The following is a 72,089-nucleotide window of genomic DNA, read 5'->3' as shown; positions in this document are numbered from 1 at the left end:
GCACACTAGCACACTTGACTAATTTTTTAGTTTTTTGTAGAGATGGGATCTCACTATGTTGCCTAGGCTGGCCTTGAACTCCCGGTTTCACATGATCCTCCTCCCTCAGTCTCTTACAGTGCTGAGATTACAGGTGTGAGCCACAGTGCCTGGCCAGCACTTTATTATAAAATAGATTTTGTGTTAGATGATTTTGCCCATCTGCAGGCTAATGTAAATATTCCGAGCATAATTAAGGTAGGCTGGGCTAAGCTATGGTGTTCAGTAGGTTAAGTGTATTAAATGCATTTTTGACTTACAATATTTTCAATTTATGATGGGTTTTTTGGGATATAATCCCATCTTAAGTCTAGGGGCATCTGTATATTCTAATCTAGAAATCAGAGAAGCTAAATTAGGCTGAATATGTTTTGCTTCTCCTTTCTTTTCCCTTTTAAAAATGTTACTCTGATAAGATTGTTTATCTAAGTGGTTGGGACTAAGGGGGAAGGTAGGGAGATTCTGAATGAGTTTAGCCAGATACCTGTGTCTCTTCAGTGTGGAGATAATGACACCCTCAGAAGTCAAGGGGCATAGAGAGAGTGTGTTGGAGATAAGCAGGAGGGCGGTATCAATAAACATTTTTCTGGAATAAAAATTATTTTGGTGAATCTGAGATTTAATGACAACAATTTGCAATGTCTCTTTTGGCATTGAAAAGGAGATGGGATAGTGTTTTGCTTTGAGCCTTCAGCTCCCGTCCTGCTCAACCCATCTGTACCAATTGATTTTAAAGGCAATAATATGCTCATTAACTATCTCCCAATACAATTGACAACTGTGGAAATAATACAAAACAGAAAGCAAGAATTGGCCCTTGTTTGAAAGCACTTAAATTCTATTCATGCAGCAATCAAATGCTGCAGTAGCCAAAAGCCTTTCAAGCACTCAGCAAGTTACAAATCCTCTGATCCAAGTCTTCAGGGAGAAAGACTTTGCTAATGAGTCCAATAAAAGTTTTCTGCAGCTAGATAATGACCGCATTCATGTAGCTTTACAGTCTTTAAAAAAAAATAAAAGAGGCCCGGCACGGTGGTTCATGCCTGTAATCCCAGCACTTTGGAAGGCCGAGGCAGGCAGATCACTTGAGGCCAGGAGTTCCAGACCAGCCTGGCCAACAAGGCGAAACCCCGTCTCTACTAAAAATACAAAAATTAGCCGAGTATGGTGGTGTGTTCCTGTGGTCCCAGCTACTCGGGAGGCTGAGGTGGGAGAATCACTTGAACCCAGGAGGCGGAGGTTGCAGTGAGCTGAGATCACACTTGTACTCCAGCCTGGGTGACAGAGCAAGAGTCTGTCTTAAAAAAAAAAAAAATGAGTAAAAGAAAAATAAATAAAAGGTAACATGAGATATACTGAGTAAGAAATTTATACCACTTTCCAAAGCTGTGCTGTCCAGTAGAAATACAACATAACTCACGAATGTGAGACACGTACGTAATTTCATATTTTCTAGTAGCCACATTTTAAAAAGTGAAAAAGAAATAAGGAAAATTAGTTTAATAACATATTTAATCCAAGGTATTCAAAATATTATTAGAAATATTTATTCAAGATATTTTCAACTATTTCAGCATATAGTCAACGTAAAAATTATTAATATGATATTTCACATTCCTTTTTTTTGGTATTAAGTCTTCCAAATCCAGTGTGTGTTTTAGTCTCGATTTGGCCTGCCCAAATTTCAAGTCAATAGGCACGTGTGGCTAGTCACTACCCTGCTGGACACTGCAGTCCTATCATGTTATGGTGAAAGTACAGGGCCTGGAACAATGGACAAGGCGTTGGGTTTGTGTTAAGCAGATGTGAGAATGGATACCTGGCTTGAATGTTTGTGCTGCTTCACCTTGCCAAATTACTTATCCTCTGAGTCTCAGTTTTCATATCCATAAAATAATAGTAATGTTTCCTTTGTAGAATTTCATGCAGGTTAAAAATAACATTCACAAAGCATTAGCTATATAGTTGGCTCTCAATAACTGTTGCTATATTTAATCATATTCTGATATATGAATCACAGGTGATTTCTTTCTTTCATTCCTTCTTCCTTCATTCCTTCTTTTTTTTTTTTTTTTTTTTGACGGAGTCTCACTCTGTCGCCCAGGCTGGAGTGCACTGCAACCTCCGCCTCCTGGGTTCAAGCAATTCTCTTGCCTCAATCTTGCAAGTAGCTGTGACTACAGGCGTGTGCCACCATGCCCGGCTAATTTTTTGTATTTTTAGTAGAGATGGGGTTTCACTGTCTTAGCCAGGATGGTCTCGATCTCCTGACCTCGTGATCCACCCACTTTGGCCTCTGAAAGTGCTGGGATTACAGGCGTGAGCCACCATGCCCGGCCAGGTGATTTCCTTTTAAGGCAGAAATTTTATGATTTGCATTCAAATGTAGAAGGAGATCTTTAAAATTTACCAAACTTCTGAATTATGATTTTAAAGATAAACAACCAGAACTTTGTTTCACATTTGCTTTTTTGTAGATTCTGTTTATGTATTCTTTCTTTGTGTTTCAAGATAATATGAGGCTTTCTCCACTACTACATTGTCTTACTTACTAATGATGAATGTATCTGTTAGACAGTATTTGGAAGAGAGGTTCACACAGATCTAGAAGTGTTAGGCAATATGTAAGTTTTGTGAAAATTAATGTGAGAGCAGGGAGCATTGCTTTGTAATCCTGGTTTCTCTTCACAGAGACTGTGGAAGGATTTTTGTATAAAGAAATAAAGAAAACATCAAGAATTCCCAGCTACTTGGGAGGCTGAAATGAGACAATCACTTGAACCCAGGAGGTGGAGGTGGCAGTGAGCTGAGATCACACCTATACTCCAGCCTGGGCGACAGAGCAAGAGTCTGTCTCAAAAAAAAAAAAAAAAAAAGAAAAAGAAAAAAGAAAAGAAAAATGAGTAAAAGTAAAATAAATAAAAGGTAACATGAGACATACTGAGTAAGAAATTTACACCACTTTCCAAAGCTGTGCTGTCCAGTAGAAATACAATGTAAGCCACAAATGTGAGACACATAGGTAATTTCAAATTACAAATTGAACAGAGTCAATGGACTTTGTATTCTCCCTTTTTTGCACAATATATAGATTTGGTCTTGTTTTTTTACTGCAAGGTACAATTTTAGCAATAAAAACCAATAAAATGACACAAATACTTTTTTTTTTTTTTTTGAGATGAAGTCTTGCTGTGTCACCCAGGCTGGAGTGCAATGGCATGATTTCGGCTCACTGCAACCTCTGCCTCCCAGCTCACTGCAACCTCCACCTCCCAGTTTCAAGCAATTCTCCTGCCTCAGCCTCCGAGTAGCTGGGATTACAGGTATGCACCATCATGCATGGCTAATTTTTTGTATTTTTAGCCGAGACGAGATTTTACCATGTTGGCTAGGGGAAATACCTTTTCTATAACAACTCAAAACGAAGTACTATATAAATTAAGAGTACAGGTGCATATTTAACAGATGTGTTTAAGACCTAAGATGATTTCCTACTTTTCAGATCCTAAATTTAGCGTAGTTTACCAGCCCCACTTTAGACAGGCCTCGTTGAAGGAGATTGAGAAATAGAACCCAGTAGGAATAAGTCATGATAAAAGTATCTACTGGGACAAGTGATGGGAGGAAATCTAGAATTACTATGCAACAGAATCAGTTATGTGAAAATAAATGCAGAAAACTAAGCTTGTTTAAAACATATCTGTTCTTTACTCCAGAAAGAAAAAGAAGACCCATTTAAAAATCTTGCTCTTGTAAAGATAAAATATTTTCAGTATTTTCTATCAAATTTGAGAAAAGAAAGTCGATGTAGAAGGCCAAATATGAGAGAATGTTGAGTTATTCTTGGTAATGAGGGGCGGCAGGCAAGAATCATGCCAGCACTCAATACCAAATTACACAAGAAAATTTGACTATAAAAACATGAACAGAGCAGCCATCTGAATTATAATTTTTGCAGTATTTGGCATTTTTGAGACATTCATGGTGGCTTACATGGAAACACATTATAAAATACTTCCAATAAGATTTTAAGCCTACTTTACCTGAAGTTAGGATTAAATATTACCTTGTCAGTTTAATATTAACCAAATTTGCCTGATGCAGTGGCTCACACCTGTAATCCCAGCACTTTGTGAGGCTGAGACAGGTGGATCACTGAAGGTCAGGAGCTCGAGACCAACCTGGTAAACATGGTGAAACCCTGTCTCTACTAATAATACAAAACATTAGCTACGCATAGTGGTGGACACCTGTAATCTCAGTTCATTGGGAGGCTGAGGCAGGAGAATCACTTGAACCTGGGAGGCAGAGGTTGCAGTGAGCTGAGATCACGCTACTGCACTCCAGCCTGGACAATAGAACAAGAGTCTGTCTTAAAAAAAAAAAAAAAAAAATTGAAGTTATCAATTTTTCCCTAGTTCATTAAATAAACAACTAATTTGACTGTTAAAAATCAAGTCTTCCTATGAATGTGACATGTTTCCAGAAAAAAAAATTAAGTCTTAAGTCTTCACTGTTATGAAAAACTATTTTGGGGGAATCTTTATTTACGAATTATTATCTTCGTATTGTTAAAATTAAAATATTTACAGAATGTCTATTTGAGACTTTCACATAGTGGGTGCCTCCTAAATTTTGATGACTGAATGAATCAGGGATAATTTGAATATTAAAATCAGTTAAATTAGAATAATAACAGAAAAACATTAGCATGCAAAGGTTGAAGTTTAGTTTCATTCTAGCAAAAAGAAAACATTTTGTGAAAAATTCTTCAAATGCACTCTAAATTTCAGTGGTCATTTATTTATTTATTTATTTTTATTTTTTTTGAGATAAGAATTTTGCTCTTGTCGCCTAGGCTGGAGTGCAGTGGTACAACCTCAGCTCATTGCAAACTCTGTCTCCTGGGTTGAGGTGATACTCCTGCCTCAGCCTCCCAAGTAGCTGAGATTATAGATGTCTACCACCACCCCCAGCTAATTTTTTTTTTTTTTTTTTGTATTTTTAGTAGAGAAGAGGATTCACCATATTAGCCAGGCGAGTGTCGAACTCCTGACCACAGGTGATCTGTCTGCCTCAGTCTCCCAAAGTGCAAGAATTACAGTTGTGAGCCACTGTGCCTGGCCTTTTATTAAATATACTCCCTACTCTTTAGATATTCTGTACTCTTCACTCCAAGTAGAATCTGAAAATAACAGAAATATGAGATTTTTGAAATGTTATAGATAAAAAAATCTCCCTCTCCAATTATTGTTATACCGTATGCTTTTATTTTTGGCTGGGTCAACCGACATAAGACAAATTATCTGGAGAAATAGCTTCTTTCCTATTTGATCCCAGTTGCTTCTAACAACTGGTAGCACAAAATTGAAAGTGGGTGAGCCACATCTGTTGTTATTTTTTGAACCAATTTTGGCTTCCTTGTAAACCTTGTGCTCAAAATTCATAAGATGTCTCTAAACTCCATGTTCAGTATACATATTTGTGGTGGTTAACACTGAGTGTCAACTTGATTGGATTGAAGGATGCAAAGTGTTGATCCTGGGTGTGTCTATGAAGAGATTAACATTCAAGTCAGTGGGCTGGGAAAGGCAGACCCACCCTTAATCTGGGTGGGTACAATCTAATCAGCTGCCAGTGCCGCCAGAATACAAAGCAGGCAGAAGAACGTGAAAAGACTAGACTGGCTTAGCCTCCCGCCTATATCTTTCCCCAATGCTGGATGCTTCCTGCCATTGAACATCAAACTCCAAGTTCTTCAGCTTTGGGACTCTGATTGGCTTCCTTGCTCCTCTGCTTGCAGACGGCCTATTGTGGGACCTTGTGATCATGTGAGTTAATACTTCTCAATAAACTCCCCTTTATATATATATTTATCCTATTAGTTCTCTCCCTCTAGAGAACCCTGACTGATACATTATGTATGTAATTTCTTAAATTGTGATTGCCAGTAGAAAAAAAATAAAAAGCAAATAAATGAATTAAAATACTGGTTGATCACAACAACAAACCAATGTTTCAAGTAAACACTGAGGACTGTTTTATGGATACTGTTATCTTCAGTTCTAATTCTAATTGTTCACCAACTGTCGCTCATTAAATTCAGGTTCTGGATGTGCATAGTGAACTAAGGGTCTTGCTGTATATTGTATACTCTGGTTCTGTAATATAATTCCAATTGCGACAGAAACATCTCTCCCTAGGTTTATTATGTAGTAAATGTACCCATGCAAAAGCATGATGGAAAAAGAGTGGGTTAAATGTAAAATCGAGCTCTAAATGGTGCAAGTGTAGACAAGGTCCTGCAATTGATTTCCTGAAATACTTTGTGAACTTCTTTTGCTTTCTGTACTTCAATTTTTCTGTTTGTTAAGGGGCAGTTATATTCAAACACTTTCTAGTTAATACATTAGTTGTAAGGAGTAATGGACCCTCATTAGTTGCAAAGAGAAAGACATATCTATTGGCAAAAAGAATTGATGGAATCAAATAGATAAGAAGCCAAGTATGTTTCTGAGTGAGTGATTATATTGATAAAACACAACGGGGACCAAAAGAGACTGCGGCTTCTTGAGGCTTGGGCCTCTAAACTTTCCTGAGTGAAAAGCAGGCTGGGACTGCACCTTGGCTCCCAATGAGACCATGATCTCCAACATTCTTTTCAGATGTAGCCAAAGAGGAAAATGGAAAAGGAAGACTTCCTAGAGGGCAAAGCTAAGCCCTCTGGAGAACAATGAACTGTAGACGCATTCCTGGGGGTGGGTTCAGAGAATTATCAAGGAACATCCCCCACCCTCAGGGAAATAGAGGTTGCTTACAACTTCCCAGTGGGATTTCAAACTTTTACAGACCATGACTATTGTATCTCCTGGTCTTCCCTCTTCCAAATGCCAACACTTATTGTGTTTATCCTGAGCCTGCTCAGTCACTGTATATTGGACGTGCATGGGGTCAAGAAATGATATAGTTTGCATCTGTGTCCCCACTGAAATCTCATGTTGAATTGTGATCCTCAGTGTTGGAGGTGGGGCCTGGTGGGAGGTGATTGGATCATGGGGGTGAATTTATCATGAATAGCTTAATACCATCTCCTTGGTGCCATTCTCATGACAGGGAGTGAGTTCTTGTGAGATCTGGCTGTTTAAAAATGTATGGCACCTCCCCCGCCTTTCTTGCTCCTGCTTTTGCCATTTGATGTGACTGCGCCCCCTTTGCCTTCTGCCATGACTGGAAGCTTCCTGAGGCCTCCCTGAAGCAGGTGCAGCTGTGCTTCCTGTACAGTCTGTAGAACCGGGAACAACTAAACATTTTTTCTTGCAAATTACCCAGTCTCAGGTATTTTTTAATAGCAATGCAAGAACAGCCTAACACTAAAACTTATTCATAGGTCTCTAGACCAACGTAAAGACTGTCATAAACTCCCACTCTTCATTGAGCTTGGTGCCATGAATAATAGGGTTATCTCCTATGGGGATAGGTAAGTGTGTTCTGTATGTGGGCACTGAAGAGAAGTAATTGTAATATGTGCTATCCTTCCCTGGAAGCAGATTATACATTCCCAGCCTACTGATGTCAGGCTCATACACGTGACTTTCTCTGGCCAATGAAAGAAGTGACATGAAAAGAACCACAGCTGAAGCTGACCCTGAAGGGCATAAAGCACAAGCAAGAAATAAACACTGGAGTCACTTGTTATAGCAGTGTAGTTGGCTGTCCTGACAATATATACTAATTATGGTATTTAGTAAACGTTTATTGAATTATCGCCATATGCCAGTCACTTCAGGTGCAAAGTGGTCTGAGGAAAGAACAATTGCAGCAGAGCAAATGGGCAACTAGTTATTCCCGGCCTAAGTGCAAAATATGTGCTGAGCATTCAGGATATGGAACTAGAAAAATAAATGCATTTGTATTGTTTAGTATCAATCATATATACAATTGTGTGTACATGTATTTCATATATAGTATATCTGCTTAACTGTATCAGAAGTTCACTCTTTAGACTTGTAATAAAGCTTCATTGCACCATTTTAAAAAAAGAAAAAAACATGCAAAAGCATCCCTAGAGCAGCGGGCAAGCCTGGCTGCCTTTGTTGCTGCTATTTTTGGCCTGCCCTGCTTCTGTCAGACTGGGTCAGCGCTGAATGCCAGGGGCAAGATGGTGTCCTTGGCAGGAGCAAGGCCATGAGGCAGAGAGGTTTTAAAAAGAATGCATGCCTAAAGGACTAAGAGGATGTGTAATGAAGTAATTCTTACTTTAGAAGCAATTGTGTTGTGAACTCTTAAATGTCAAAAGACTGAATTGAGGAGATACCACAAATGCCCTTGATCAACTGAAATAAGAATAATCGGCCGCCTCGGCCCTTCTTTCAAAGCATTTTAGCCTGGGCACTGTAGTGCTGATGGTGCGTACTCCATAAAGGTCAGTGCTCACTAGATCTTTATTTGGAAAGATTATCTAAGCATCAAAATGTCTTACATTTCAATTTAAGTGACAAGGTCAGAAGGAAATCCTAAACTACAGATTAAATGAATGCCTCAGAAGGATAAGAGAGAATAATTTTGATTCTTGGGTTAGCAGAATCATTTCCAGAATTCATTAATTCACATTTCCAGAACTGTGAATTAATGGTGATACATTCTAAAAAAGCATTGCTTTTTTGTTTGTTTGTTCCTTAAGGTTTTGCTAAGGAATTGGGATGATTATTATATAGTTTCTTGAATCTAGGTGAAGGGTGAAAGATGTAATCTGATATCCTCAATCAGCGCCTTCCTAGATTTAGTATTGGCCAGGATCTGCCGACACAGTTCCAAGGGCAATTCCAGATGGTGGAAGTTAAACTCAATTATTGCCCATACTCCTAGTTTGTACACTGACTTCTTCAGAATAGTTCATCACCATATCATATACATGCCTAATCAGCTTTTTAAATATTTTATTTTCAATGCTCCTTTACAGTAAGTATTGTCCTGGAACAGGTTGTATTTCATGTACCGCCAAAGATAAGTCTCAGATCACCTGGCAGGTCTTAACACATAAGTCTGAAGTCTGAATTTTGCATGTCCAAACTGCATAAACACCAGGCAATTGTTTATTTCTTGCCCCTGGTTCTGGAAAAGTCAAGTCTTTTTTGATAGGCCTCCATTTGAGAGCCCAAGCTGCAGACTCCAATTGTGATCTCTCTGCGTACCAGAACATTGAAGTGTTTCTCCCACACAAAGGTCATAACCAGCCCCTCTTCAAACTGTCCTCTTCTTTTGATCAGTTTTTGCAGAAGGTCTCTCCCCTTGTAATTGTAATCCCATTCATTCATGTGTTTGTTTGTTAACTCACTGGGAGCAAAGCAGTTTATACCAAACTGGTTGCCTACAAACAAGTTTTCTTCTTTCCACGCTGCTTTTGCTCTGCTTTCTGTCTCTGTCTCTTGAGGTTGGTCCCAGCCCACTAATGCTGTTTATCATGCCTGCTGAAACTTCCTAGGACTCTGGGGCTTTTCCCAGCTTGATCCATACTTTTTAGTCTCAGGTAACTATTCTTTTTTTTTTCATTCATCTTTCTTAATAATTTGGCTGGGAAATCCTAAGAAGACAGGAATCTTTCATCTGTTCTTCATTATAAATCAAGGCTCTTTTCCTTTGTAATGTATTTTAAAAGGAATCTTCCCTTGATTCATCCTGGATTTCTTTTAGCTTTGGCTTCTGCTTCCAGTGTTTTTCTGGCTAATTGACCTAGTCTTTTAATTCATTTTGATTTCATTCTGTCCGGAACTATAAAAATTGGTTGAAGGAGTCATATAATTTTACTTTAATTTCCTTGTGGACACGGTGAGGTGGCTTGCACCACCTGTAATCCCTGTGTTCTGGGAAGTCAAGGCAGGGGGATCCCTTGAGTCTAGGAGGTCAAAGATACAATGAGCCATGATTGCACCAGTACACTCCAGCCAGGGCAACAGAGTGAGAACCCATGTAAAAAAAATAAAAAGTAAAAAATGTCTTTGTTCATGAATTGACTATCTGCTTGTGCATGAAGCCTTTATTTTCCCCATTGGACTACACACCATACCTTGGTTACATACAAGTCATTTTTTATCATATTATTAGAAATTACATTATTGTTGTTCCCCTTTCTTGAGCACATTATCACATGCCAGACCTGTGCCGAGTACTTTGTAAATATTTGTCCATGTTTTCCTTGGAATACAATAAATAGGCCATGAAGATACTTGTTACAAATTGAGATCAATGTACAAATACATTTCAAGGGTGTTCCTTATTATATTCATTTCTTAGCTACTTAAGTACGCTGAAAAATTCCAATTTCCTAACCTACTTAACCAGAATTTCCCCCAAATTAATACGTATTGACATTTCACAAAACCAGTCTTTTTGTGGAATATACTTTGGCAATGGCAACCTTGTGTCCATTTTTCATTACAAGAAACCAGGAAGGTAGATGTCAGTCAGTATCCTCACTTATAGATGTATGGATAATTTCAAAATGATTAAGATCCTTATTCAGTTGTTCAAGTAGTGAAATAACACAGTTAGGAATCAAATGTTGAGCTGTCTGACCCCAAGGCCCATGATCTTAATTCCTCTGTTATTTTTACTTCAACATTTCTAATGTTGTAGAAAACCTATTTTCAGCCAGTGATATTTTTCTGCCATTTAGCTTTCTGAATTCCCACAAACTGATCAATTTGGCATGCACTATTTGGATTTGAAGGAAGATAAGATTTGCAATGCTTTGTGTTCTCCTTAGCCAGGTTTTCCCTTCACCAGAACTCTTTGGTGACATTTATCCATTTTGATGACTCAATTCAGTGGTGTTCTGGAGCAATCTCATCCTGGCTCCTGAGAACCAGTTGTAATATTTCCAGGAATTTTCTGAGCCAGTTGATAAACACACCCTTAACTCAAAATTAAGCTATATAAACCTACAATTAAATTTTATATTAAAAACAAACAATAATTGCTTCAAACTCATCAATTCCTAATTATTTTACTCGTCCCTATGTGCTTGAGGGTTTTTTACGTCCATTGTGGCTGTTTGGTAGAAATGCTATATAATTGGTAGAAATGCTATATAAAAATGTGCTCAACACATCTCTTTCCATAACATTGATAACTTGAAATTGACCATGGTGGGGGTATTTATACCACACACACACACACACACACACACACACACACACAAATGCAAACTTCACAGATCACAGCTTGATTTATTGTTGTGTTGATTGTCTAAATGTGTACCTTCCTAGATGGTAGCACCAAGGCATATGTGGCTATCAAGCACTTGAAATATGACTAATACAAATTAAGATGTGTTAGAAGTATAAAATATACATTGGATTTTGAAGGCAATATGGAGAAAGGCAGTAAAATATCTCTACTAATTTGTATATCTACTACAGCTTGAGATTGTACTATTTTGAATATATTTGTTCAAATAAGATATATTATCAAAGTTAATTTTAATCTGTCTATTTTTAAAATAGATACTAGAAATTTACACATACATGGCTCACATAATATTTCTATTGGACAGTGGCCTAGACTTTAAAAAGTGATGATGGAGAAAAACGTTAGCAATACAGATTAAACTTAAAAGTATGTTTTTCCTTTACTCATTACATTGTGAATACTGCATACACACACACAGACACACACACACACACACAGAGAAATAATTTTCCAGTATTTAAAGACTGTTATCTGGTTTAGCAAAGAAGCTACTCACATCATGGCCAAACAAGTGAAGTTTTGACATACATATTCGTTGTTTTACTTTAGTCTTACTTATTAACATAGATGAAAATATGAACCAGCACTTATTTTAAAACTATATTTATTCGTAAATTGCAAATGTAGATTTACTATGTATGGATGTGTTTTGGCAAACATCAGTGAAAGCATCCCATGAGGGTCAATTGGCTACATGTAATTTACAATAAAAAGTGCTTTGTAGTTTATTATTTGTAAGTTTTGTTTGATACATCCTTTATATCAGTAACATTTATAATGTGCATATACATAGACATGTACTTTTTTTCTATAAGCAAGTTATTAAACATTTACCAGCACACCACTGGTTCAACTCCAGCCCTTTTATCAGCTGCCGTTGTCCATCAACTCTTCATTCCTGTAAAATTAGCATCTTACAACACATCTTTGCATATCACATTCGCAAAATAACTATGGTCAGAAACTGAAGAACATACAATTAAAACATATAAAAACGAAGAAAATAAAGTTGATCCACATAGAAATGCAGCAAAAAGACTGATTAGAACTTAAAAATCTCAAGATAATTTTTAAGGTAAGTCAACTGTGTTCAATATAGAAAAGTAAGAAATCAAAGTTAATAAAATCGCTTTTCTGACTTTTTAAATTCAACAAATGTCTTTCCAAAAATAGAATTTAAAATAATTTAAACAACTTAAATTTATTTAGGTGACCTTCGGCACTTGCTGTTTTTTGACAAGGGCTGTTGTTGTTTATTTTTAGCTCAGAATCAGGTCTTTCTCTATGTTTACCTAAGCCTGCTTCATTAAGTTTGAGACAGCCCATCTGTGAGAGATTGTATTCACCCTCAAAGTGCTTCATTAATTAAATTATCACACAAAAAGTGTAGAACCACCACTCTGACAAGTGCTGTGATGAGTGGCCTACCCTCCAAAGTAAGAGAAGCCTGTTCTGAGGCTGTGGAAGTGTGAGGTGTGAAGCCCTAGGAAGAAGGAGGAAAGGATGGTAAGGTGCCTTCTGGGTGCAGAAAGCAGCAGGGGAACATGCCCTGTTGGGGGAGGGAGCACCACAAACAAAAGGGACTGAAAGAGGCTTTTGAGCATAAAACAAAGAAAAGGAGAAGGAAGTTGCTTCAAGATAAGGCCAGAGAGGTAGGAGAGCTCAGATCTACATGTAAACACGTTAACAGTATTCTATTTTACCTTGGGAGCTGTTAAAAGTGAACTAAATGTGACCCGAGAAGGACTCTGTACTTCTATATTTGAGTCCTTGTGGACAAACTACAACCTAGCTTAATAGGTAGACAAAATTGAAAACCTAACTTAGGAGTATGCACCTGTAACAATAGCTGGGTCTTGGCCAATCCCAGCGCTGGACTTCAACCAGTCATACACTGCTGAGTGTTCAAACTGTGTTCAAATAAGGCAAACGCCAGCCTGTAACCAATTCAGCTGCTCTGTACCTCACTTCCCAATTTCTGTACGTTATTTACCTTTTTTGTCTATAAATATTCTTCCACCACGTGGCTGCACTGGGGTCTCTGTGAATCTGCTGTGATTCTGGGGGCTGCCCAGTTTGTGAACTGTTTTGTTGCTCATTTAAGCTCCTTTAAGTTTAATTTGGCTGAACTTTTCCTTTTTTTTTTTTTTCAAGTGTTCTGAATCTTCTTTATTAGACAGCACAGAAATAATGGGTTTAGATTATATTACAAAAAGAGCTCAAACTGTTCAGATACAGCAACTGGGCTTGCTAGGGCACAGAAGGGGGAATTCGTCAGACTACTGTACAGGGACACAAAGACTCCTCATCCTAAACAAAGTATAAAGGTACATAGAGAAGTTTCTTGTAAGACAGAAAACAGAGAAATCCACAGTAACTCTAACACAGTCCTTAAGGAATAAGCATGTATTTGTAGGAAGCAAACATAGCTTTCCATAGAGAAACCACTTTCACAGGATTATTAGGTGGACCTGCAATGAAGAAAATACAGTTCAAAAGATGGGTTCAGACTTACCCCAAGTTTTCATTGAAATGTTTAAAAAAAAGACCCTTCTCTGTATCAAAAGAATTTTTAAAAAATACATCACAGATAAAATAAATCTCAGGAAATGTCAAGGTCCTGTTCAGAGACATACACTTGCAAATTAATATAAATTTTAAAGTTTGACAACAAAAATACTGTTTGGAACTACCTAGAATAGGCCAAGCTAAGTTCGTGTTCTGTTTTAGTGTATTACATTGAAATGAATCTCATTCTCACTATAATTTTTTTCTTCTTAACCTTAATCACCAGCTGCTGGTCAACTGAGATGGACATGAGAACTATATAAATGTCAGAGAAATATGTAAACCTCATTAATGTTTCCAAAAATTCATTTAGAGATAGAAAGAGGTCCAAATAGATGCCTGTCTAAATGCACTGCAATTATGTTACAATTATTTTTCCAAATACACAGATGCGTTCTGTCTTTTCTCAACTCATTACTGACTCAAACAATTTGCCCTTCTGGGATCAATTGTTTGCTAATAAATAATCGTTTACAGTCACAAAATGATATTAGGAGGTTTTCTTATTAGTTTTCCTTCTGTACCCTAATACGATGGAAAACTAGCTGATTCCCAGGAATCTAACCTTAACCTCGCTTTGTTTAACAGCCCAGGAAATGATGAACCATCTGCTTCAGAAAATAATGGACAGCCAAGAGGAAATACTGTTTAATTGTAGATTAACCTCCTCATGAAGCAGTCTGAAGCAGCTTTAGAATTAGCAACTATAACCAGCAAAAGAAACAAATGGCTCATGAGCGTTTTCCTCTACCATTTAAGATCCAGAAAGAATGCAAAGGGATTTTTATTACATTTACCTACAAACATTCATTTCCACAGTGGAAACAAAAAATCATCAAGGTCAAAACTGATTCTCAAAACTGCAGTCACTGCCCTCCAATTTTGTTTGCCCAAATACCTTTAATGCAGCAAACCATCAAACCATCTCATGCACTGAAGAAACTGTTTATTTAAAAAAAAAAAAATTCAAAAACCTCTTTTCCATTATTTTCAGGTTGTTATAATATTAAAATTAATATTTTCCCTGGTTTCTTTAATATTAACAAATCCACCATTGGGGAGCACAAATTGTTTTATTATCATCAACATGGCACTTAAGCAAATGAAATCTTGTCAAGTACATGGTGACTTGGGTTTTGTTTCTGCATCTGTCACTTGGCGAATGAAGATACCATCTTCAGGGTGTTCCGTGTCATCCATTTCATACATATATGATGATGTTATTGCAAGCATAGTCCCATCATTACTGAAGGCAAGTGATGCGATGCTCGTGGGGTACCGATGGAACTGGCACAGTCGCTTTTTGTTAAATGGATCGCAAATACTTCCAAAGCCATCAGAACTACTTGTGGCAAGTGTATTGTGGATATTGTGAAAAGAAATGGCATTGACTGGGTAAATCTACTGAATATTATTTTCTTTTAGTCTGTGACATTTGAAGGCATACTTCTTCTTCTGTACCTCAGGGTTTGGGTCCAAATACTCAACGGCCACTCGGCCTTCAATAGAACTTAATACATAAGCCTGCTTGTTTGGAAAGGCTCGTATGCAACGAGTCTGGTATTTCAGGCTGGACTCCCTGCGCTGCTACACGTAACCCATGTTCCGTAAGTCTCACACCAACACTGCGGCCTGCTGTTCTCACAATCAGCCGGTCTCCAGACACTGAGAGGGTATATACCTTTTCAGGCTGAGAGAAGGTCCCGGCATTACAAGGAGTTCTGGAATCCCACAATTAAACTGTCTGATCCCAATTTCCAGTGACCACCACATTCACTTCTGGACAGTATTCAACACATCTGATAGGGGCATCATGGGTCCCAACAAGATTTTCTTGATCAATGTTCAAATCATGCATTTTCAATTGATGATCTAGTCCTCCACTCCAGGCATGCATTGGATGGTAGAAGGCGCAGTCCAGGACGGCGCCGGTGCGCTGGTACTTGAGCCGCACGGAGTTGGCCGGCACACCGTAGAGGCGCACGGACGTGTCCCAGGAGGAGACAAGCAGGAACTGGGAGGTGTTGGGGCTAAACTTCACCGAGGAGATGCCATCCTCGGGTGGCTGGTTCAGCTTGAACTCGTTAGAACTGGTCGTCTTGGGCTCCCCTCAGAAGCAACGTTTCCACTACTTGCCGCTCTCTGCCGCCTCCGCCGCCTCCTTGCTTCCCTCAGAGCACTCTGAAGTTTTTCTTTCATCAGAGAGATGAGAGGCCATTGAGGTGGCAGTGGCGGACGAGAGGGCAGCAGCATTGATGGACATGGATGAGAGCAGGTGTGCATTCTACTAGGTCAATGCTAACTATAGAAAAAGTAATTGGGTGGGAGGAGGTACAGTATGGAGAAAGGAGGATGCATTCTAGGCAGTTATTCCCAGGTAGGTGAGAGAATATAGTACTTTGGAGTAGCGAAATAGTAGTGGAGAAGGAAAAAGTGGGTAAGTCGAGAAACTTACAGGAGGCGAAATCACCAGGATTTGATGTAATCTCTACTGAAAACAAACACCGTGCTTCTCACAGAATTAAAAAAAGCCATTGGCCAGGCCTTGCTAGGGCATGTGCAGTCAGCTGTTTTATCTACAATTGGAGGGAATTTGTGCTGATCAAATACTCATTTGTTGTTTCCATTTAGATCTAGAAAAAAGGATCTGAGCGACAAGCTTAGATGCATTGTCTGTGTCTCAGGAACAGAACAAAGCACACTGGCTGGGGCATGAGGAAGCCACACCCCAATCCTGCCTTTCAGGTGCCAATGGAGAACAACCCCTTCAGCCGAACCATGGTGCTTTACATCTCTCTCCAAACTCCCAGATCTCCTAAGCGGAGATGGTTGATTAAGGCTCTTATCTTTCACGTTCTAAAATCAATTTAATGTTGTTCAGAGCCAGCAATGTTAAAATATATTTGTATTTTGAAACAAAGTTAACGTAGAGAAATGAAAAATAAAATGTTGAGAATTTTACATTTAATTGCAGATATAATTATGTGTTCTGTATGTTACTTAGTTTTCTATCTTAAATAGTTTGAAGGTAAACACGTTTTTTACTTTTTTTTTTTTTTTTTTTTTTGAGACAGAGTCTTGCTCTGTCGCCAGGCTGGAGTGCAGTGGCGTGATCTCAGCTCACCACAACCTCTGCCTCCCGGGTCAAGTAATTCTCCTGCCTCAGTCCCCCGAGTAGCTGGGACTACAGGCGCGCGCCAGCACGCCCCGCTAATTTTTTTGTGTTTTAGTACAGATGGGATTTCACCATGTTGACCAGGATGGTCTCCATCTCCTGACCTCGTGATCCGCCTGTCTCGACCAACCTTCCAAAGCACTGGGATTACAGGCCTGAGCCAACGTGCCCGGCGTACTTAAAAAAAATTTTTTTTAATTGGGAATGTTCTCTACTAAAAAAAGTAACAGCATTCACCATTTTCCTCAATCTTGGATGTCAGATCTCTCTCTCCCGGTGAAACAGATTTTCTAATCTTTCCATCTGCTGTAAAACTTCAAACAAACAAACAAACAAACAAAAAACCAGATTGGGCAACAAAGTGAGACCTTGACTCTTAACACAAAAATGTTAAAAATTGGCCGGGCCTGGTGGTGCGTGCCTATAGTCCCAGCTACTCAGGAGGCTGAGGCGAGAGGATTGCTTGAGCCCAGGATTTCGAGGCTGCAGTGAGCTACGATTGCACCACTATACCCGAGCCTGGGCAACAGAGCAAGACCCTATCTCAAAAAAAGTTCTTCAGAAAAAATATATATACAAGTGTTTGCATAGAGAGTACCAAGATATGACAAGTTACTCAATTTTATAGCCTTCAAAAATCAATCACGCAGTAGAACTCTGTAGGTTTCCACTTAAGTGATATATAATACTGCCAAAAAAGAGAAATATTTATGGCAGTTTTTTAAAGTTTGCTTAAATCTGCTTTTTCCCCCACATTGAAAGTCATCCATTTTGTTCTATTTAATTAGAACATGATGGGCAAAACTGTTAACCTTTCCTCAGGTAATTGTTCATCAAAATCATCATGTCATTGTGCCATGTGACAAGTTTCATGTTTGATTAGAAAAATCCTTGGGCTAAAATTAATTTTTTGAGATAAATGTCACTGTGATCGTAATGATTGTACACCAGATTTGTTTGCTCTTCAAATTCAATATGCACCATGCATTCTCTACACATACTGACCTGTTTCATGTTATCCTATATGTTGTAGGAAGGCAAGGCCCAGCTGTGCTGTTGTATGTCAGGGAGCTTACAGAGCAGCTCTAAAGAGGGCAGTCATTTGGGCACTAATGGAATAGGAAACAGGAAATAGAGCCTTCGCTATCTCAGTGGACATACTTTAATGATACCTGTATTTTTTTTGTGACAAGGCAAGAAACAAGATGGTCAATAATCACTACAACAGAATATAATTATAGAATAATTTTACTTGTAGTGCATATTGTCGAAAATCTTATTCTAAAGGCCTTCTACAGATAATTAAGGTCATAGCAGCTGTTGACAAATAGCAAGGAAAAAGGAATGTTAGCTATTTTACTACGATGTAATGGATGCCTTAGAAACCTGGATGAAATAAGGATCTCTGAAACCAAGAAGGTACATTTCCGCACTCATTGTTAAAGGTGATGCGATTACTTTGGCAAGTTTCAAGGCTTTTTCTAAGGTAATAATGATATTGAGAGAGGTGACATATTTGATCAGTTACTAAATGCCACGTCTTCTTCTTAAGACTCTACACGCTTTGTCTTATTCATTCGTCACAACAAGTTTATGAGATAAGTCATATTATTAACCTCTTTTTAGGTAAGAAAATGGGGTACAGAAACAGTAAGGTGCAGAGTTAGTGCCAGATCCCAAAGATAAGGGAAGTAAATGGCATGTTTTCTATTAGTTGAACCAATTGCTTATAAATATGTTGTGAAATTGTGAAATATACACACGTTGTGAAAAAATCATCATGCAAATTTCAGCATTTTGTAAAAAGACGTCCTCTTGTTGATTATTATAGAAATCTATTCATGCATGTTTCATCACTGTTGTGCATCTCTGTGTGTGTAGGTGTGTGTGTGTGTGCATGTGCGTGTGGCTCTTGCTGAATTGCTTGACTCTGAGGAACTGCTTGCTCTTATATAACTTCACTACATAGGATTACACTTCTGACTACAGGTTTTGCAGTTTATATCACCCCAGTAGTCAGTGAGGAAAATATTCAAAAGAAACACATAGAAATATGTCCTTTAATTTGCCCCTATTCATTCACAAAGGAAATTAAATTGTCTTCCAAAACCTGAATGACAGACAACAGTTAAGAGGAAATAACACAGATTCAGGAACATTAGAGAATACTGAGTCACACGTTTAAACAACTAAGCATCATTCTTAAAAAGCATTATTGTGACCAACGTAGAAACCTGTATAAATAATTCTTTGCTTGCTTTACCAAGAGGTGTAATTGAAGTCAGAAGCTCTATAAATAAGAGTGCTTTTTTGTTCTGTGCCTTGAACTGCCTATTGTGGATACAACTGTATAAAACCACATGTGCTGTTTCCCACTTACCCTGTTAACAGATAGCTCTGTTTATTCTCATTAAGAAAAAAAAATCTATAGCTACATTCAAATGAACAAGTTGAACAAGTTTAAAAACTAAATTTTAACCATTGATATATCTTAACTGAATCCTAACCATTGATATATCTCCTCAAGAAGATGGATTGCCCTCTTATCTAAAGGGACTGGTTATATAATCTGTCTTAACCTCTTGGGTGAAGTGAAGGCCCTGCTCTCTTCATCTCACACTCTGACTGTAGGGTATTTCTTCCGTTTCTTTTGTGCTCCTTTGCTAAGCAATGCCAATCTAATAAAACTCATCTAAGTCAATACACTAACATTTCAAGATATTTTTAAAAAGCTTTCATTGTATGATCTACCAGTGAGGTGCACACATATTCACACTTAATGTGCTCTGTGAACACACAGATTTCTTTTTTTTTTTTTTTTTTTTTTTTTTAGACAGAGTCTCGCTCTGTAGCCCAGGCTGGAGTGCAGTGGCCGGATCTCGGCTCACTGCAAGCTCCGCCTCCCGGGTTTACGCCATTCTCCTGCCTCAGGCTCCTGAGTAGCTGGGACTACCGGCGCCCGCCCCCTCGCCCGGCTAGTTTTTTGTATTTTTTAGTAGAGATGGGGTTTCACCGTATTAACCAGGATGGTCTCGATCTCCTGACCTCGTGATCCGCCCGTCTCAGCCTCCCAAAGTGCTGGGATTACAGGCTTGAGCCACCGCTCCCGGCGTGAGAAACAGTATAGTGGAGTGATTAAGAAAAGGGCTCCGGAGGAAAACTTTCTGAGTGTGAATCCTGCAACTGGATTTGTAAACTTGGTCAAGCTTTTTAAATCGTTTGAGCCTCAGTTTTCTTACATTTAAACTTGCAAAACCAGTAAAGACAATACTAGATGATTTTAACCAACATGTTTCAAGCGTTTAAAATACGCCAGGCATTGTTCTAATCACTTACATTAAATCATTAGGTCCTCACTACGACCCTAAGGAGCAGGTACTACTATTATTATCCCATTTTAAATAAAGAAGCAGAGGCACAAAGAAGTTATTTACTCAAGGTTACACAAGATAACTGCCCTGTCTTTAGTTAAAATGTGGATATTTTGTTTATTGTAGAATTTATTTGGATTACTTTTGATTTTTAAATACAATATTAGAATGTTATTTATTTAATAGCTGAGTTTTTTGGTGCCCTGTTAAATTTTGTACCTGAAATAAATGCCTCCTTTGCTTCACCCTCGTCCCAGCTTTGAGTTGTTTATCAATAACAGTTATTGAGGGAATTAAATGAGGTAATGCATGTGGAATACTTAGCACTGCCAGGGCTCTATTAAATGGTAGCTGTCCTTATTATTCTTTTGTGTAAATAAATAAAAACAGGGCAATTTTTCTAAATAAACACACAATGAAAGTTTGAAGAATTTATAATTCTTGCCTCTCTCTTCATATAATAGAACTTTAAAAGTCTGCTTTTATATCTAAAATTACCAAAACTTTTATAATACTTCCTCCTTTTCCAAAACACTTTTATATATAATATATATTACATGTGTGCTATGTTATACACACACGAAGTTTCAGCTTTACAACAAAATTAGGAAGATAGGGAGAGTATCTATTATCTTCTTCTTAAAAGATGGAAAACAACAAACTCAGTGGGATTAAGTTGTTTGCTCACCCAGATAACTAGTCATGAAAAGTGTTACACTGTCTTTTCTACACCTTTAAGGGGAATTCTTAGTCATTGCATGAGGCAGACACTTTCCTGCCTCAAAATCTGCATAATGTTACGTCAGGAGTCTGATGTGCACAATTTCTGCCTGCTCGATCTTCTGTTCTTCTGCAGACAAAGTGATGAAGTGGGTAGGATAACCAGGGAAAATGCTCCTCATTGCTGAAAGCCTCCAACCCTTTGTTTTCTCCCTGAATGAGCCATAAACACTTGCTGCTTCTCTTGGGAGCCAAGGTGGGGGAGGGGTGGGGGGCAGGGAGTTGTGGTTAGCAACCAAATTAAGAATTTAAAATTCTTCTTTGTTGCTCTTATGTTTTCAAGGTTGTCTGAAAGAAACATGTATTTTCAGACAGTAGTGAATCCTGAGTTGATTAAAAAATTAAAAGAAACATGCAAGTGTTTTATAACTTATGAAATGACATTTTTTAAAAAACCCTCTGAGTCTTTAGTTTGTGAGTATTCAAACTACATTATCCTTCATGACTATACCTAGAATACTTAGAAAAATTATTATGATGACTTCATTTCCTGAAATAATTTAATTTTAAGGATATTTGTTTTCAGCCTGTGCTTTATGATTATCTTGTCCTTTCTCATTTCAGATTTTGATTATAGTTTCCTCATTACAGAATGACACTTAATCACAGTGTGAATGGTAATGCTCCTAATTTTCCAGAAATAATGCATAAGCTTATGACTTCTGAAATGATCTGCTCACACTTGTGCTCCTACAGGGGAAGGACAGCTTTGGTGCAAATATCTTTTGCAAGGAAAATGGAAACAACAAAGATACAATGTGTAGCGTCAATAAATGAGTCACGGTAAAATATTTTTCATGTTTCATCTGAAAAATAATTTTAATTCTACAGATACTCACCTTTTTTATTGTTCTAATGCTACAGGATAAACCCAGCCATTTAAGTATTTTAAATTGTGTTTCTTTAATCTCATTTTTTATTACTGTTTCACATGTTAAAGTCAAATCAAAACACCATGCTCGTGAAATCTGGAATTACAGTTAACAACTATGTAAAAACCAATGACTTTTATTATGTTGATATAGCAAAAATTCATTAAATTGGTTAGCTTTCATAGTTTAATGCTATCTAGTATTTGTGGAATACCTCTTTGGTTAGAAGTATCACCCAAAGGCTAACAAGGTTAACACTGGACCCAGACTGCCTGGATTTGGGTCTGGCAAGCTCTGTGACATTGGGTGAGCTATTTAATCTCTAAGTCTCAGTTTCAGCCTTTGTAAAATTGGATTAGTAATAATACATATCACATAGGATCTCTGAGTATCACAGAAGTTCATGAATTAAAAAGCAAACAAAACAATGCAGCAACCTCAATTCCTGCCTCCTCAGAAGAAAGAATTTGCCCGAGGGGCATATAGCAGAAGGAGAGACCGAGGCAAGTTTTAGAGCAGGAGTGAAAGTTTATTACAAAGTTTTAGAGTAGGAACAAAAGGAAGGAAAGTACACTTGGAAAAGGGCCAAGTGAGTACTTGAAAGACAAGTGCACTGTTTGAACCTTTGAATTGGGGTTTTATAAGTTGGCATGCTTCCCGGGTCTTGTGTTCCCTCTCCCCTGATTCTTCCCTTAGGGTGGGCTGTCTGCATGCACAGTGGCCTGCTAGCACTTGGGAGGGCAGCACGCACAGTGTGTTCACTGGAATTACATGCATGCTGACTTGAGACTTTCTTCCCTTACCAGTCAAATGTCCCTAAGAGATCAAATACCAGCTAAAATCTGCCATTTTGCCTTTTAATGCACATACTTGAGCCCACTCGCCCAACTCCTCAGATCTTATCAGGAAGCTGCTCGTTACCAGTTTCATGTGTTTCTGTTTATTGGAGACTACCTTTCCCTGGTGCTGGCTGTGACTAATCATTATTTTGGATAAATAGTTAACAACTGTCTGACCATCACCTAATGGTTGTCTCACATTCCTGGTGTGTCTGTGGTGGGTGGGGAGGAGAGGGCTCCTCATGCCTGACTAGCTACCTGCTATAACAGTCAGAACTGGATAAAATGTTTTGTGGTTACCACTATGAAGCCATAAGATAAATAGTGGTGTCCAATTTTGTACACAAGGAGAGCTCACACTCTCTGAAGTTTGTCTGCAGTAGGGAATAATAAACAAAGGTATGGCTTAGCTTATGATATGACCATCTATCATATCCTATAGACAAAGGCAATCAATATATGCTCATTTGCTCATTCATTTACATGTGCTTAATTCTGTATACTCTTCTCTCTATAAAAACAAAAGAAATAGCACGTACATGCATACACACACAGGAAAATATTGAAGGTAATTCTCATGTACTTTGGAAATATTAGCTTGGACAACACAGATAAAGCTTGAGGTAGGCCTCATGTGAAGGGTAGGTCTTGAATTGCAGAAGAAAGAAAAAGTTTCTATAAGTAGGAAAATAACTTTCATAAGGCAAGCTAAGAGGATCATCTTACTACATTTCTAGTTTAGTATGGGTCTTCATCAGACTTTATGAGGATAGGGACCAGCCCATTCTTTTTAAACAAGATATCTTCTGCATTTAACATGGTGATTAGCATGGCAGGTATTCAACAAATGTTTATTAAATAAATAAGGGAGAATGAGAAGTGTGTACAAACCAGTGGCAGTACAGGCCACTGGTTTTTTTTTTTTAAGTTAAACCATGGGCAGGATGGAATAGAGCTAGGGAAGGGGGGTGTATAGTTGGGGTTCTCCAGAGAAACAGAATCAATAGCATACATGCATATATAAAAAGATAAAATGAGAATATTACAACAAATTTGATTAAAAAATGTTTAGATGAAATGAACAATTTCCTAGCAAGGACTTACCAAACCAACATGAAGCATTGTATAATTATAAATTAGTTCATCATTTTTAAAATTCCCACAAATCAGGGACAAAACTAGCTTTGTGGGCTCTTGTACACATCTTTGAAGATCCTGTGTAAGAAAGAAAAAAATACATATGTGTACCAATACAATATTACACATGAAAATGAGTATTTCTTTGAATGAGAAAATAAGTCATAATAGAATATTGAATGAATATGTTAGTAGTGTCAAATATCCAAGTATCATGACACCAAATATGTTACTGGTGGAAGGTGTCTGAATTACAGGTGGTGAATTCATATGGGTCTGCAGCAACCTCAATCTTTGCCTCTTCAGAAGAAAGAATTCGACTGAGGGGCATAAGACAGAAAAGGAGATGAAGGCAAGTTTCAGATCAGGAGTGGAAGTTTATTTAAAAGGCTTTAGAACAGGAAAAAAAGGAAAGGAAAGTATGGTTGGAAGAGACCCAAATGGGCACTGAGGTCAAATGCAGTATTTAACCATGATCGTAGGAATTTATAGGTTGGCTCGTTTTCACATGATTCTTCCCTTAGCATGGGCTGCCCACATGTGCAGTGCCCTCCTTAGCCTTGGGAGGCAAGCAGGTACAGTGTCTTTAACAAATCCCATTTATGCCTAGTGTTCCATTACTGGAACGCTAAGGATGTGGGAATTATTTATATTCTACTGCTCAAGGTCATTGCCAAGGTCTGATTGCAAAAATTCAAACAATTGTAACCTCAGGCATAAAAGGGTTAGGAAGTTGTATGTATGCCCGTCTGAGGCTATTCTCCTTTTCTGGTGTGTGCCTTTGGAAGATCACACTCCGCCATTTTGTCTCTTAATGTGCATGCCTGGGAAGTTGCTTCCCCCTGGTGCCTACATTCAATTAACACTTTTGCAACAGGTGTGGAGCATCAGGAAACGGCCTCTCCCTGGCACCAGATGCCAATTTATCACTTTTAGAGAGGCAATGTGGTAATTGCCAAAACGGCACCTGATACTCCTAGTGGATGGGAAAGAGTCCTCTCCTACCCTGTTCATGCCTAACTGCTTGTAACAAATATATATATTTGCTGTGTGTGTGTGTGTATATATATTTATGTGTATATATATTTGTTATGTGCATATATATTTATGTGTGTGTGTATATATATATACTTGTTACAGGTAGTTAGGGATGAACAGGGAAGGATATAGGTAATGAGTGATATAAGTAGTAAGTCTTTGGGGGAGTCATTTCTGGTTTGGCACAAATTCAAGCATGGCTTTGACAAGATGTCAGCATACGTGTGAAATGAAAACATTAAAAGAAGTTTCCCAGGATGATGGGGATGGCTCTAGAGTGTTTGGGAAGAATAATGCTTTCATTTCTTGAGTGTTGCCTTGTGTTACGTACTGACATATATATAATCACTGATTTTCCCAGTGGCCCCTGAACAGACTTTATCCTTGTGAATTATCCATTTCACAGCTGATGAAACTGGCAATGACAGTGGGTATATAGTTTGCCCATAAGCATGAAGCTAGCAAGTTGGAGGTTGTTGATTAAAGCTGGGTTGCATCTGCTTTCAGAATTCATGTTTTTCTCTTTCTGGCCCATCACTTAACCTGCCGTATGAGTTTTGGCAAGCCACTTACCACCATTGTTGGTTTGTTCTTCAGTTAAAAAACAAAACAAAAAAACATTGTGGATATATTTTCAGGCTGGGCGCGGTGGCCTACGCCTGTAATCCCAGCACTTTGGGAGTCCAAGGTGGGTGGATCACCTGAGGTCAGCAATTCAAGACCAGCATGGCCAACATACTGAAACCCTGTCTCTACTAAAAATACAAAAATTAGCCAGGCGTGGTGGTGCATGCTTTTAATCCCAGGTACTCCGGAGACTGAGACAGGAGAATTGCTTGAACCCAGGAGGTGGAGGTTGCAGTGAGCTGAGATTCATAAGTCATTATTTAAATGTTACATAAATTAAGATTTTCAAATTTGAGAGATACCTCTATCAAGTTTCTTTCATATGTAAACTATAAAATGTCAGGGTATTATCAAGTGTATTCCTGACAGGAGAGGAGACTTATTTTGACTATTCACTGAGAAGAACCAAATCCTCTGCTGACAATCTATTCATCTATATAATGGAAGAATTTTCCACATATTAATTTTGAATTCTGTATTTTGTCACCATTTGACGCTGAGTGCAATAGGATAAGACTACAATGCAAGACAACCTCTGGTCCTATACTTTTGTGTGAGGACACTAGGTAAAATAGCATGATAATAAATTCACTTCTGTCAAAAAGAATATTCTAGGTCATGAACGCTTCATCAGTAAATTTTTCCAAACAAGGAATAAGTAGTGTCAATCTCTCACAAAGCCTTCAACAAATAGAGAAAGAGAGAATAATTACTAACTACTTTTAAGAAACTATTAAAATTTCAATACAGGCCAGGCACGGTGGCTCACGCCTGTAATCCCAACGTTTTGGGAGGCAGAGGCAGGTGGATCACGAGGTCAAAACATCGAGACCATCCTGGCTAACACTGTGAAACCCTGTCTCTACTAAAAATACAAAAAATTAGCTGGGCGTGGTGTTGGGCGCCTGTAGTTCCAGCTACTCAGGAAGCTGAGGCAGGAGAATGGCCTGAACACGGGAGGCGGAGCTTGCAGTGAGCCGAGATTGCACCACTGCACTCCAGCCTGGGCGACAGAGCGAGACTCTGTCTCAAAACAAACAAACAAACAAACAAAAAATTCAATACTGACAGCTAACAAAGACATTACAAGAAAGAAAAATGACAAGAAATCGCTCATAATCATAAATGTAACAATATAAAACCAAGTATTAGCAAACCAAATCTAGTTATATATAAAAGGAATAATACTTCATGACCAAGTTGGGTTTATTCCAGCATTTCTAGGTCTCAAATTTATCTTTGAACTCAATCAATGTAACTTAATACATTAACAGAATAGAGGAAAATAATCACATGATAATCTCGATAGGTGCGTAACTGCTTTTGTTAAAACATAACACTTACTCATAATAAAGAATGATTAGCTGAGAAACCTATCAGAAGACTTCCTTAACTTGGTGAAGATATCTGTAAAAATCTTTCAGCAAACTAAATGGTGAGAAGAGGAATCAGATGAGAATGCCCAGTAGTCAACATTGTAAGGTCCTAGGCTGTGTAATAAGGCAAGAGGAAGAAATAAAGGATATGAAATTTAAAGAGAATAAACTTTTTTTATCAAAATGACCCATTTGTATACACAGAAAACACAAGCACATCTACCTACAGATCAAAGGATTAATAAAGGAATACAGCAAGTTTGCTGGATATAAGCTCTTTCTATAAAAGCAACTGTATTTTTACATAACAAAGATCAATTAGACATTAAAAATTTAAAAATTACAAATGCAAAAATAAAATCCCATAAATACGTATGAATTAAAGATGTGTGAAGCTTCTACAAAGAAACCTATAACACATGATTAAGAAGTTAAAGAAGTCAGAATAAACAAAGAAATATACCACATTCATGGATTAGAAGACTCAATATTATGAAGGTTTGATTCCTCTCAAATTAATCTATAAACTCAATGCAATCTCATTAGCAAATCTCAGCATGTCCTTTTTAGTAGTAATTGACATGTGGACTCTAAAATGTATAGAAATACACTTGGTCTCAAAAAAAAAAAAAAAAGTAAAAGGTAAAACATAAAAACTTCTAGGAAATAATGTAAGAAAATATCTCCCTGACCTTGGAGTAGCCAAAAATTCTCTAAATGAGGCCTCAAAAAATACTACACAAAAAATGAAATCCGGGCCGCTTTCATTGCCATGTGACTCACATGGCTACACAGGGCTTCATGCTTGGTTTAATGTTCTATTTTTACTAATCTTGAAATTTTTACTAATTTTTGAATATAGGATCCTACATTTTGATTTTGTCCTAAGCCCTGCAAATTATGTAGCTGGTCCTGTACAGAATAAATTGTCCTACATTAAAATTAGGAACGTACATTCATCAAACAACCTTATTAAGAGAGTAAAAAGACATAGAAAGTGGGAGAATAAATTTTTAATACATCTAACCTCAAGACTAGTATCCAGAATAAAGAATTTTTACAAATCATTAAGAAAAAGTACAATCCAATTAAAAATGGGGAAAAGGATGAAACAATTCTATCATAAAAGAAGATAGCTACATGTCTAATAAAGAAATAGCAAAGTGCACAATTTCATTAGTCATCAAAAAAATGCAGAATAAAACAACTGTAGGAAATATCCATAGAAATGCCTTCCAGAATGATTAAAAAGTTTAAATTCTGATATCGAGTGTTGACAGTAATGTAGAACAGTAGGAACTGTCATACTTCTGATACTATAACAGACACGTCTCATCATTTTGAGAGGTGATTTAGACCCTGGCAGAGTTGTGGTTAAATTTGTGATAATTATACAAAATGACAAGCAAATGAATAAACTACACAATTCCAGTGAAAATTAAAACTTGTGGAGGAAAGAAAAATTATTCTAGATGGTAGATGGCTCAATTGTAAGTAGCATTTGCATGTTTATAACAAAATATTCATAATAATTTAAATACTAATATTGATCTAGTTAAATTAAGACAAACATTTTATCACAACAGAGGTGGAACAGGGTGAAGATATAAAATAAAAGTATATCCTTATATTCCTAGTGGGACGCCAATAGAAAATCCCAAAACTAAAAAAATAGTAAGTAGCAATATAAGCAAATTATTTAGTCATATGGAGATAAAGAGTAAAAGAACTAAAAAACTGAGTTGAAAGTTATTTCCTCAAGTAGAAGAATGGGAACTATCTATTTTGATAAACACATTATAAAATCAACCTTTTAAATTAAATGCCAGAAGATCTTAGGTATAAAAGAAAGAAAATAAAAAAAGAACTAAATAAAAAAATTTTTTTTGGTTTTGTTTTGAGACAGAGTTTCGCTTTTGCTGCCCAGGCTGGAGTGCAATGACGCGATCTCGGCTCACCGCGGTCTCCACCTCCTGGTTTCAAGTGATTCTCCTGCCTCAGCCTCCAGAGTAGCTGGGATTACAAGCATGCGCCACCACGCCAGGCTAATTTTGTATTTTTGGTAGAGAAGGGGTTTCTCCATGTTGGTCAGGCTGGTCAATAAACGAATTTTTAAAAGAAAGAAAATAGTTAAGAAAAAAGAGAGAGTAAATGAAAGAAGGAAGCTGGGAACTAATTTTCAAGTCTCCAATAAAGGGATTTCCAATAATAATGGATATCTGGACCTTTCCGGTAAAGTCAGAGTCTCACCGTGACCCTCCTCCTGCTCTTGTAGTCATTGCCTGACTAGCTGGGTAAAGATGAGTAAGTTAACTCCCGTGTCTCAGTTTTCTCATTAGTTAAATGGGCCAATAGTAGAATCTACCTCATCTACTAAAGCGAAGTTATCACAAAGCTAACACAGTGGCTTTAAAGTTTTGTAAATTTGCAAAGGTAAAATACTTAAAGCACCGTTGACAACCAAAGTCACAACAAAGCATAAACCTTACAATGCTTGGCTGGGCCCAGTGGCTCATACCTGTGATACCAACACTTTGGGAGGCTGAGACAGGAAGATAGTTTGAGCCCAGTAGTTTGAGACCAGCCTGGGCAACAAGTAAGACCTCATCTGTATTTACAATTTTTTAAAATTAGCTGAGTATGGTGGTGCTTGCCTGTAGTCCGGACTACTCGAAGGCTGAGATGGGAGGATCGCTTATGCCCAGGAGTTTGAGGCTGCGGTGAGCCGAGCTTGTTCCACTGCACTCCAGCCTGGGTGACAGAGTGAGACCCTGTCTCAAAAACAAAACCCAAACAAACACACAAAGAAACAAAAACTTGCAATGCTCCAGTTATTTATCCATAATACCTTCCTCATAAAAAATCAGGAAAGGGATATTAGTTTGGGGAAATAGCTTCTCTGAAGTCCAGAAAATCTTGATGAAATGACTCTGCCACCCATGAAATTTCATCTCCTCACTGAGAGTACTCTCGCCACTCAGATACATTTTCTGTCATGTAACCAGTGCTGTGTACACAGTGAGGGTCTGGATATCATTTGCTGTCTTTCCTGCTGACCACTTCTTTCTTTAGCTGCACTTTCTTTAAATGCAGTGAAAGTCTGCATCTGGTCAAAGACTCATTGTGTCTTTAGGCCTGTGAGGCACTTTTCTTCTCCTATTATGTGCTGATTTAATCAGGTCATTTCTCAGAACTTTCCTGACCCCCGCTGGCACAGCCCACAAAGGTCTGCAGAATTTTCTACTTCTATAAATCCTCAAGCATTCAGCCAGCACCTGTGAGGGCAATCCCTCACAAAATACAGCTTTTCTCAACTCAGACCTCATTTTAATATAGAGGATATGTGTGCTTGAAACCCTGGAGGTTATTTTCATTGCAGTTAGAAAGTTTGTTATCAAATCCTATTTATAATGTTTTTGAACAGTGGCCTCATGTTGAACATAACAATGATGAAGAAATGCAAAGCAGCCTCCATAGGTGGTGGCAGAAGGATGAGGACCTAGCAAAGGCATGGAGAGTTAAGTGGACTAATTATGCAATCGGTGCAACAGAGACAAAGGATCTGCGGCATGGCTCCACCCCTGCATCCAAGACAAGGATCTCCTGCTGAAAGAACCTCTGGACTGGCCTCTGGGGCTCTTTTGGCACCAGACCATTGTTCTCTGCTTCCCCACTTATTGTTTCTGTAACACACAGATTGGTTTAAAGCTTTTAAATATCTATTAAATTATCTCTATACCCCAGTTGAAACAAATTCTATGGTTAATTTCTTACATACTATTAAAAATTTTTTTTTTTGGCCTTACTCCTCTCTCAGAGATTACTCATTCATGCTAATGCTTTTGGTCAACAAATGTGTGCTCCATTTTTCACACTATTCTCCATCTTCTAGATTACAATTTTGCCCTATTTTTAGTCTTTGAGGTTATAGGCCCATGAGTTCTAAATGCTAGCAAGGCATTAATATGGACTCCATTGATCCACTGCTAAGAGGAGTGAAAGAAACCTCTTGTATTAGATAATCTCAGAAAGTCTGAAGAGGGCAACTGTTACTAGTAATTAGCACCTTTTCAATACAGCATAGAAAATGAGATGGTGGATGAGAGAAATATTGGGAGAAAGTGGTTGCATTAGTGTTCTGTTGCAGCATAAAAAGTTACCACAAACTCAGTGGCTTCAAATGACACAAATATATCATCTAACAGTTTCTGTAGGTTGGAAGTTCAGGAAGGGCAGGGCTGGGCTCTCTGGTCCGGGGCTGATCTGGCTTCAATGAAGGTGTCAACAGGGGTGTGGTTTTCAAATGGAGCACTTTCAAGCTCACTGGTTGTTGGAAAAGTTCATTTTTTTCTCAGTATCAGACGTGCACTCACCATTTTTTGCTGGCTTTTACCCAGAGGCCATTCCAGGCTTCTAGAAGATGCCAGAGGTCCTTGCCTCTGGCCCCCATAGGCCTCCACATGCATGGAGGTTGACATTTTTCCAGGCCGGCCTGAGTATATCTCTCTGATCTCTTCTACTCTGGCCATCCAGAAAAACTCTGCATTTAAAGGTCTCATTGCAGGTCAGGCTCTCCCAGGACAGTCTCCTTTTCTTAAGATCAGTTGATTTGGCATCTTAATTACATCCAAGAAATCCCTTCACTTCAGCATGTGAATTGGTGTTTAATTGAATAATTGGGAGAAGGTGTGAGTACACCAGTGTCCCTAAATCTTGGGAATGTTTTAGGATTCTGCCCACCAAAATGGTCTGGGGAGAAATGAAGAAAACTTTTTTATGCTGAATATCCAGTGCACGGCGAATGAGCTGCTTGTGTCTAGTAACTGTAAGTGATGAAGTCATGGCCTAGGTGCAGATGGCCTCTCTGCAGAGATTCCTGGGTTAAAAGAGCCCCCCTTCATCAACCTCCCCTACTTCCTTTCCACTGATGGCAAGTTTTACAAAGAAACCCATCCTACACTGAACACAGGGGTTCTTTAAGACTTCCGGACTTGATATGCAATCTACAGATCTGTTAGTTGACTCGCTTTTTAAAAATTAACTTTATTATTGAAGTATGACATTCATATAAAAAGTGACCTAATCATAAGTGTTCAGCTCAACAAATGATCACAGAGTCAACACGCCCACATAACCACACCCATCTCAAGCAATAGAAGCAGCCCAAAGGCTCCCTTAATGTCCCCCCTCAGGCTTTATATCCTCCTACTTCTCTTAAATTAAACATTACTCTGACTTTTGATACCATAGGATTAGGTTTTCCTCTTTTGTGAAGTTTTTTATAACTGGAAACTTATAAATAACCTTTTCGTCAGACGTCTTACATTCAATATTGTGTTTGTGAGTTTCCATTGGAAGAACATGCCACAATTTATTTGGCCATTCTATTGTTGATGAACCTTTGCACTGTTTCCAGTTTTTGACTTTTACAAATAATTCTGTGAACATCTTTGAACCTGTATTTTGGTGGGCCGTGCACACCTGCCTGTTGCGCATATTCCTAGGAGTGGAAATGGCAGGTTATAGAGAAGGCGTGAGTTCTACTAAAACATTTACTGCCAACGAGTACCTCCACCCTTAACTGTGGTTAATGTTCCAGTTTGGAGACTGTTTTACCCTCTATGCAGAGTAAATTTCCAATCTGCTACCGGAGTGGGAAGGCTCAGCCATCCAGCTAGTGGAGTGAGTGAGGAAAGGGGTCTGGGGATTGAGCAGCCTCTTATAGTTTCAACTCATTCTCCCTATTTTAGCCAGCCCATCTCTACTCACAACCCCCTTCAAGAGTTACGTGGTGCTGTCAGCTTCAGAACTTTGGTCTTTCATGGCACAAACTGGATTGCTTTTCAGCTTTCCTTACCACTAGTTTTGGATTCACTTTCCACAGGCCTGCTGTCTTTTTCTTCTCTTTTTTCCTTTCCCTCCCCTCCCCCTCCCTCCCCTTCCCCTCTCCCTCCCCTTCCCCTCCCCACCTCCCCTCCCCTCCCCTTTCCCTCCCCTTCCCTTCCCTTCCTTCCCCTTCCCCTTCTCTTTCCCCTTCCCCTGCCTTTCCCTTTCCCCTGCCTTTCTCCTTCCCCTTCTCCTTCCCCTTCCCTTCCCCTTCCCTTTCCATTCCCTTCTTTTCCTTTTTTGGAGATAAAGTCTCACTCTGTTGCCCAGGCTGGAGTGTAGCAGTGTGATCTCAGCTCACTGCAAGCTCAACCTCCTGGGCTCAAGAAATCCTCCCACTTCCGTCTCCCGGGTAGAGATGAAATTTTGCCATGTTGCCCAGACTGGTCTCAAAGTTCTGAGTACAAGCAATCTGCTTGATTCAGTCTCCCAAAGTGCTGGGATTCCAGGTGTGAGCCATTACACCTAGGGCTGCTTTTTTCATCTCCTGTTTTCAAGATTTTTGATGCTGCCATGCCCTCTCCCATTTTTTTGCCCCTATGGTTTATACCTTTAAGGCAAAGTTTATTGTCTTTTGTTTTAATGAGGAGCTGGAAGAGAACAAAAGAAGAAAGCACATGTGTTTAACACTATCTATCTGATGAGGTAACATTCCTTTAAATGTTCAACATTCCTCCCAGGGTAAAGGGGTAAAGGAAGTTTTTTTTCATTATTTGAAATGTCTCATGGCTTCACAAAATAAGATTCTAACCTGCTTCCTGTGGTTAGGATTTTGTTTCTCTCTTTTGTTCTTGTTTTAGGGACATTTATGCATTTTATCTTGCTTATAATGTGTCACAAGGAAACATACCATCTGCAGCACCAAGTCTAACATCATATAACTGTATGTTGATAGAACCAAAGGTATTTATGAGCTGTGACTTCCACAGTGATGGGTTAGTTATTAAGATGTTTTTGAATTATTTAGATGTTTGTTTCTGTTTTATGCCAGTAGTTTGAGAAAATATGTAGCTTAGATCTCAATATAAACTGTTTGGGCATATTTAGGGGGAACAGATAGCACTGGTAGAATTAACAATGTTGTCCAATTGATGGATTCACACACAAAGTTAAGAGTGTCTAGTGATGTTGAACTCTGAAAATTGTGTCAAGTTATTCTATGCCTAGAGGCTGAATCACCTTGAGGCACTTTAAAAAAATTATTATTATTATAGGAGAAATTACTTGAGGGGCCTGCATCAGTTATGGTGAGGTAAGGCCAACATATACCTATTGTCCTGGCGGTGGGGGGAGGAGAAATAATAGACCATACATGGGCCCCTGTAAGTGACCCTTCCAATGTCATTTGGATTAGAAAATGGTCCTGAAAAGAAAGTGGGAAAATTTACCCAGGCACCAAGTAACTGCTTGGAAGTAAAGAAATAAAGGTTGTTTTGTTTTCTTGTTTTGTTTTCTTCATGGGTTTTGGTGTTAGAAAAACCTTTCTACTGTGTTGGAATGTCAATGAAAGATGTCCCCTGGTAGGAAAGAACATCACAGGTCTTGGAGGGAAGGTTGCAATGAATGAAAAGGGAGCGTGTATTGTAGCTAGGGCCTAGAGACCCCTGGCACAGGGCTGACTCTGATACAGGAGGCAGATAAGGCTGAGAACCCTGTGGACCCACTCTACTCAGGCATGCCAGTCCTGTTTTGGTATCAATGGTTGAATATGTGTGTACAAAGTAAACAGCTCAAATAGGCGGGTTTTCCAGGAGCCTCTGCTATAATCAGGACAAGTAGAGGCTTTACCGACAGAGACAGTGATTATCCTATGGACCTTGGGGCCTTGGAAACACCAAAGTGTTCTGTGAGACACTGTGTGGCAATAATAGATGCTGAGGCAAAAGGAACAGAATCAGTGACATGAGGGGACCAGCCAGATGCTAATTTACTGTCTGCCTGGCATTTGGAAAGAGAATTAATTCTTTTGAACTGAGTAAGATCATGGGATTCTTGAACAGTTTCAGTGAGAGAACATGTATACGGTGTTGATACCCTAGTATGAGATCTCAGACTTTCTAGTATGATTGTATGTGAATTCCTAAATTGTTAACAGAAAAAATAGGAGATTTGACAATATTTTCAGCTGGTGAAGCAGGTTGTACCTCTCAATTTTTGTTAATGAGATCCCACCCTCCTGCCATATATATCTATCTTGTTCTAGATAATCTTCCGTTAGTCAGTGTTGAAAATGATGGCACCCACATTACAGGATTGTGATCAGGATTAAAAAGAAAGTAACGACTGCAAACACTTAACACAGTGCTTGACACGTAGTGAATGCTAAAGAAATCTTCTTTGCTTCTGTTCTCTCAAATTCTTTCTGGTTGCTACAAAGTGTTTGTAGCACCAGGGTTTAGAAAAGTCATCTATGTTGTGGGCTCTGTGATCTTAGCATTGAAGAAACATCTATGTTATGGGCTAGGTGATTTTAAGCAATTTTCAGTCATCTTTCTGGCTTTGGTTTCTTGATCTTCAGAATGGGAAATACTACAACAATTTCCCAGGGGTGTTGCAAGGATTGAATAAGATAAGGTATGTGGCAAGTGCCTCAAATACGGCACTAAAAGTCATGCAAACTGCAGTTCTTCAGATTTTTAGTATCATTCCAAGGCAATGCCAAACCTGGCTCAGTAGCTAGACAATTATAGTGGCTAATCCCGAATCTTCGTCTCTGCATGGAATAATTTTCCCAGTGAGCCTTCAAAGGAGAAAAAGATCGGAGGTAGATTCTTATTCATTTCTTGAGGAGCATGCTGTTTTCTGTAATTTTTCAGGGATTTTTCATGGCTAGTACTTTCCCATGAGGGCATAAACTGGTAGACAATGATAATTGGTCAATATTGTTTGAGTTGCTTTAACCTAGGAGTCTGACCGCCTCCCTGCCTCCCCACGGAGTTCACTAGTACTGTATCTCTAAGTGCCTGAGTTCCACCTCTTATTCAACACCAGCCAGAGTTTCACAATCTTGCCAGAAGGGAATAATTGAAACCAGCAGAAGAAAGAACAGTTTAAGAAGAGATTGCAACATGATGACTCAGCGACAATCAGTTGAAGGAGAATGGAGGAGTGTGGAATGCTGTGAAGGTCACTGTTTCATTCATTGAGAGTGCTGAACTGGCTCCATAAGGAAGTCAGGAAAAGCTCCATGAAGCCAAATCTCCAGGCAGAGTTCTGCAGGGCAGAGGGGCGCCACACCTCTTTTTTTTTTTTGAGATGGAGTTTTGCTCTTGTTGCCCAGGCTGGAGTGCAATGGCATGATCTCGGCTCACCACAATCTCCACCTCCTGGCTTCAAGCGATTCTCCTGCCTCAGCCTCCCGAGTAGCTGGGATTACTGGCTAATTTTGTATTTTTAGTAGAGAAGGGGTTTCTTCATGTTGGTCAGGCTGGTCTCGAACTCCTGACCTCAGATGATCCGCCCGCCTCGGCCTCCCAAAGTGCTGTTATTACAGGCATGAACCACCATCTCCGGCCTTTCCCCCCCCCCCCCCCCCAATTCCTGCAAAAGTGAGAAAGTGGCCGTTTCCCACAGGCACGGGATAAATACCAGGCATCCTAAGGGAAGCCGCGTGGCCCATCTCGGAATGTCCCAGGTCCTGATCTGGTCCTCACCACGTAGCTCCCGTGGAAATACGATTAGCGGCTTGGGAACAGTGGTGCTCATTTGAGGAGAATGCCAGCACTGTCTTCCACTCTGCTGATTATTTATTCTTTACTACTTGGAATCATTCTTTCTGATTATGTTTTCCCTGGCATCGGAATGCAGTTTTGTTGTGTTTCTGCCATCGGAAATGATTCCCCCAGTGATTCTCTCATCTCTTCCAGACGTCTCTCTCCCCTTTCCCCTGCACCCCCGCCCCATTTGTCTGGCAGTGAGTGAGTCAGCGCTTCTTTCTTCTTTCTCTTTGCCGCGGGCAGTAAAGGGAGACTCCTTAGCAGCTGCTCAGCTACCTCCCAGAGACAGCAGCCTTTCTGCAGTGGGAGCGCGGATTTTACTGATTCTCTGCAGGGTTTCTAAATAGCGGGTCTTCGTAAATCAAGCCTCATTGTGACTGTGAGTGAAATGGGCAGTAAAGACAGGTGCCAACACTGGAATACAATTTCCAGCACATGTAGAAATTTAAGGAATTGTTATTCTTTGACTATGGCACTGTACTTTAAGATCTAGCTCGTGTTTGATAAAAGATTAAGTTTTACAGTGTTTGTCACACCAGCGTATAGAAAAATCATCCATCTCTTGCCCCTACACAGGACTCTAATTAAGCTACCTCAGACACAGGGGTGGATTGAAAGGTTTTTTATGGTACACAATTCCTTAATTTGTTTTCGCTTGGCCTCACAAGTTTCATCTTTCCTTTGGCATCTTATCTAGGGCAAGGTTCTCAATCTCAATTTTACTATTTTAGGCTAAATTTATTTTATTTTATTTTATTTTTTGCTCCTATGCATTGTAGGATGTTTAGCAGCTTCCTTGGCTTCTAGCCACAAAACACTAGTAGCATACTCCCTCCTTTCCCAGTAACGACCATCAAAATTGTGCCCTGGGGACAAAATTTTCCGCAGTTGAGAACTGTTGGTCTAATGGAAGATAAGTAGAATAAAAGAAGGACTTAGAAGCCTTGAGCTCAAATCTTATTTCAAAGGCTCCTTAATGTAGCTTCTAACTTTAATCTTTGATTCTGGAATGGGCTGTGCTCCTATAGCCTGCGAGCTGGCCAGTGCTGCTGGCATGAACTCTGGGATAATGAAGCCAAAATCATGTGTCTGATCCCTGGTAGGCCACGAAGCCCGGTCAGTTCTATGATCCTAGACTGTACCTCTAATCCCAGAAAGCTGTACTTCTGGAAACTCATTCTTTTCAAGAACTGGAATTCTTCTTCCTACCTTCAGGCTCCATCCGTTCACCATCCAGGCAGGCACTGTTAGCAATATCTTAGATGACCTTCCAGAGTTACTTCTTGAATATGCCAGTGAATGTGCATACAGGTTCCTGATCAATTTCCCACTCCCCCAAATGGGCATGTTGTACATACTAGAATGCACCATTTCTTTCTTATCAATGAATCATAGAATTATTCCATATCAGTAGATATTTCATTTCCTCTTTTTTGGGTAAACTGCTATATAGAATTCTATCATACAAATGTATCAACTTATTTAACTTCTCTCACTGATTTGTACTATTATAAAAAAGTGCTGTAGCAAAAAATTTGTGTAAACATCAAGAAGTGAAATTGCTTGGTCAAATTAAATAGGCAGTTGTAATTTTGATATATAATGCAAATAATTCTCTGTAGGAGTTATAGTAATTTACCATCCCACCAGCGATACATCACAGCACCTATTTCTCTGCAGTCAGGACAACAGAGTGCTACTACTTTGGATTTTTATCGATTGGTAGAAAATTGTGTCTCAATGTAGTTTCAATTTGCATGTATCCTACTATTGGAGAGGTTGTGTTTCTTCATATGTGTAAGAGTCATTATTTACTTTTTTGTGGACCATTTGTTCATTCCTTGCCCATTTTTCTTTTGGATTGTTGGGTTTTTTAAATGAATTTCTGGAAGCGTTATATATTAGGGAGACTAATCTTTTGTTATATGAATTGCAAATATTTTTTTCCAATTGTCAATTGTTTTTTATTTTGTTCACAATTTTTTGCAGAAATAAACTTTACAAAAATTTTATTTCATCTAACAAAAAACTTTTCCTTCATGAATTTTGGTTTCTAGTTATAAAGAAATTTGCATTTTTCTTCTTCTTTTATTATTTTCCCTTTTTTAACATGTAAATTTTTGATCCATGTGAGATTTATCCAGGTAGCTCAGTATAAGTTATAGATCCAACTTTGTGTTTTCCACTACTCAACCCCCGCATCCCCCTGCAGAACTCACTGGCTCTCTTGTTTATTTTTTCAGAGCAGGAATTTTTAAAAGGAGCTTACTAATGTAAGGACATTTTCTACTTTCACCACATGAACAGTGCCTCCAGCAGTAGAGGGCTGTACTGGGGTGCAGGACTGTGGGCCATTGTCTCCTGCAGCATCTCTAGCTCCTCCAAACTACATTAAGGTCACTTCTTCTTTGCACAAAGTCATCATGTACTTGTTTACTAGATTTGTGGGAGTATATGCACATAGATAAGGGGAAAGCCTGCTCCTTTCTAATTTTGTATAAACATTGTCAGTTTGAAAAGAATCTCAAATGCATTCAGTGATTAGGAGTCAGTTGGCTCATTCTTGAGTTAGTGAGCGTAGCCTGAATACCTTCAGCATTTGACATTCAACGTTTACCTTCCAGTGAAAGTTCTTATTTATCTGTTAACTGCCGATATGGTTTGGTTGTGTCCCCACCCAGATCTCATCTTGAATTCCCGTATGTTGTGGGAGGGACCTGGTGGGAGGTAATTGAATTATGGGGTCAAGTCTTTCCCTTGCTGTTCTCATGATAGTGAGTAAGTCTCATGAGATCTGATGGTTTTATAAGGGGGAGTTTCCCTGCACAAGGTCTCTTCTCCTGTCTGCCACCATGTGAGACGTGCCTTTCACCTTCCACTATGATTTCCTCACCAGCCACGTGGAACTGTAAGTCCATTTAAACCTCTTTCTTTTGTAAATTGCCCAGTCTCAGGTATGTCTTTATCGGCAGTGTGAAAATGGACCAATACAACCATACTTGGTTCTTCTTTTTCCCTGCATTAATCTATTTTGCTTGAGTAAAAAAAGAATATTACGAGGATGGATGGTTCTTTCAAATTGTTTTTCTCAGGAAGGTCTATAACCTAATGTGCATTTTCATGGAGAGGAAATAGATCAAGATCTCATATTTAAGCAGATACACCCATATCTACTGTCTTCTACAACAGATCTTGCCATTTCCTTGCCAACCTCTTAAAACTCTTATTGCTGAGCTGGTCAGGCTCCATGGCTTCTGTGTGCATGCCAAAGCCTGACCACAGACACCTCCATCTTTCCTTCAGAAGCATTTTGTCAAGCTGGTACAACATAAAAGCTGGGATCCTGGCTGATCTGTGATAGCACCCACTCACTCAACTTTACTTACAACGTTAGTAATTTTCACACAATTACTAATGTGAGAAAATAAAAATAGCTTGAGAAACACCAATAATTTCAATGAATCATTCAGATGGCATCATTTTACCTTATAGTCCCAGACACACCCTATAGTTCATATACACTGTGCATTTGCAAATAGTAATTTTGTCCTTTATTTTCAGTCAGGAATTCATAAGGCATTATATCTGTCTTGAAAATCTAAGCTCACCTTGATTCATGCCAAGATAACCAAGAGCCATGCTTCATTTAAATTGGAATCTAAAACATTTCATTGACAATCTCTGCATTTTAGAGACTGCAAAAATGTCTGCCTAAGAACAGCAGGAATTGGTCCTGTATGTGTTCAGTTTCTCAAGATTTTAGAACAACTAACAAAACTAGCACAGCATTTTCATTTCCTTTGTTTTGAAGATAACACATTAGCTTAATTTTAAGCATTTTGTTGAGAGAAACACTAAGCGGTGTGATAATGGATGCACCACATAGATAATGGACGCAGCGCATAGATTTACACAATGCCAAGGGTGTGAACAAGAAACCCATGGGAATACGATGTCTGGAAACTGCTTCATAGTGTCAAACTTGTCCGTGGGTCCCAGGATCATTCCTTATTCTTGGCTATTAGTCTGCAAACTGTGACTCAGAAAAGACAAAGGGAAAGACCAGGCATGCAGCGGGTGTGGTGGCAAGGTTGGCACCATTTTGCCCTTAGGTTTACACTGTCTGAGTCACCTTAACCACTTTGCTATTGGGCATCTACCTCTGCAAATAGAAGCTCTCAATGCTGAGTTCCAACCTGTTAACAATAGCAAAGGAGAAATAGTCTGTTGCACTCATTAATTTTTCAGTGCCTTAGGATCAGAGACCACACCTTCTTTACATTTTGCAGCTTCCAAACCTGGCTTTATGCCTGGAACTAAAATAAACTGGCAGCACATTTAGAACCATCCTTGATTCTCTGAAAGAAACTTGGTTTCTTGCTCTAGTATAGTTGCTAGTGTGCAGCTTCAGGTAATTTAGTCTCTCTCTGTCTTATGAGGACCCAGACATTGTAAGTGCAGTATAAAGCACTTTTTTTTTTTTTGGCCATGCTTCTTACCATGGTTTATTTTCTTAGAACTTAAGCCAAGACATTAAAAAAAAAAAAAAAAAAAAAAAAAAAAAAAAGCAGGTAGGGGATATGGAGATGGGGAACCAACTCAGTTAACAGTAGCAAGACCATTTGGCCTCAGGGTATTTGCATTCTACAAAGGGGCAAAGGGACCAAGAACACTTTGTCCAGATAGACATCTTGTCTTAAGTGTTCTTTGTATTCTTCAGAGTAATGGATAGCGAGGAACTTTCACATTATTCAATTTTGATTTCTCTAGCCAACGAGCAGCTGCTGGTGTCCTCCTAAAAAGAAATTTCATTTTGTAGAAGATTTAGATCTTGGTAGGAAGGAATAATATTTATAGAAGGTCTGAATTCAGTGGGTAAATTTCTTACCTCTTCCTTGCTGTAGTTGGCTATATATATATATATATATATATATATATATATATATATATAACAGTGCTTGCATTACCACATCCTAGTCCTCACTCCTGGGCCATGATCCTGCCTATTTACTCTTGTTTCTCTGGGCAATTGAGTTGCTCCAGTTTCTTTTGGCTCACAAAAGCATTACATCATCATCCATTACATTCCCCCATTGACCACACTGGAAGGATTTCTATGTTCTGTTTTAGCTCTTCAGCCCCACAGTTATGGCATAAATAAGGAATGTCAGACTTGTATAAAGGGCCTTCACACTGCTATTTACTCTTACCCACTCTTTAGTGGGTTGCTAGCTTACGGCCCATGTTTCTAGTCTAATCAAAAGAGAATTGGTGGTGTACTTAAAATCTAGACCTGCTGTTTCACTAGAATATGTAACTGCCTAGATAATGGAGTTGCAAGGATGAGAAGCCAAATCTATCCTTCATCACTGGATGTTATCTAAAATTTGACTTTTGGAGTATCGTCCTTTGTCTCTAAGCACTAATAAAGCAAGAGCAGGGACAGAACTAACATTTTAAAAATCTACCAGATAGTCTTTTAGGCAGAATCACTTATTATTATCTTTTTTCTTTAATTCATGCAATAAAACTGTGAAATAGATACTATTATTATATTCATTTCATGGATCAAGAAACTGTGGCTTAGAAAGAGCCTCAGGTCACATGGCTAGTCAGTATGAAACCACCACCAGCACACAGTCAGTAATTACAGAAAACAGGATTTGAACTCTACTCTTCAAATCAGACTTGAAATTACTTGTTGTTTCCATCATATCCTGGGAGGAGCCTCAGAGCAGTCTTCCCAGTTAAGGAGTAGCCTCTCTTGGGAAGGAGAGGTCACTACTACAGGAAGGGGGAAAACAGCAGAAGTGCTGAGTTTACAGAATATGATCAGCTGTTCATTGATATGTTTGCCTGGAAGTGGCCCTGCAGGTGCTGGCTGCAGAGCAGGTCTCTCCTGGAACTCCAGGAGAAACAGGTTACACAATATGCTATCAGAGAATGCAAGAGTGTATGGGAGCCTGGAAATCACCTAATCCAGCTCCTTTCTTTCATTGCAAATGAAGAAACAGACAGGAAAAAACTTGCCCAGAAAGATGAAGCAAGTTCAGGGCATAGCGGAGTCTATAAGCCATGCACTCCAATCTCCCAGTTTCCTCAGCTTCTCAGCCTCTTAAATCTGCTTGGGCTGCCATCTTGGGTTATCATTCTTGGTCCAAACTTCAAACTCCATCACTTAATAATGCGTTAACTTCCTACTAGCTATAGGAGTGAATTGTGAGGAGTCTGGTGGTTTTTAAAATATTTTTCTGAATGATTCAGAGCCCTCGGTATCCAGGAGTACATTATTACCTGCATGTACTATATTACTCATCCTGTGCACTCAAACGTTAGCTCCTACTGCGTGAATACAGTGATCACACTCACACGTGCCACAACAGCAGCAGTGTCATTAGCACGGTGTCATTACACATGCACAGCCCACAGAGGTTCCCCATTTCTAATCAGCCTTCCTCTACTTATTTCTTCAAATTATATGAAATTGTTTTTATTATTTCCTAATGAACAGGACAGTAGAAAGCTTCAGCTAAGACAGTTAATTATAGCTTTTAATTTTAAATCTGCCTCTTCAGAGGGTTACTCACTGACTTAAGAACTATCTTACCCTAAATTGCCTGCAGCTCATATTTCCTCATGGCCTTCCAGGGCTCTGCTGACACACAGAATAAAATTACTTTACCTTCTAGTGCCTCAGGTTTCTCATTTGTAAACCGGAGTGGCTGATACAGACCAGCTTTGGGGCATTTTTGTGATAAGCAGTAAAAAACGGTAGCAAGCTTAGTTGTAGCTTTCTTCTACTCACTGCACAAGGGCGTACTCAAAGGTCTAAATGACTCCGTTCAGGTCAATACATCGATAGTTCATTTGGTTCAGAATCTTATGTTTTTGTTTTATAATTTTATCCTATAATTTAATAGAAGGATGAAAATTAACTTGTGAGTCCCTAAAAGACATACAGGAAAAAGAAAAGTTAATTTCTTATGTTGAGTTGTAACCTGAGCAGGATCGCATTAGGTAAAAGTAGATCAGAAAAAATGATCATCAGAATATATAAGAAAAAGAAAAGGAAATGGGATTATTCTGACAAGATTAAAAGACAATTGAAAGGTCAACGTGGCAAAACTTTCCTCCTCTCTGTATATATTATCTTGTTATTTCTTACATATGCTTCTTTTGTTGTGGTTATTTTTTGTTCCCACATGGAAAAACTATTACAGTTCACCTAGGTAGCAAACCTGCACTTGTACCCGTGAACTTAAAATAAAAGTTCAAAAACATATATAATGAATGTCCATATAAGCCTGACACTATTACAAATTTTTATTTCTTATGCTAAATGCATTTTAATAATATTTCTAGATTGAGAAAAAAAGAAACTTAAGTGCTCAATCTTTTTTTAAGAAGGAAAATTATTGTAATCTAGTCCTGGGATGTGTGCATGGATGATATTACATATTGGATTTTAAAGGATTAATGAATGTTTCAAAACACCTTCATCTTTGCTGAATGATGTTGGCGGGGTTTAAAGCTGTTTTGTGTTCACAATACTTCCTCCACGAAGTATTCACACATCATCTCCAGCTGCTGTTACTCTATCTGCTACTTCTGCACTTTTTCCATGGCTCCATTACTGCCCCTTGACTGGGTGATTTATGTGTTTAATATGCAGGCTGTCTCTCTTACTAGCATGGAAGTTCTTTGAGGTGTTTCTTTGTTGTGTAATCTCACAGGCATTATATATAGATGCTTAAAAAAACTTGAGTGAATTAATGAATTAATGAGTGGGTGGATGGATGATGGTACCAGTCAGGCTACATAATTGCCCATGAGAGGTTACCGTTTGGCATGTGTATTGGTAAGGGTTCTCGAGAGACACAAAACCAATAAGATATACATATATAGTAATGTACTATATAATGATGTTTTGGTCAAGGATGGAGCTCATCTATGATGGTGGTCCCATAAGATTATAATGGAGCTGAAAATTTCCTTTTGCCAAGTGATGTTGTAGCTGTCATAATGCAATACATTACTTACATGTTCGTGATGACACTGACATGAACAAACCTACTTCACTGCCTGTCATTTGAAAGTATAACATATATAATTATGCACAGTACATAATACCTGATGATGATAATAAATAACTATGTTAGTGGTTTATGTATTTACTGTACTATACTTTTTGTCATTATTTTGGAGTGTATGCCTTTGACTTATTACAAAAACAAAAAGTTAATTCTGAAACAGCATCAGGCAGGTCCTTCACGAGGTATTCCAGAAGGCATTGCTATTATAGGAAATGACATGCCTGTTACTGCCTCTGAAGACCTTCCATGAGGACAAGATGTGGACATTGAGGAAGTGATATTAATGATCCTGAACCCATGCAGGCCTAGAATAATGTATGTGTTTGTGCCTTAGTTTTTAACAGAAAAGTTCAAAAAGTAACAAAAATTTAAAAACAGGAAAAAGCTTGTAGAATAAGGACATAAACAAAGAAAGAATTTTTCCACATCTTTATACTGTGTGTTTTAAGCTAAGTAAGTGTTATTACAAAAGCATCAAAAACTTACAAACAATTAAAAAGTTTAAACATAAAAAAGTTATAGTAAGCTAAGGTTAACTTACTATTGAAGAAAGAAAGGTTTTGTAAATTTAGTGTAACCTAAGTGTACAGTGTTTATAAAGTCTACAGTAGTGTACGGTAATGTCCTAGGCCTTCACATTCCCTCACCACTCACTGACTTACCCAGAACACCTTCCAACCCTGCAAGCTCCATTCATGGTAAGTGCCCTATACGGGAGTACTATTTTTAATCTTGTATGTCCTATTTTACCGGGCCTGTTCTATATTTTGATATACTAATACCATAGTATTACAATTGCCTCAGTATTTAACACAGTAACGTGCTATATAGGTTTGTAGCCTAGGAGCAATAGGCTCTACCTTATAGGCCAGGTGTGTAGAAGGCTATACTATCTAGGTTTGTGTAAGTACATTCTATGATGTTCACACAACAATGAAATCACCTAATGACACATTTCCCTTAACACATCCCCATTATTAAGCAATGCATGAATGCATGACTGAATATATATATATGTGTGTGTGTATATATATATATATATATATAGAGAGAGAGAGAGAGATTTATTTTCACGAATTGGCTCACATGATTATGGAGGCAGGCAAGTCCAAAATTGATAAAGCAGGCCAGCAAACTAGAAAGTCAAGTGAGTTGCTGTTGCAAGCTTGAGTCTAAAATATGCAGGACAAGAAAGAGAAGGCTGGAGACTCAGGCAGTACTTCTATTTTATGGTATTGAGACAGAATTCCTTCTTCTCCAATAAATTTCACTTTTTGTGCTTAAGGCCTTCAAATAATTGGATGAGGTTCACCCATCTTATCAAGAATAATCTCCTTTAACTTGTCAACCTAAATACAAAATGGAAAGGCTCTCTAAAAGAAAATAATATTTATTTGGGAATAGGACATGACAGTGAGAGTACACATGTCATAGTAAACAATGTGCATGGCCAAAGAGGTAAAGGAAGACAAAGATTTTTAAAGGAAAATGAGGAGGATTACATAAATAATTTTTGAACACTAACATAAAAAACATATCCATAAATGTAACTGAAAGAAGATCTAGTATCATTTATCAAAGGCCAGTGCTTCCCATTTAACTTACCAAATACACCTACTCATCTAATATCTCTGCAAGAAAGGAGATACATCTTTTGATGTTCTCCAGGGGCCTGACAAGAAAATCTCAAAGTTAGTTGTAGGTCAAAAAATTTAACTTATAATTTTGACACTAAGGAAGCCCATCAAAGATGCCAAAAGGTTTAAAACACTTTATCAAAATAGATCACAGGTCACTGTGAAATAATAATCACTCATTTAACCAGTGTGATAAACAAAATACTTCAAAAGCAACACAGCAACTTACATGGATATTAAAAAAAAAAAAAAACAACTCTTTTAAAGCTCAGTTTTCCTAAGTAATCAAAAACGTAATAAAAGCAACATAAAATTATCTTGATAAATGCAAAATCTTTGTTTCTTATGCTGACTACCAGAACAATAAAAACAAACAAACAAAAACCCAATACTTTCTGAAGTGTGATTCCTTTTTCTTATGGAAAGCCCATTTAGATAACCTGGAATTTGAGCCTGATGAATAAGTACTTCAATTTAATTTTACAAAAGAAGAGAATGTTTCCAAGTTTATGAGTATACACTGTATTATAAAAGAAGCAAACAAGAAAACTAATACCCAAGACAGGGATTACATGGACTAATTCAGACTCATCAAGAAAAGCTGAGTACAAAATCAAGTTATATTGGAGAGAATCATTGCTTTTCTAAAAGTTCAAGATAAACATTTTAGCATTGGGCCATAAGAGTAGAGTTAGAACCATAAGAAAAAAAAGTTACAGGAGCTAACAAAAAAGTGGAAGGAGAGACTTACCATTCCAGACCTTGTCAAAGGGAGAAAGAGGAAGAGCAAAAAGCAATAATGTATGACCTGCAAATCACGCACAGCAGAAGTTGAATTTCTGAGCTAGAAATCTGAGAAGCCTCAATAAGAAAACTCTACCTTAAGAAATGAAATTACCATTCTAAATGAAAAGGGAGCATTTTTAACCTGAAACTAGAGAAATTAAATGGATCTCAGGAAGCAACGTGACAGAACTAGAACCCATAAAACAGGAAGAAGCTGCAATTCAGGAGATTATAAAAAATTTAAAGAAATTGATTTCAGAATAAAAATCAAAACCTTTTGCAATGTTTACTGAGAACAGATAGATACTTCATTTAAAAAAGGAGAGAAAAGAAACAATACTGTTTAAGCTGTTTACTAAGAACAGATCAATACTTCATTTAAAAAAAAAAAAGGAAAGAAAAGAAACAAACCAGGCATAGTAGTATGCACGTGTAGTCCCAGCTACTTGAGAGGCTGAGACAGAAGGATTGCTTGACCCCAATAGTTCAACTTCAGCCTCGGCAGCATAGTGAGACCTCATCTTTAAAATATGTTTTTTTAAAAAACAAAATAAACCTTGTTCTAACCTAATGGACTACATTTTTTAGTTTTGTATTAATGTATTTTTAATATTAAAGCTCAATCTTTAAAAAGGCTTATAAATAATTTCGTTGTAATAATAGCCAACTTTATCACAAAAATTTCTTTTATAAATTCATTCTTTACAGACCTTTTACAACCTGCATAGGCCTTTGGTAACATATTTAGAATTTCTGCTTTGCCCTATACTTCCCTTTTCTTAAATAACCAGTCATTTTACTCCAGAACAAAAATTTACTACACAATTTTCTATCTCATACAAAATTATTGTATTTTTAAGCTTTCTTACCAAAAAATACATTCCCATACTTACAAATGTCTTTACATTTTCCTCTCCTACTTACTGGTTCCTTTCTATCTTGTTTCTATTACCTCCCTAAATTTACTTTTTGAGACAACCTATAATAAACTCTGAATTTAGACAAAATTGTTCTTTTTTCTGAATAAAGAATATATTTTTATGCCTTTCTCATTAAAACACATCTTTTGATATACTTTATATATATTGATTAAAATGTTAAACTCTTAGTAACCTTAGTTTCTAGTGAAAACTTAGGTGGCAAAAAATTATAAACCATCTCTCACATATCAAGTATTTTATCTTATTTAAAAATGACTTAGATATTTAATGAGTATCTATCACTTTATTTAACATAACATTAAGACTTTAAATTACATAAAAAGTTTATTTATATATGTTGATCCCATTTCAATTTAACTACTGTATTTTATTTTATTTTATTTTATTTTATTTTATTTTATTTTATTTTATTTTATTTTATTTTTTGAGACGGAGTCTCGCTCTGCCGTTCAGGCTGGAGTGCAGTGGCCGGATCTCAGCTCACTGCAAGCTCTGCCTCCCGGGTTGACGCCATTCTCCTGCCTCAGCCTCCCGAGTAGCTGGGACTACAGGCGCCCGCCACCACGCCTGGCTAGTTTTTTGTATTTTTTAGTAGAGATGGGGTTTCACCGTGTTAGTCAGATGGTCTCGATCTCCTGACCTCGTGATCCGCCCGTCTCGGCCTCCCAAAGTGCTGGGATTACAGGCTTGAGCCACCGCGCCCGGCTAACTACTGTATTTTAAACAGTTTACCTAGATTACTTATGAAAACTGAGATATTAGACAAAGCTAGTAATTGTTTGAAGTTGTTTTCCTGTTAAACATTTTCATAACCCATGATTATTAGGTGTTCACCTAAATAAAAATCTTAAAGTTAAATAAATGAATATTTTCCCAGTACCTCAAAAGATGCAGCTGTTTTGATTATATCAACAATGTTAAACAAGATCATTCTGTTTCTAGGCTAAATTCATAGTTTTACAAGCTTTGTGTCAAACCTTGGCACTTTAAAACATCTATCAGAGATGAATATAAAACTGTCTGACCAATAAATCTAGGCAAAAATGTACACTGAAAATTCTGAAGACATTTCTATTTTTACTTTATCAACACATTTAAAATCAAATAATTTATCAAATATTTACTTAAGTCACATTAACTAAAAATATTTGGGTTTTTTATTATATTTTTGATAAAATACTTTAGGCACTTTTTTCTTTTAAGTTAATCAGAGCACTTTCATATATTCTGGTAAGAAAATAGCACCTACACACAACATAAAAACATGCAGACAACACAAATATATAGACATAAGCAGGTTCCCTAGCTTTTATTTTGAAATTTTAGTCTTGAGACGGTGAAACAGTAACATTAACACACCAATTGATTAAAGGCATTTGGATCCAAATTATATTTCTGACAAAATAGAACCTGTTCATATTGCTAAACTTTATTTGCCCTGTTAGGTAATCTAATGAAAGCTATGGAACAAAATTTTGGATAAAACAGTTTGGGTTAAACAAACAAACAAACAAACAACTCTTTTATCTTTTTTCTTCCTTTTTTTCAGTTGCAATTAAGTTTAGGGTTACATGTTCAATGTTTAAAATTTCAACATACATTTGAGCTAGTATTGGATGTACTGTACAAGAAAATCCAAACCCCCAAGTGTCCTTGAATGAATAACAAATCTATCTCATGTTTGCCAATATGTTCGAATAGTCAATATGAGTAGAGAAGTATTTTTAAAAAGCTACTTGCAGTTTTATTTAATTGTTTTTCTTCTGGCTCCTGAGTGGCAAACAAAGGAATTTTTTATGCTGGAGATACTTTGTATTATTGCTGTAAGTTTAATATCTTGGCCTGTTTGATCTGAGAGTCTGTTATAGATATGTATCTTCCTTCCTTCCTTCCTTCCTTCCTTCCTTCCTTCCTTCCTTCCTTCCTTCCTTCCTCCCTCCCTCCCTCCCTCCCTCTCTCTCTCTCTCTTTCTCTTTCTTTCTTTCTTTCTTTCTTTCTTTCTTTCTTTCTTTCTTTCTTTCTTTCTTTCTTTCTTTCTTTCTTTCTTTCTTTCTTTCTTTCTTTCTTTCTTTCTTTCTTTCTTTCTTTCTTTCTCCTTCCTCCCTCCCTCCCTTCCTTCCTTCCTTCCTTCCTTCCTTCCTTCCTTCCTTCCTTCCTTCCTTCCTTCCTTCCTCCCTCCCTCCCTCCCTTCCCTCCCTCCCTCCCTCCCTCCCTCCCTCCCTCCTTCCCGGCTTTCTTCCTTTTGAGTCAAAGTCTCACTCTGTCACCCAGGCTGGAGTGCAATGAAGCAATCTCAGTTCACTGCAACTTCCACCTTCCGGGTTCAAGCAATTGTCCTGCCCCAGCCTCCCGAGTTGCTGGGATTACAGGCACCTGCCACTACACCTGGCTAATTTTTTAATTTTTAGTAGAGATGAGGTTTCACCATGTTGGCCAGTCTGATCTCTTTGGCCAGGCTGGTCTCAAACTCCTGACCTCGTGATCTGCCCACCTTGGCCTCCCAAAGTGCTGGGATTGTAGGTGTGAGCCACCACACCCAGCCTCCTTTCTTTTAGAATATAAATATTCATTTAACTATTCTATTACTCCAAGCAACTGTTAAGTAAAACAAACCTAATTCCCAAAAGATGTGTAGGTTGTTGGTTGCCATGGAGCTGTTGTAATTTGTAAAGCCATTAATTTAAAAAAATCTTTAAGACTTTTTTTTTTAACATCTTGTCTGGTGTGCCATAAGCAGTGAGTTTATCTCAACACTAGTTGAAAATTAGCAGATTCAAAATAGCCAGAAGAAAAAATAGAGAAATTGAGAACTTAGAAAGCTCTACATGTTAACTCTATGGTTGGTTGTAGATTTTTAACAAGCTTGGAGAGTTTGAATAATGACCATTGAGCTCTGAATTTTCCTTGACATAAAGGAAGTTTGCTCATTCGTTTAAAAATGTGCATGAGAACAGACCATCATATGTAGCCAGCTGGAGTCTCAGAAAACCTGGCATGCCTTAATGTTTGAGAATCTCACTTTCTTTCTTATTAATCTCTCAAGAGCAAAGAAAATCCTATAAATCCTGCCAGAGAATGTCAGGAATTTCGACTAGTGTTTCAGGTATTGGCTTTCTAAATTAGTCATTCTGTGTCCATCATTTAGGATGCTTATTTTTGCTCACAGAAGCTTTTCAGAAATAAGCTAGGGCAAAGAAGAGCCAAGTTACTTATAGGCATGTGTAACTAAACCTAAATCAGAGTGTTCACAAAAACTTCAACCCATGTATGCAGACCAAATGAAACATTAAACTAGGTATCCAGAACCAATGTGAATTCACCAGAAAAGTCATGCCCAAGAAACAATGCAAATTGTATAAAAACTAGAGTAATCTTTTAAAGTGTTTGTAAAACAAACAAACGCCCAAAACTTCCATAATTTTAAGAGGCATGCAAGTTCCTTTATTGAAGCCTGCCTTAGAACCAAACCAAATCCTGAATAAAGTCAAAAAGCCTCTATCAAAAAGAGACTCAGCCTAAGAGAAGATTCACCAGGTCAGAAAAGACAAGGCATGCAAGTGATGAGCTCAGAGAATTCAAGTGAAAACTGCACACCAGTTCCAAGAATCGCAGATTCCTTCTAAAATTCTTTTGCTTCAGGTCTTGCTTCTGGACACATTTATGTCAACCTAAATAACAAACAGAGAGATGCTGTTTGTTTGAAAGAAAACATTTATTCAGGAATAGAACACTGTAACTATTCAGAAATAGGACACACACTGTATGTGTGCCATAGTAAACTGTGTGAGTATTCAGGGAGGTAAAGGAAGACAAAGGTTTTTAAAAGAAAAATGAGGAAGATTACATAATTATTGCAAGATAATTATCTTTGCTACAAGGATCAATAACAAGGTTGGACAGGCAGTTGCTGGGCATATGTCTTGCAGAAGTTTTTTTTGTGCAAAATTGCAATGGCCTTTGTGCAAGGTTGTGGTTTTTGCAGAGTCATATGTGATCATTCTTATTATAAGTCATTTATGCATAAGAACTCTCCTTTCATGACCTTCTTTAGCTCTATTTTTTTTTCACGCAAGTGACTCCATTTTGATTCTAACAATTCTGACAACTTAAATTCAACTAGTTGTAAATGTTAGTCACATCTATAAAATACATTCACAGCAAAGCTAGACCAGTGTCTGACCATACTAGTGGGCCCCATATCCCAGCCATGTTGACACATAAAATTAACAGTCACAGCATGTGAAAACTGAATGGTGCTTCCATGTAATCAGAAACAAAACAAGTGACCAATAAGATCATTGTGGCCATGAAAAGGGTGCCTTCACATACTTCAATGTATACATAAATCACTGCAGATTTTGTTTAAATACAAATTCTAACCCAGTAGGTCTGGGATGGGGTCTGGGATCCTGCATTTCTAACAAGTTCCTAGGTGATGCTCATGCTGCTCATCTGTGTCTGAGTAACAAGACCTCCGAAGACCTGCCTGAGAGAAGTAGATGATCAAAAAGACAAGGCAGGCTTAATAAATGGCTGAAACTGGGGCACAAGATAAGCAGGAGGCTCTGAAATTATGATGTTCAAATTTGAGGTGAGCCAGAAAAGATGTAACCATTGCAGCAACTTCTGCAAAGCAATAGCATAAAACCTCAGGACTCTCTGCTGAAATAATTGGCTTCTTCTGGGAAACGACAGAGTTTGAGAGTCCCAGTGACTAGTAGGCAGAGACCCGTATGAAATATCAGAAGAGTACTGAGCATATTAACCTCAAAACAATGCAGTGGGAAAGTACTAGCTGTGTTTCTGACATCTCCGGAGAAATGAAGGGGCTGTGATTAAATGAGATCACATTGGTGTTCCCATGTGGTAATTAGTTACATAAGTATCTCTAAGTCAGTGGCTCTCAAACTTTTCTACCAAAATGCCCATAATAGCAGAGGAGAGCTAAAAATGTATTCCCAAGAGCCTGTCTTAACAAAGTCCACAGCCCTTTGAAGCTGCACATTTTCACTCTTAAAGGCCTATAGATGTTGTATTTTATATTATTTAGAGTTCCCCAGAGAGACAGAATCAATGAGGTAGATATGTAGATATAGCTATTTGAGAGAGGATTTATTAAGAGAATTGGCTGTTGGGATTATGGAGGCTGAGAATTCCCATGGCAGGCCATCTGCAAACTGGAGATCCTGGGATACTGGTAGGATGGTTCAGTCCAAGTTCAAAAGCCTCAGAACCAGGGAAACAGATGATGTAATTTTCAGTCCAAGGCCAATGGCCTGAGAACCCCGGGGGCGGCTGGCATGTCTTAGAGTCAAAAGGCCAGAGAGCTTGGAATGCCTATGTCTAAGGGCAGAAGAAGAACACTCCAGCTCCAGGAGGGCGGGGGGTGGGGAGGGAGGGGAGAGAGAGAGAGACTCACATTTTCTCTATCTTCTGTTCTATCCAGGCTCCCAGCTGATTGGATGGTGCCTGCTGACATTGAGGGCAAATCTGCCCCACACGGTTCACTGAGTCATGCCAATCTCCTCTGGAAACACCCTCACAGACACACCCAGAAGTGATGCTTGTCCAGCTCTCTAGATATTCCTTAATCTAGTCAAGAGGACACCAAAAATTAGCCATCTTGTATTCCATTCCATAAAATATCTGCGTTTGTCTTAATATAAAACTATTTTATATTATTTGCAATCAGATAAAGAGACCTTCCAGCAAACAGGACTCAGGCCTTCTTATCCTCCTGGTACACATCATATACCACCTAGGGGAACACGTAAGAACTTTGGTCACCTGCATATTGGTCATCTACATCAGAGGCTGACAACTACTCCTGAGGGCAGAATCTGGCCCACCATATGGTTTTGTAAATAAAATTTTACTGGAGCACAGCCATACCCACGATGGCTGCTTTCATACTATAGAGGCAGAGTTGAGTAGTTGCCACAGATACTGTAGGGTCACAAAACCAAAATTATTTACAGGAGGTATTCAGATAACATCGTTTCATTTAATGTCATGTTTGTTGATGAGAAAAGAATTGATTCCCAGCCAGGTGTAGACAAGGGGAGTTTGCATGTTCTACCATTGTCTTCATGGGTTTTCTCTGGGCACTCTGGTTTCCTTCCACAACTCAAAGATGTGAATGTGAGACAGGTGTCTAAATTATCCCAGTAGGCATGAGTGTGTTTGTGTGTGTGTGAGCGCCCCTGCCATTGGATAGCATCCTGTCCAGGGTGGGTTTCTGCCTTGCTCGCTGAGCTGCTGGGATAGGCTCCGGCCACCCTGACCCTGAATAAGCCGTTTGGAAAATGAATAAATAAATAAATTAATACAAATTATTACAGAGTAAAAATGTCATAAACTGTATGGTAATCATACAAATGCATAACAATAAAAGATGCAGTATGAAGCACTCAGAGAGCCTGCTGTGTTGGTTTTTGTTTGCTTTTGAGTTGTGTGGTGGGAGGAGGTACTCCTTACAATTTTCGCTTTGCAAATATTTATTCTTTGATTTAACCCATGACTACTACAACTGCCATCACTCAATGATTCACCAAAAATTGGGTAAATAATTAACTCATTTGTTTTAATTAATCTTAAATGTATGTATAGCTTATGTTTATTTCAATGTTTAATATTAGAAGTGTTTTGGGTTTTTATTTAGAAGTTTGGTGGTGTTTCACCAAAAATTGGGTAAATAATTAACTCATTTGTTTTAATTAATCTTAAATGTATGTATAGCTTATGTTTATTTCAATGTTTAATATTAGAAGTGTTTTGGGTTTTTATTTAGAAGTTTGGTGGTGTCTTTGTGACCAGAAATACGCAGGAGGAATTTAACTCTTGTTTAGATGAATTAGCCTATGGCAAGATTGGTTTCATTATATGTTGTTGCACTTAAAGTTGCGGTTTCCAAGAACCTATCTATCAACAACGGTAAAGTGAGGACTTATGTACTATTTGACTCTTCAAATAAAAATTTTGGCCACCCTGATCTAAATTATTGTGTTGCTTTTCCCTTAATAATTGATGTTACTGTTTTCCCAGATTTGTATGTAAAGAGTCCTTTCAGATGTTATAAATGAAGCAAGCCTGAATTAGTTAGATCCCACTGATCATTGGCTCAGATATTGATGTCTACAGAGTGAGCCAGATCTTCAATTAGACACACTCATTTAACTCAAGTAAAGCAAACGGGGCCAGCCCTATTGAAGTGAGCCAGCTCTTCCAACCTGAGCTGAACCCATGCCCCTGGACAGGGAGAGCTAAAGTTGTCTCATGTAAATGCAAATGCCTTCTTGTGTAAGCTATTCTGTAATGAATGATGCAGGGGAAATTAGTGTTTAGACTGCCTAGTACTGATAATTATGGATTACGAGAAAGAGATTAAACAGAAAATGAAGAAAGTGAGCACGAGGAAATGCAGAAAGCATTCATACTCAAGACAACTGGAGGAATTTAGTATCCTGGAACCTGACAGCCCAGAACAGTTCAGAGCAGAGCCAGCCAGGGCAGCATTCAAGCAAAGCTTTGAGACAGTGCTGAGAGTTTAATCCGGGATAAATGTGGCTGACAAATCCAAAGGACAGGCATTGGGCTAAAAATAGCATATAAGCCAAGGGAAAGGAAACCCAGATTTGAAACAGAGCAAGAGGAAGGATGACAGCCAAGTTAGGAAATATGAAGAGGATTACACCACAGAGAAAGGGAAACTAGCTTGCCTTTAATGGCTTTTAAGTCAGTGTTTGAAGTTTGGGCAATTTGAATCAGTCAGAAGAGATTGAAGTTGTTTAGCAGGGCCATCCATTCAAAAAATAGAGTTTCAGGGTGCTTCTGAAGTTATATGTGTGTGTGCATGTGTGTGTGTGTGTGTGTGTGTGTGTGTGTGTGTGTATAGTTTTTTTTCCCCCTGAGTTTGAGGGCAAGACTTACAGAACCACACAGAAAAAAATCTTTATTCCTCAGAAATTCTGGGGTGGTTAGTCCCAGGAATTGGGGATTGGAAAAGCAAAATGAAATTTTCAAGATAAAGCACTTTTCTTACAGCAGAAGTTGTAAACTTGTTCCTGAAAGGGCTTGACTCTAAGGAGTGGAAAGAGATTCATACCTGAGGAAATCTCAAAGATATTTTGCTTACACGTGGTAAGTATTGTCTCTGTATTCATATTATATACGTGAAATCTGATTGGCTTTATATATTATCTATACCAACAGTTTTTCACTTCTGGGTAAAATGCTCCAAATGGGTGTTCCTCCATTCCACCCCCTAAAAATAAAATAACTAGCTCAGTTACTGTTGTTGCTTATCTAGTGTTAACTAGAGGTACAGAGATACAAAAGGACAGGAATTCTCTCAACAAGGAAACACGTTGTTTCCCGTGTCTCTAACTGGTATCCCTGTTGTGTCATGAATGGCATCAACCTTAGGATAAAGATGACGTAGAAGATAGTTAAGTGGTGGGGCTAGAAGAATCTTAGCTCTTGCTGGCATCAGGAAATCACTGGTGTACTCGATGCTGGACCTCCAGTTATAGGACAGATAACATTTGTATTTTGCTTAGATCATTTTGAGTTGGAGTTTCCATTACTTGCTGCCAAAATCATACCGATGCATACTGATATGTGCCAGGTCCTCCTCCAGATGCTGAGGATACAATGGTAAATATGAAATAGACAAGGGTTAATTGGAAGAGCAGCAAAGAAACCAGATAATTTTAGCAGAATAATTGATGATGGCTATTTGACCACCAAATTGGTGCCACTGTTGACTAACTGATTTGAATTTAGGGGAGGGGATGAATCCTGGGGATGCAATACTAAACCCATTGTAGGAGTTAAAGTTTCTAAAAATTGAATGGTTATTTACATGCTGACCATTGAGGAGATGTTATGGAGGGCTGGGAAACAAGGATTCTTCCATTAAGAAACCTCCTTTAAGGGGACTCAGAAAGAGTATCCAAGAATATGAAGGAAAATCAGGAGAATATGGAATCAAGGAAGCCAAGAGAAGAGTATTTAAAGGAAGCCATGGTCAACTGTGCAAAGCAGCTTAGGAGTTAGGAAAGATGCAGGCTGTAAACTGTTAGGTTGAAGCACAATAAGGTCAATGTGAACCATGACAAAAGAAGTTTCGGTGTAGAGAGAAGGGTGGGTGTCGGACGGGAGGGAATTGAACAAGGAAAGGAGGGAAGGGCAGTGGAGTCAGGGATTATTTTTGCAAGCAACTTAGCTGGAAAGGGGGATAGAAAAATATAGAAGATTGTGCGTATTTGGGGAGGAGAGGGAGAATTTCAAAGTTCCACAGAAGATTCTGTTTGGCCCTCCTGCTTGAGAACTTCTTATAAAGAGGAATAATCAGTTTCCTTTAGCCTTTATTACAGGCCCATACCGTACAATAGGTATTCGGAAAGGGCCTGTTTTAAAAGGTCCACCCTGTGAGTCACATAATGAACAATGAGAATTAGATGGGTAGGTTTGGATTTCCCAACAGTATACTTGATGTGTTGAGTTTGGCTATGAAGAACTTTTAATTTCCTGTGTAAGACTGTTATTTTAATTACCTTTCTTAGGGAGTTGTGCTTACTTACTCTATGGTTTTGAATGGCATTCAGAACTTATTCGGTAAAACTTTGTTTGTTTTTAATTGCACATTTGTTTTTAATTCACTTCATATATATTATGAAGTGAAGTGAAGTGAAAATCACTCTGGTCCTACCACACAGAGAAAACCTCTCTACACATTTTAGCATGTTTCCTTTTAGTCTTTTTACTGCATGTGTATTTGTCAGCACCTTCCATGTGTTCAGTACTTCCCTAGGTCTGGGCACCACTGGAAGCAGCCATGAAATGTGAGGCCTAGACCCCAATCTCCAAGAGCTGACGGTATATTTGAAAGGAAAATTAACTAGCTGGGCGAGGTGGCGGGCGCCTGTAGTCCCAGCTACTCAGGAGGCTGAGGCAGGAGAATGGCGTAAACCCAGGAGGCGGAGCTTGCAGTGAGCTGAGATCCGGCCACTGCACTCCAGCCTGGGCAACAGAGTGAGACTCCGTCTCAAAAAAAAAAAAAAAAAAAAAAGGAAAGGAAAATCATACAAAATGGGCTGCAAGGGGGAATTATGGCCAGGGCCAAGATTAAAGGGAGGCAAGCAAGGCCGCATCATGCAAGGGCAGGATCAAATTCTGGCTTTATTTTAAAATGTGTATTTTATTCATCCTGAAATTTTTTGTGCTAATTTGATTTTTAGAAAATATTCTATCAAAATATTATACATATTAATTGCTGAGTTGTTTAGGGCCCCTTAAATTTTGTGCCCAAAGAGAATGCCTCACTGGCCTCACCTTAGTAACCCCCTGGCTGACAGCATGGGCCTTAGATTCAGACAGATGTAGGTTTGAACCCATCCTTCACACTTACTAGAGGTGTGACCTGAGCAAGTTACCTGCCCTCTGTAAGCTCAATATTTGAAAAGTGGAGCCAATTAAATTAAGTAAGCTAATACAGGTAAAGTACTAATAAGCTTAAGGATGTAACGGATGTTTAGTAAATAGAATATTATTTCAAAACAAAATGAATGATCTAAATATTCACTATAAAATAGCACTGTTCAATAGAAATTGAATGTAAACCAAGAGATTTTAAAAGCAGCTATTTTTTTAAAAAGTGAGTGAAATTTTAATATTATTAAACTCAATACATCTAAAACATTGTTTCAACATAAAAGCAATATAATAATTATTAACGTGGTATTTTACATTTTTTAATACTAAGTCTTAGACATTAGGTATGTATTTTATACTTACAGCACACCTCGATTTTGACAAACCAAATTTCAAGTGCTCAGTAGTCACGTGTGTCTGGTGGCTGCCATATTGGCTAGCACACATATAGACCTTCTTGGAAGATATTTGTAGACTAAAGTAATTGAGACAGAAATGTGGAAAAAGTAAGACATTTTTAAACCTGGTTAATAAGGAAAATTTGGAAAGAGCACAACCTTCAAGTATAAGACAGTCTCTAATATCCTTTGAATAACTCTCTTTGAAATATGAAAGGCTATGATGGGTCAAAGGAAAAACTTCAGCTGAATTAAATTTAACAGAGTTTAATTGAGCAAAGAATGATTCGCAGATGGGGGCAGCCTCCCCAATCAGAGTAGGCTCAGAGATTCCAGTGCAGCAACGTGGTGAAAGCTTTATGGATAGAAAAAGAAAAGGGACATACAGAAAACGGAAGTGAGGTACAGAAACAGCTAGATTGGTTACATCTGGGTGTTTGCCTTATTTAAACATGGTTTGAACAGTTGGCCACATTTGATTGGCCAAAACTTGGCGATTGGCACAAGAGTAGGCTACAGTCTGTTTATACCTCTACTTGTTATAGTTCACGATGTACAGAGAAACCTTTAAGCTGAACTTAAAATATGTAAGCAGGCAACTTTAGGCTAAACTTGATTTAACAGATTGCTTGGGAATACAATTAGGGAAAAAAAAAGCCAGTAGGAAGAAAACATTACTCCCCCTTTAATTTCTACCAGTTTATCAAACGTTCTTTGCTTCTGCATTGTTCATTCTCTTATTCTATTTCCTTTGGATTCTAAGAACATCTTAATGTTATTTCTGAGCACATTAGCCATGGATTTGAAATATTTTGAGTTTTAATTCAGTCTGTTCCCTGGGCCAAAAATTGATGAGCATTTGAGAGCATAACAACCAGATATTTCACAGATATTTTAAAGGCTTGAAAAATTCAAACTTGAAAAAATAAAACTATAACTAAACTTAAAGTTGGCAAAGAATTATAAATTTTAAAGTGACTTGCTTAGAGTCTAACTCTTACTGGGAAGGTGAGAGTCTGTCTGCTTAATTCACTTTGTGTCAAGAAAATTAAAAAGTCAACAACAAATTTCCCAAAGAATATGCACAACATCCTTGAGGATAGTATAAAATCAAAAACGTTTTAAAAGATATTAACTCCAAGTACCTTTGCTTCCTGGCCTCTGTCAGGAATACTGGCCTCTCAACGGAATCTTTACCTTCTTTGCCACATACGTGCCCCCTGTTGTTAGCAATGATTGCAGACGAGGTACTATATGTGCAGCAAAAACCAGCCAGACCCATCAGCCCCAAGTTATTTTTCTAGCATGAAAGAAATTGCTGGTTTTTTGTGTGTGCTCATAGTTTATTTATAGCATTTAACATTTTACTTCAACTCAAGACCTAATTTTGGAGTGCAAGAATTGACTGTTTTTGGTAATAGTAGGAATGAAATTTCTTTGATTAAGAGGTGCCTTCCTCATGATCTCTATATTTTTAAGGTAAATGCTGAGTCATTCATGATGCATTAAAAAAAATCTTCCTTTTTTCAACCCTCCTTCCTGGATTGGAAGTGAATGTACCAAATTGTAGAACTCATTTTCTGGAAGTTTTCCAGGTCTGAGAATATGGGGAAAAGGTCTTTTAAAATTCTGCAGCTTCACTGTTCTGTGTGTGTGCCTGTACCAGCAGTTTTGGTCTCACCTGAGAGTTTCTTAAGAAAGCAGAATTTCCTGTCTAATTGTACCTTTGTACATGCTGACCAGTCTCTCCCTATTTCCCTCTCCCTCACCCTCCCCAATCTCTGGCAACCGCTGTTCTATGAAATCAATTTTTTTTTGATTCCACAGATGAATGAGAACATATCGTATTGTCTTTCTGTGTCTGGCTTATTTCACTTAACATTATATCTTCCAGGTTTATCCACATTCTGGTGTCCTATTGCACAATAGGGTTACTATAGTAACAATAATGTATTGAATATTTCAAAATAGCCAGAAGAAAGGATTTTGAAAGGTCTTACTACAAAGAAATGATACATGTTTTGAGTCGGTGGATATATTAATTATCCCAATTTGGCCATTGCAGAATATATACATGTGTGGAAATATCACATTGTACCCCATACATATGTACAATTGTGTGTCAAAACTTTTTAAAAATTTAAGAGAAAAACATTTTTAAAGAAAGTAGAATCCCAAACTCCAACCAAACCTACCAGATCAGAATCTGCATTTTAATAAGTTTCATGAGATTATTCTTATGTACATTAAAGTATGAGAACTGATCTACAGAGTACAAAGGCTACCATAGTTTTGTTTAAATAATTGTTAAAACATCCACCATAAGTTGTTTCATTACTATTAATTACAGTTTCTCAAATTAAAATTTAAAAGTTTCCATACTTAACCATTTAACTAAGATTTCCATTATATCATGCTGCCATTCAAAAGAATCTTTGACCTGAATATTCGTTTACAAAAATGTTCTTGTGTAATTTATAAGTATTCTTGTAATCTATACAGGTATTTGCATTCATTCTTATACAAGCACTTTGGGAATGAGATCCAGGCATAGGTATTTTTTTAAAAGCTTCTCAGGGGAAGCTGGTGTGCAGCTAGGACAGAGGACTGCTGTTTTGTCTCCAGAATATCTGATCCACAGGCCTCAAGGTCTAATTACAGCTCTGGTTCTTATAAGATGTGTAATCCCCCCAGTGGACTGATTCAGGTCAGGATTTCTTTCCTGCCTTTTCTTGCTCTCCTTGGTTTTTTAGTTCTTAGATATACCCTAAACAGTCGTTCTTATAGCTCTGCCATGATTTCACTCATAAATCATTTCCTTTCACACTTCTGGTATCTTTCCAGCTTTTCAGAGTTTTTCTGGAATCCAGGAGCCTGAAAATAGTATCCCAGATGTGTCTACCTCCATTTTCCTTCCTCCTTTCTCTGTGATATTCTTCAGAGACAGCCCAAAATAGCACTGGCCTCCTCTTGCTGGGACTTCAACATTCTCAGGCAGTTTTGCATTTTTAAAATTAAAAAAATCCAAAGTAGTTTTACTAAATTAGATATCCAGCCATTCAGATCACTGATTCATATTTTACAAAGCCAGTGATTATATTTTAAAACTAGAGATACCGGTAGGATGATGGCCGAGCTCAGAATGCAGTGAGTTTCAGTTTACTGCTCCCCACTCTCGATGAAATGGCTGGCAAGCTGCTCAAGGCTGATTTCTGTGCTGGACCACAGAACAGATGACACTCCTATCCTGTTATGTTTGCTTTAGAAGCATTTTTAAATGCTCTTTGGATGAATAATATTAAAATCTCCCAAACCAAATAAAGGCATTACATAAAAGAAATAATAAATTAATACCTTAAAGACATATTCTGGGCCAATTACTTTCCCATGTAATTTTAAAAACATGCATATTTCACAACTAGGGAGCCAATTTGGATTTGCGAATGTAGCTGTTAGAATGACCTAGTTATTATATTTCTATCTGCTTTATTTGGGGACTGTTTTGATAAGCCCTTAGGTAGTAAAAATACTTCTTTAAAAAGAAATAAAAACTGTTGTTTTCTATCTGCTGTCATGTGTCTAGAAAGCAAGAGTGCCGGATGCTGTTTTCTGTTTCAGGAACCACCCAGGTCTTTTTGCCTTCTGGCTCAAGCTTCCCCTCCCTCTGGGTTCTGAACTGACAAGTCTCTGCAGCCTATAATCTACTTTTCCACTTGATCAGTCTACTAGTTTTATCTTTAGTAATTCACATCAGCATTGAGCCCTAAGACATGAAGACCTGTCAAGTTGGCCCAATGAGAAAATCAATTTAAATATGGGAGAGAACATTAGATGATTGCCTTGAGTTTTGAGTTCACCATAAAGAGAATTGAAAGTACTCAACGTCTTGAGTTCATGCACTTTTCCCTACCAATGTTTTGCCAGGCAAGGGACTCGAAATCCAGTAGGATATATTATGTGCCAGGAAATGTACTTTTCAGGAAAGTACTTTAAAGATAAAGATTAAAAGCACTTTATGGGGCCTTAATGGCAATATTATCATTCAAGGGCATCCTTAAAAGTTAAACTTTTACTAGAAAACTATATGTAAATAAAGATGGGGTCATTAAATGTTTTAAAGTACAAATTAACTAGCAAGATTTAAAAATTTTTAAAAATCGACCTAAGAATTCAGAAGTGGAACAGTAATCTACTTTAAATTGTTCTTTTGGGGAAAAAAAGTGCGATGTTAATGAATAAACATGTTTAAAAAAAATTCCAAGTACTTTTAAATAGGCTGTACATGAAATCATGAAAGCAATTCTAAAAGAGAAACATTCCAAAAAAACTACATGTTTTAATATATTAAGTTTCCATTATACAGTTTACCTTCCCTGTGGATCAGCAATAGACAAGTTGAAATCCTGAGCTGACTTTCTCATTCCCAACCCATACACAGCCCAATTCCAGCTGTTTTTTCCATTTTACCTCCTGGTATGCCCCCTAGGGCCATAACCCGGCTTTAATGCCAGCCAAGACATGTCTACTGATTTAAACAACAACCATCAACACCTACAAACATAACCATGCAACCCCAAGATGTTACCCTTATTTCCCTAGACCAGGGCAATCACAGGGAAATATAAAGGGCTTTGTTAACAACCATAGTGGTATTAGCTGCAGCCCCACTGACTTTCATTATTTTGAGTTTAGATCCCGTCTATCATTTGAATATGTCCTCTAAATACATGTGTTGAAAACTTAACCCCCAATCCAGCAGTGTTGGGAAGTAATTGGGTCTGTGGGGGCAGAGGACTCATGAATAGATCAAGTTGGTACTGGAGTTGGCTAGGTATTGCAAGAGTGGGTTGTTATGCAAGGAAGTCCACCCCTCTTGCTCTCTGTGTCTTGCATGCTCACTTCTGCCCTTCCACATGGGATGACCCTTGCCAGATGCTGGTGCCATGCTCTTGGACTTTCCATCCTTCAGAACTGTGAGCCACATTCATGTCTTTTCTTTATAATTACCCAGTCTGTGGTATTTGGCTATAGCAACAAAAAATAGGACTAAGACATTTCTTCTGTATCATTCAACCTGCCTCACTCAATGCTCAGTATAATGCTCAAGTATAAGCTTTCTTAAAGTATGAAGTTCAGGTGTTAAATAATGTCAGATACCTCACCTAACATACAGTAATACATATTTTAATGAGTATCGTTACTTAATCATTTATTCACATATTCCAACAGATCCCAAGTATAGCTATTGATTTTCTTCTTCAGTCCCAGTGCTCAGTAAATTTATTCATTTGATAAATACTCAGTGAGTCCCAGGCACCTTGGTAAGACAAATATTTACTCTGGTGACTCCGCCAACGATCAAAACATTTTCAGAACTTTCTTTTTATTTTTTTTTCGGGGTCAGAAGTGTGTTAATTATATAACACCTTACATTCATGGATCCAGTGCACAAACATTGCCACATTGTCTAATCCAGTCCTTATACTAATCAGGGGGTTATCACAATTCATATTCCGGGGGCTCACTGCTAACTGGATCCTGCTCAATATATACTTGAAAGAATGACTTCTAACCATGTTTGACCACCGAACAATGGAGACTGGAAGAAGTCAGTGACTGTGTTCACAAAGTCAACATCCAAGATGTAAGAACACAAACTTTCAGCTTCTGACCCACAATTATTTTTTTCTTCAATACACCAATATCTTCAACAGTGACAAATCATTACCTTGAGGAAAGACTTGATATGTGAGAAACTCTCAAAATTCATCAAGAAATAATTATAAGTATGGTGGGGAACCAAACTCGATAATAGCAGGAAGATTGTATTGTATTGTATTGTATTGTATTGTATTGTATTGTATTGTATTGTATTGTATTGCATTGTATTGTTTTTAATAAAATTGAGGTATTGATACTCAGGTAACAAACGAGCCACATTTTCTTGAGTGACTTATCAAGTCGCTCTGTAGACAGTTCTGGGAAGCTAGTTCTAAATATTTGTTTGCAGTGTCAGCTTCTCTAAAAGAAGCATGCAGGACTGTTTTAGAGGAGTGGGATGTTTTGGCAGAATGGAGCAAGGATCACAGTGAGTTTCATGAGTCTTGGTCTGTGGTCCAGGCTTGATCTTTCAAAGAGCATACACAGGACTGGTTGCATTTGTTGTTTACTTTAAAAAACATTAAGTAGAACATGGGGCCTGAGGTTTAATGACTATACAAACAAATATATATTTTTAAAACATTAAGCAAACCAATAAAACTTATAATCAAACAAATCCAGACTCAATCCAGAACAAGGAATAAGAGTTTCATTATTCACCTAGAAAACTCTGCCCCAGTCTTCCCTTTCATTGGATTGTACCAGAAGCAAGGAATGAGGCAGCTTAGCCTAGCCAGAGGTAATGCCACATAGAAGCCTGTCTAGTTTCTTTGAAGACCTTAAAGTAAATGGAAGAAGCAACTGGGGCAAAAATCACTCGTTGTGGTTTCCAGATAAGGGCTGCAGTCCTCTATCCTATCTGTGATGAGGCCAAGGAAAGAATGTTACATAAATTAAAACCCAGAGGGATGTGGGCTTTGACATCCTTGTGGAGCTGGCTGATCACACTGAGCCATTTCACCCTCAGGGGTAAACACAATATGCAGACTGTGGCTCCAGAGCATAGGAACGTTCAAATTCATAGACTTTTCTTTCTTAATTCTGACTTTTATGTTCATGGCTAAAATCAGACATACTCTCAAGGTTTTTAGATCCCATAACTATCATTTAACACGAGCAATCTATGAACTGGCCATTTTACAAGGGGAAGGAAATCGCTTGTGGAAATATCAAAAACAATCTTTGACTCTTGGCAAGTTAGCGTTCGTTTGTTTTTTTCCTCAGGTCCTGTATTGGGAAGCCCTGTAACAGTGAACTTTCACATAACGGTGGGGTTGTTAGAGGTTACACAGACACAATCGAGTGGCAGATAAATCACTGGGCCAGCTTTTATCATCTCTGATCTGAGAAACTCAGAGAGGGAAACAAGCATTTCTCAATATCAAGGGTGATATTGAAGAAAACGGATGGCTAACACAAAGCTAGATAAATACGCAATGATAGTTATCATCTGGCAAAGCAGAATTTGTAGAGCCATGACCATGAAAACAAAGCAGCTCTTGAATGTTAGGCTAAAGATCGATAAACACAGATCAAAGTAGGCTTAATTAAGAGCACTACCACGAAGAGTTAATTTGAGGACTAACTGAAAACTAGAGATGTTGAAGGGCCCAGATTAGCTCCATGAAAATCAGAGAAGACAACATAAGCTTCAAAGGAATTTTTCCTTCTACTCTTTGGAAGTAGAGGATTCTGAAATAAATGGGTCATTTACTTATTGTTTTATCATTTAGACCAATAACTACAAAGGCACAAATATAAGAGAACAGTAGGATAGTTCAAGTTTCACAGGCCCTTTCATTTAGAAGTCTGCTCACCACTCATCATGAGAAGGCCAAAGGGATGCTGGAAGCCAAACACCACCTGGAAGTGTGGCTCCAGAGATGCCCTCTCCTGGGTCCTGGGATTTTGACTAGCCTGCTTGCCCCATTCAGGAGCCCTGTTAGTGCTTCCCCAGCCACACCTGTCATGCTCATTACAACTACTTAGAAGAGAAGACTTCTAGAAAGCGACACCTGGCCCCACACCACATTGCTACCAAGCCCAAACACTTCTCCTTCCCCAAGAGGGAATCAATCAACCTTTCACCCATTCCTGGTTTCCCCAGTCACTATTCAAGGAAAAGGTCCCTTGTTGAAACAACCTGTCATCTCCAGATTGCTTGGCCCAAAACCCCTACTTCTTGCTTACCTGACATATTCAACTTACTTAGCCTCCCTGCCTTACCTGAAACCTGGCTTCTCAGAGGAATCTGCACTTCCCACAACACTGTCAAGTGGAAGCATTTCTTCTTTTACCTTCCCTGAAACTCATGGATAAGAAGTGGGTCAGTGTCTTCTTTGCTCCCCCGCCACTCTTAGGTCATTGCTCTTCATTGCTGCAGATTCTCCACTCCCCCACCCCTGCTGTTTTACAAAGAAAAATACCACATCTGCTTTGAGACTCCAGCTGAGCCAAACCACCCTTTCCCCTCCTCATTGCAGTCATCCACTGACTTCCCAGTCCCAACCCCTTCCTTTATGGAAGACTCCCCTTGCCTGAGAAATAATTCTTCTCCACACCGATGTTAGCCATTGTCCTTGGAGATTTTAAGTCTTATGTGGATATTTACCTATTTCACTTTTGCCACAGCTGTCTCCTACCAAGGCCACACCAATGTCATCAAGGTGAAATGGTACAGCCTCCAAAACCACTAATTAAAATTCACACTTCTTCTAACCTCCTAGCTAGCTCACTCATTCCACTGTTTATTACTGCAATTGTTCTTTCACATCACCAGGTTCACTAATGCCTTTATCGTTCCCTCTTCCCCACTTCCTTTCTTTGTCTTTATTCATGAATCCTCTTTGGTCTTTCATCTCTTACTTAGCTGGCTCAGATCCCACAGCATATCTATTCAATTACCCTCTTGCAGTTACCTTCACCTCTTCCCACTACCTGGGGGTAGTGGGTGGCGGATCAGAAACAAACCTCAATTCAAGCCCTCTTCTTGTATCATTCTTCATAGTCTTTCCAAGTACTGTTGTCCATTATCATGGCTTCATATACCTCTTTTGATGGTATCTGAAGAGGTACTGAAATTTGACAACCCCCAAATTTATAGCTCCACCTCCATGCTTTCATCTGCATTCTAAGGACACACACTTAACTGCCTGCTTGACTTCTCTCACTGGATATCTCAAATGGATTACTGCCAAAATTGAGCTGTGTTTCAACCCTCCAGTGTTCAGTAATCCAGTAATCTCAGTAAATGGCCTCCCATCCTGCATTCACTCTTGGTATTCCATCAACCAATAAAGTCCCAGGAGCTCAATCTCCCTACATCTCTCAAGTCTCATCTTTCTACGTCTGCCTTTTTCTGTCTGGATCAAACCACCTTGATCATGGCAATAGCTTGGTCTACACCAACCTCCAATTCATGCTCCACACAGTAGCCAGAGTAACATTTAAAAACAATTCTGATTACATCTCAGCCCTCTTTAGAATTTTTCAGTGACTTCCCTTTGCTCTTTGCATAAAATTAAAAATCCTTAACGTGACCCTCAATACCAGGCATCTTCTGGCTCCCGACTGTTTCTCAAATGCATGGAGCCCCACTCTCCTTTGATGCTCTCTGTAGTTTTCTCCTGCTATTCCTCCTTGTTTGGTTAGCATCTACTTATGCTTAAGGTCTCAGCCTAAACATTCTTTGAAGAAGCATTCTCTCACCTATGAGATTATATTTATTTGTAGGATTCGTAACTAAATTAAATATTATAAATATAAAATAAAATATACAATTATAAATAAAATCAAATAACTGTAGCTAAATTTAAAAATATGTTTTTTGCAATTATATGTTCAGCATGTTCCTCCTGCTAGACTGTAAAGTCTATAAGCTCAGAGACTCTCCTATTTCGAGTAGGGTGGCCAAGCATCTTGATTCGCCTGGAACTGAGGGAGTTACTGGGATGTAGGGACTTACAGTTTTAAAACTAGGAAAGTCCTAGGCAACTGGCAGGGTTTGTTACTTGATTCTCTAATTCTTAGAACGCTCTTTAGCAATTCTTATAAAATGAATGCTTAAATGGAAGAGCTTCTCCTTCTATCCCTCCAAGGTAGTATCGGTGTGTAGGAGGAAAGAGTAGAATTGTGGTTTGAAGGATTAAGCTACAGAAATGATTACTGTCCTCCTCAGAACCTTTATTCAAAGGATTAATGCATACCACAGCCCTTCAAGAAGTTGTAAGAGATAGACATGTAAACTTCACCTGGCCTCCTGACAGTGTAGCAGGAAAAGCACAGGGTGAAAGGGTCTCAGATCCTCTACCATCTAAGTCATTGGGTCCATCTCTAAATTTTTTAGATTGCAGTCTGTACATTGAGAAGGTTGAACTTTCTTTTCTTTTTTTTAGCCCGAAAATTCTCTTTCTTTCTAGCTCTGAAATTATTTGGTGTCTTTTACATAGCCCCATGAAGCGGGGAGACTTATACGGGGATGCCATTCTATAGCTTAGAGTTATAGGAGGTAGTAATCTTCCAGGCTGGGATCTTAAATATGTCAGTAGAGAATAGCCTTATCTCTTACTCAGGACTGGCTGCAATCTACAGCCATTAATTCATTCACTGATTCATTCATCACTATTTATTCAAGTCTTATTACATATTAGGAAGTGGGCTAAGTGATGGAAACTGATTGCTTCAATTGCCTCCCAAGGTCTTGAACTATGGTGGCCCCGCTAATTATAGATGATGTCCTATGCTCTGAACTAAGCCTTCTTGAATGAGGAGTATCTCCTATTTTTCTACCTTCAAACCTGTCTGCATGCACATTTTCTTCCAGCATTCTCTCCACTGTACCAGGGGTCTGCAATGTTTTTGTATAAAGGGTTATATGGGAAATACTTTAGTCTTTGTATGCCATGTGCAGCTGAAAGATTCCTATAGACAATACATAACTGAAGAGATATGGCCACCTTCCAATAAAACTGTATTTGTGAACACTGAAACTTGAAATCAAAATAATTTTCATCTTTCACAAAATATTCTTTTTCTTTTTATTGTTTTCAATCACTTAAAAAGGTCAATACCATTCTCAACTTAAGGGCCATATAAAAGCAGGTAGTGGGCTGGATTTGGCCTACTGGCCATAGTTTGCCCTGTAGAACCACCATTGTTATATGATATTTAAGTATAAGAGTTTCCTAGGCTAGACTGCCTAGAATTGAATGAATCTTAGCTGTAACTCTTAATAAAACCTGGTGACGTTGGTTAAGTTTCTAAGCCACAGTAATAAACTACCTCAGTTTCTTTATCTGTAACATTGAAATACTATTAACATCTGTCTCATACAGATGTTATGAGGATTAAATTATGTAATACTTGTAAGATAATAAGAACAGTGCTTACAACATAGTAAGTACTCAACGTGCTTATAATTATTATAGTTATCATTATGTGGTTCTTATTCCTGCCAATGGCCCCCCATTAATTAGAAGATACATTTTAAACTTCTTGGGAGGTGTGTAAATCCTTTCCTTTGAATCTCATCTTCTACCACCTCCTTAGCTACCTATGATTCACTCATCTCTATCACTTCTAATTCTCTAAATCTATCATATTATTTCAATACCTTTGTGCCACTCTGTCCCTCATCAATACTCCAATTTCTCTCTCTCACACAACACACACACACACACACACACACACACACACACACACACACACACACACACATTTTCCTATAAGACAATATGAACATGACCCCTTCTCTTGAAATCTTTGAAGACTTTCCTGACCATTTCTACCCTCTCTCCACCTTCCAATCCAACTCCAATTTTGGGTTTTCCCTCCTCTGGGTTCCCATAAGATTGTGCGAGGAGCTGCACATTAGCGCTTCTCACACTGTAATAGCGAAGCATGTCATTATTTATTTGTCATTCCCACTGGACTTTGAGCTACTCATGGACAAAACTTTGAGTTTCTAATGCTTCTATTTGCAGTGCCTATTATTAATAGCTGGTACATGGTAGATAACTAACACATTAGGAAGGAAAGGTGGAAGAAAAGGAAAGAAAAGAAAAGAAATGAAAGATGGAAGGAGGGAGAGAGGAATAGAGAGAAAAGAGAGTGGTCGCAAGACAGGCAGTGATTGCCCCGTTTATCTGATATAGGTATGTGCCCATATGCACCCTACTTGATGTGCTCATTCTCCCAGATGTTGGAATTCCTTAAGTGAGAAGTGGAAATAATGACATAGACTAATAATGGAGAAGTTTGGGATAAAAGCCTTCCCAATTCCCTTCAAATAATTGTCACCTGATATGCTTTTACATTTTTCTAGACCTGCATAGTTTCTTATCAGATCCAACATGCTTAAGCTTAGAAGTGGTAATTTGATTATATAGGCTTGGGAATAGACAGTGTAATGCTACATCAGAACAGGTCGCCTGGATGCAGCTCCTATCACCCTTCCTGTCCTCAGTGATTTCTGGATGAAAGAATAATAATCTTGGGTACTAATATCAGTTTATCCATTTGCTGGCTGTGTAACGTAAGTCTGAATTATCTGTCTGGGACGAAATTAGTTTTTATAATCTATGAGATGGGGAAGTTGGATTTTGTGCTCTTATCTAACTCTGAAAGTCCTATGAATTTTTGGATCTATTTTGCTTCTGCATAGTCCCCTGTCTGCTGATGTGCTTTCTTATACATAAGCTTATGTCAGTTTTATAGGCTTTCTCAGATATGTTAACTGTTTATAGTACTCTAGAAATGGAGACAGGAATGAAAAGAAAGGGAGGAATTCTGGGCTATGTATGGTAACTAAGTATCTAAATAGAGACAACTGATTGATTTTTTTTTCAGGACTCCACTTTTAAATAAGAATCATATGAATAATTTGGCAGAGTGCATTGGGTTGGAAAGGTACAGAAAGCACATCTATTGATTGAAGCATAAATGCCCTTTTGTAATTCCAAATGCTTTCTTACAAGGCAGGATTACGAAATTCAGGTAATCTATTTGGTTGCCTGGCTTTTTGCAGGTGTCATTAATTAGACTCTTTAACTTCCTTCAATTGAAAGGAAAGTGTGAATTTTCTGGCAAAGGAATTTAGAAAAGAGATGAAATCAGTCCTCTTGGGAGGAAAATTACAGTAAAGAGAATTAAGAGAGTAAACAACTTATTCTCCATTGTAACTTCCGGAAAGTAAATGTGCCCTTTTTCAAAAGTCAGTGCTGTGAGCTGCAGTCTTGATGTTTTTGCATCAATGGCTTAAAACTGTATTTGATCATGAATGGGAGAAAACGAGATAATCATACACATGCATGCATTCACGCACATATTTCTGTATTCTAGAACTTCCATTGGCTGTAACCCAAATTCATTTGTATCAACCTTTGTGAACCTTTATTTGCTTAACATCTATGTACATTTCTAACTTCATGTCATTCTTAGAACTACATAAACACTTTAAAAAGAGGAAGAC

The 72,089-nt window shown here is 38.2% G+C and overlaps 1 pseudogene; it reads right to left on the bottom strand.

Annotated features, from left to right (window-relative positions):
- Window positions 1–13,974: 13,974 nt before the first annotated feature.
- Window positions 13,975–31,535, bottom strand: LOC139355577 (mitotic checkpoint protein BUB3 pseudogene; annotated as a pseudogene).
- Window positions 31,536–72,089: the final 40,554 nt, after the last annotated feature.

Source organism: Macaca nemestrina, chromosome 8 (genome assembly GCF_043159975.1).
Source record: "Macaca nemestrina isolate mMacNem1 chromosome 8, mMacNem.hap1, whole genome shotgun sequence".
In the NCBI taxonomy this organism is placed as follows: domain Eukaryota; kingdom Metazoa; phylum Chordata; class Mammalia; order Primates; family Cercopithecidae; genus Macaca; species Macaca nemestrina.
The sequence above is the reverse complement of the archived record's forward strand: the minus strand, read 5'-3'. Positions and strand labels throughout refer to the sequence as shown.